Here is a 60814-nt window from a genome sequence, read left to right as displayed (position 1 = left end):
ATTTTTTTGCAATCAAACCCTTAAAAAAAGTACTCTTTTTAAAAAAAATTTTCGCGGAACGGGGGGGCTAGCCCCCCCGTTACCCCCCCTAATAACTTTCAGATTTCGCCCCCCCCTCAGAAAAGGCCTAGTTGCGCCACTGCTTGATTTGATTCAAGATATATATAAGTGTACTTTGCTTGTCTGTTTGTCACTGCAAAACCATGGTTTGCACACTCTCACAAAAAAACACAAGTAGTATATTTCCAATTACTTCTTTTAAACTTAAGCTAGAAACAAGTGCGTTGAATCTTTAAGTGAATATGTCTAGTTCTACTAAAAGGTATAAGCTACTCAGTGAGGTAAAATCAAAGGCCAGGGCGACCCTTTAAAGTCAAGGCTGTCTAAAATTTTGATGCCTAACATTCAGAGTTGTCCATATTTCAGCATTGTTTGTTTGTAACCAAAAAACGTTAGAACGAATCAACCGATTGGGACAAATAATGTTGTGGGACCTCACCCCAGCAAGGATACTCAGAATTACAAAAAATTGTCTCCAAAATTTTTTGATTTTCGTAAAATTTTGAAAAGCAACGAAAGCAATTGTAAATCTGCAAAAAATGTTATTGTTTTATCGAAAAGGAAATGCTGAAAGAATATTAAAATATGTACGTAAGGCACCCTGATAGCCTGGTGTTATGTACCTGAAGCACCCTGATAGCCTAGTGTTATGTACCTGAAGCACCCTGATAGCCTAGTGTTATGTACGTGAAGCACCCTGATAGCCTAGTGTTATGTCCTACTTAATTCTACTACTATCACACGTACAATATAATTTTATATCATTTTCATTAATATTATTAATTTTTTTGCCCACCTCTTACCCTCTAGGCTAAATAAATTATTTCATACAGCCTACAGGAAGGAAGAACATGATAATTCAATTCAAACATTCCCTGAACTGGAAGTTTTTGCAACGAGAACTATTTTATTCATAAATGAATTATGATAATCTTATACATTTAATAATGTTATAAAATCAATACCTTATCTTTGGTTTATTTAATAAGTAGGAGAAGCCGTTTAACAGTGAACAGGATCATTCGTTCTATATACAGAGTGTCCCAAACAAAGGACAATTCAAGGGGTTGTTACCGTTTTTATGCGTTTAGAAGTCTCTCAATCTTATATAGCCGATGACCATGGATCCATTATAAATCTAATGGGTTGAAATAATGAATATGCCATTTTATCCTCAAATTTTATTATTATTCTGTCTGTAGATGTTATTTTATTCGAATTTTGAACATAGTTTCAATTTAGTTTAATTTATTAGTTTAGGTAGCGGGGTCTAAGGATAAGAAAAGATCTAAATCTAATTATCTGATCTTTTGCTTAATTCATTAATTAACATCGACGTGATACTAAATGTTTTCTATTTATTCTATTTCACTCTTATTTATTAAGAAAGATTTTAACTTTACATAAGCAGAATTTAGACACATAAATCTATATATAAATTTGGCTTGTCTGTTTGTCTGTTGTGATGTTTGTATCCAATAAACGTCAAAACGGCTGAACCGATCGGGCCCAAATTTTTTGTGGGACATCTAGGGACCCCAGGGAAGGTTTATGAATGATTAAAATTTTAAATATTTGTCTCAATCAAAATTCGATCGTCATTAAATTTTTTAAAATTTTGAAAATCCACGAAATTTTTTGTGAAAATCCGCGAATTATTTTTGTTTTGTTTTACGATGTACACAAAGAGAACATGTTCACAACTAATTTAGAAGATGGGCGCGAAGCGCCCTCTAAGGCTAGTACTCTAAATTTTGATTTGATAATAAGTTTAACAAAATAGATTTAGAATACAAATCACCAATCAGACATTTTGCATAATTTTTTATCATAATCTATTAATGTCTTTTTAAAGTTTTTCTGGGTTTTTAATAAGAGCCACGTTTATAAAAAGGTTTGAAAATTCTTATCCATTTAACACTTAAAATAGTGCAAAAATATCAAAAGATCAAGTGCCAAATGATCAAATGCCGAATTATACGGTACAAACGCAGTACATTTTAATTAGGTCTACAAGCTAGAAATGTAAACAAATCAGGGTAAAATCTTATAAACTGATCGTACTGCATTATTTATCTCAAAACCAGTTAAATTTCCACAAAAAACTATCAAGATAAGAAAGAGAAGAAAGAGAAGAAAGAGAGGAAAGAGAAAAAAGAGAGAAAAGAGAAGAAAGAGAGGAAAGAGAAGAAAGAGAAGAAAGAGAAGAAAGAGAAGAAAGAGAAGAAAGAGAAGAAAGAAAAGAAAGAGAAGAAAGAGAAGAAATATTCATGCATACCCTAAAATATTTTCTATATAATTTCTATTTCTATAATATTTTTGAAAAAGTTAGTAGCTGCCCCGACTGTTTAGCGTATACTTTTTTGATCATTTTAAGAGTTTTGATCATTTGGCATTTGATCTCTTGATATTTTTCCAAAATAGTCAACAAAGTTTACACACCTTAATTTGTTGGCGCATAGTGCCGATATAAAGACGATCAAAAAAGAAGTCAGAACGTTCTGGTACAACACTGAAACTCTATTTTTAGACCGGAGACTCTTCTGACTCATGCTATTGCGGACCCTCTGTAACCGAGAGCACTTTTTCTAGTTTCTGTCTGGTCGATACTTTTAATTTTCAATCCGTCTGACCGTAGAAGCCATGGATTAGTTTTTTTCAGAACAACATAAAATATTAAAAAGTTTTGATCTCAAGTGTCTATTTTTTATTCTCCATGCTGTTTAATCTTCTTGTGTTTACAACCAATCCAGTTTATCAGGAATACGAAGACTGTAATCATATCTGTAATTAAACAAATATAAGTTAATTTTATAATCTTGATGATAATAATAATAAAAAACATACCTAATAAAAATTCAGCTAAGATGATAATTATAACATTGATAGTATTAATACTACCTGGATGTGCGACGAAGATTGTTAAATCTCGTCTCTTCGTCGATAAAATCCTTGTAGGTTGTCGCAGTTTCTAAACGACCTACGCACAGATAATAATCATATACACAGATACAGATACAGATTACAGATACAGATAGAGATAGAGATAGAGATACAGATACAGATTACAGATTACAGATTACAGATACAGATACAGATACAGATACAGATACGGATACAGATACAGATACAGATACAGAATACAGATACAGATACAGAAAGGATAAAATATCACCTCTTGAGAGCTTAAGGGATTCCTTCCTTGGAAAAGCAGGTGTCCTAGAGTATGGAAGCTCAGGGTAATGTTCCTTAGAGCTCACCTCTCTAAATATATCATTATATAATTGAAATGGAAACATCTGTTTTAATAAATTCTATTAACATAATACAAGTAATTGAAAAAAAAATTGCGAAAAGGCAATTCTTTATTCGCCCAATCTTATCAGGTAATCCAGGTTTAATTCAATTTCGTATTATCAACAAAAACCTAAAGCTAAAGACCACTCGTAAATACACAAGAGTAATTCCTAGTTTTAAACCTATTCTCATTCAAATATTCCTTTGAAAAAAAATATTGTCCCCTTGGGCGAGGCATCCTAGCTCTTATTACAGCTCGGTGCCCCTAAAACTAACCTGGAGAAGTCCCCTTCCATCCTAAGATTACCACTGGGAAGAACTGGTTTAGGCCTGGCTTCAGCACGGGACCCGGAGAAATCTCTGTATGTTGACCTAGTCGTGGAACCAGCTGAAAACCTGGGGGAAAAATCTGAACAGTCTCTTTATTTAACTGATAAACTTTCCGCCATTAGAAGTTAGAAAGTGTGCTTGTGCAAACCTCCCTTTTTGCAATATTATCTTCGGTATTACACATTTCAGATAAAATATTAATATAGATGGTAACATTACGAACAACAAGATAGCACAACACACACTTTAACTTTAGAAACAATCCAGCTCTTTTCTTTTAGAACCTTTTTAACCCTTCCTTCTAGTTTTAAGTTCACGTAGATCCAGACTGCAATGAAAAGTTGCATATTTTTTTATGTTTTTGGGAGTTTTAATGATTTATGTATACAGTGTTTTTTAATGTATTCAACTATTTTTTATTTTTGTTGTCATGATTTAATATTGCATTGCAGGGTTGAGTATCCAGTAATTTATACCAAATTACAGATGGTTTTATCTCAGTCATCAGAGTTATGCTTGTAACAATTATCATAGTAAACCCTATATTTGTTAACCTGAACACACATAGATATATTACGTTGCACATTGTAACTAACTACATTGTAACTACGTCAAATCTGTATTGTGATAAGCCTAACTCAACTTGTATATAACGACGCAAATCTTGTAATCACGTCATTAACCTAACCTGTACCATAGAAATCATAATAAACATCAGTTAGAATAATACTCGATTAGGGTGTTAGATGAATTATATACCTCATGTATCAACGAGAGGGTTTGAGTTGTATCTTGTAAGACAGATACCAAAGTATACTGATAAAGTCTCATCCTGTTTGATATTGCCTGTAGTATTAATGAATTGTTTACTTCATGCTCACTTTCATACAAGTCATTCTTTTGGACTTACACAGGGACCATGCAGACAAGGGAATTTACTTCAATGGATCATACACATAAGGATTATTTTCGGGCACCACACTCATAAAGGGGTTCATTGCTTAGGGAAATGTATTTTGGGGTCACTACCAGGCAGTAGGTACCATGCATAAAGGGATTCACTTTTAGGGACCATGCATGTAGGGATTCCCTTTTAGATAGAAACCATGATCCCTCAGAAACAAGCATTTTGGGTTTTCATCTTTCTGAAATATATTTTGTGTGGGGTGCGGGGTTTGAACCCGTGACAGCTTATGTAGACGCCAAACCAGTTACTTTCTAACCGGTGGAAAAAAAAGCTTACATCAGTGATCTAGCCAACCCACATAAATGTTCAATATTGAGTTTACTTTGAAGTGTTGCACCACCTTTTTCCTTTAAAACTAACTCTCTGATACATTTGTATAGCCAGACATTTTAGAACTAAAAAATACTTATTTTAATCTTTAGTTATTAAGAAGTAGTTGGAAAAATTAAACAATATTTTGAATTTAACCTTTGAATCACTGAAAAAAAAACTACTTAACAAAGTTCAGCCTTTTAAGCTATTCTTTAAATAAAGCACAGAGCGTAGTTGGAAAAATTAAACAATATTTTGAATTTAACCTTTGAATCACTGAAAAAAAAAACTACTTAACAAAGTTCAGCCTTTTAAGCTATTCTTTAAATAAAGCACAGAGCGTTTTATTATTCTGATTTTTTTTCATCCATCAGATTTATTTGGAGGCCGGAAAAAGTTTATTCATTTTCTGAAAACGATTTAAAGTCATCCTGTGTTCCAGGAATTGAATTTATTTGAATAAATTCAGGAAATTGTCTCCGGATATTTAAAACTTTTCAAATTCTTCGCATAAATTCAAAATATTCCAAAATTTAAAAAAAAATCAGATGTATCTATTTTAACCCTATCCCCGCTGGGGTACTTGAAAACCAGGATACGCTGGGGGGGGGGGTCAATTTGACCCCCCCTCTAAATCCCATGTTTTATGTCCAAATATGACAAATGATACATCATTAGAAAGCTCTTGAAAAATGACCTATAAAAGCTATAGTTTCAAATTCAAATGAATACATTACAATGTTTTGAAGAACAAACTATCAGTGTACACGGGCATTGTATTGGCGCAAATCACTTGAGTGGACATTTATTTAAATGCAGAGTAGATTTATCAAAAATATTTCAATATTATTCAAAATTAGGCTTTTAACCCTATCCCTGCTGGGGTACTTGAAAACCAGGATACGCTGGGGGGGGGGGTCAATTTGACCCCCCCTCTAAATCCCATGTTTTATGTCCAAATATGACAAATGATACATCATTAGAAAGCTCTTGTGCTCTACTTTTAGAATCTGCAAAAAAATTTGCAAATTTGCGAAAATTGAATTTTTTATCGCAAAATCCAGTTTTATAGTAAAATGTTTGCAAAAAAATTTGTCCAAAAAATGACAAATTATACATTTTTGAAAAGCCCTTAACCATGCCATTTCAAATATGCAAAATTTTTTGCAAAATTTTAAATAACCTGATTTTTAATCAAGAAAAACTAAAAATGTGCAAATTTTCTTTGACAGGTTGTTTGCAAAAAAATTGCAATTTTTTTTTTCGGAAAACTTAAGCAATCCGTTTCCTTATGTCATAGGCTTTCCAAAAAGCTAAATTTTATCAAAATCTGACAAGTGAAAGTGGGTCAAAACAAAGATTTAGTTTGCTACAGGCAAAAGCAGTCATTCAGGCAGTGTGCCTGAGGACTCAGGCAGTTAGTATTAAAGCCCGGTTTTAGGCCTAAAGGGAGGGCTTTGGGTATGTAAGAAAAGTCAGAAAATTTCAACAGCCTCAGACCAATACTTTTTGAGCTATGTAAAAAAAACTATAGGGGGGGGGTCAAATTGACCCCCCCCCCAGCGGGAATAGGGTTAAAATTCTCAATTATTTATTTAAAAGTTTGAGGATCATTATTTTCAGATTAAATCCCAATTGATATTTGAAGCAAACAAAAACGAAAATAACAACCTTTTAAAGCAACTGAGTATTCTAAAGACCAAAATTATTTAAAATTTCAAGGATTTCGTCCAAAACTAAAACGAGTGCAAAATTTTTTATTAGTAACATTCTGTTTGTAATTTTGTTAAACTCAAAATGCTTTCGCGAAATTCGATATCCAAATTAAAAATATACATTGGTCTCAAGTACATACATTCAACATATTTAAGAAAATATGATTGTCGGAAGCTTAAATTATCTTCAGAAAAGAAAAAAATTAGTTTTTAAAAAAAATTCTCTGTTTATCTCTCACCAAAAACTTATGAACACCTTTTTTGCAAATATGACCCCTGATAACACTACCCAACCTTTAATCTATTTTCTAGATAAAATTTACCAATCCTTACTTAAACAAACAGGAATCTGAGTATACTTTAGGAATTTTCATTGATTTAACTAAAGCTTATGACACCTGTAATATAAATATACTAATCAAAAAGATAGATTATTATGGGTTAAGAGAGATATCAAATTGGTAGGGTTACAAAATTAATCAAAAGGTATAAAACGTTTACTTCAATCATAGGTGTAAATTCCTCATTTTGAAGATAAACTTTGTTGAGTTCCGCAGGGGTCAATATTGGGCCCAATTTTATTTTTAATCCTCATAAATGGCGTGTTTACGACTTGAGCTTTCAAAAATTGCAGACTGGCTAAAAGCAAATAAACTGACATTAAATGCCTCTCAAACAAAGTATGTAAGGAAATAGATATAATAGGGGCTGGTTGTAAAAATTAATCCTTTAGGTTCCTGGGAATACATCTTGACGAAAGCCTAACCTGGAATCACAATCTAAAAGCTATAATAAAAAGCATCTAGTGCAGTGTTTGCATTATCAATGTAAGAAATCTACTTTCAAACATTAAGCATACTATTTTAAACTCCATATTTCACCCTTTTGTAGAATATATGGAATTGCAGCCTGAGGGAGAAATAATATTGATTATTGATAAGGCAAAAATAGATTCACATAATAAACCCTCCTTATTTAACAAAACTCTTTAAAAACTTTGAGCGAGATCTTTATTATCAAATTGACATTAGAATATCTTCCCTCATAAACACTTCTTAAGATATGTGATAAACTCTTCCACTTGATTAAAATAAAAGTGCCTCGTTAGGCATATTCAAAGAAAGTTTATCCAACATGTTAATGTGGCACGCACCTACATCTTTAATAGCAATTAACCCTCTTGCTATACTTGCAAAAAATAAATGTAAATATTCGCAGATTTTGTACATCTTATTCCATTATACGTACTAAACTTGCAAGCACACAATACAATTAATTTGTAATTGTGCATCTCGGTCTCTATAATATCCGACTTATTGTAAACTTTCAAAACTTAGTAATATTCATCATATTGTAAACGTTTTAATATTAATTAGGTGGGGATAATTCCCAAAACAGCGAAAGCTAACCTCCACCTAAGTGCAATATTATACATATTACGTACATACAATAAACAATGTATAAATAGTTGGACATGTTTTTGCTTGTAACATTATAACTTGTATTACATTATTCGTGTAATTTCGATCTTTCCTCCTAATTGTTGAGTAATTTCCATTTTATCATTGAGTAGTTTCCGACTAACTATCAAGTGTTTTATAAAATATAGTTTCCATCTAAATATCGGGTTAGTTGAATATTTGAAATTCTCTGTAAGAAATTCTTTTCTTTTGTAAGAGCAAATAAACATGTTTTTGTATATAAAAGGTTTCCTAGAAATGCCAAACCTATTTTTAGATATCATTGCACCAAGACATTTTTAAATATTTATTTTATTTTATCCATAAAATTAAACTTATTGCGAGCTTAAACACACAAAATTTCCCATATCAATAAATGACATGGGAATAATGTTTTTTTGTTTGTCAAAAAAACGCGAACTATCTTTTTTAGAAAAAAAACCTTCATTAAATACAAAGTAAAACCCAGAAAACTGTCGAATAAATGTCGTCTTTGTTATTACTATTACTTAAGAAATGCCAATAAGATTCTAATATTTTCCATTTTCTGAACGAAATATATTTCGAAAGATGATTGTCCAAGGCACATTTTGAGAAAAAAGAAGACGTTCCACTGTAAAAATTACACTTTTTGGAGGAATCTTACTTTCTTGACCATATAAAAACTTTTGGCATTGGTACCCCTGGCTCCTTTACTGTATTATTTCTTTCCAGTTTCTGACACTTTTATTTTTCAAAATATTTTATTTAAACAAATATAAAAAGATTCCAAATTTTATTTTGAAGAAGGAGAATGAAGAAAACAGAATATAAAGATGGTTTTCATGTTTTTTAATGCTTTGGATGCAAACTTGTTACCCTCACAGCATTCATTTTATTTTCAAATATTTTTCGCAACTTTGCTCGTTCAGAAAACTTTCTGTTCAGGGGGGGGGGCAGACTATCTCAGACAAAAAAAAGAAGAAAATGAAAAATGAAAAAAAGAAAACAAAAAATTAAAGAAAAAAATTTAAAAAGGGAGAAAATTGGCCTTAAATCTTATTTTTGTTACCAATACTATGCATGTGTCAAGGATTATTTTTCTTGAAATCAAATAAAAGTTGCATGCTTTCTAAAACAAATTATTCCGGAATTTTTATTTCTATCATGTCTTGTAAAATGATAAGGGTTGAATTATTTTTTTATATTTTGAGGAGTTATCCCTTTCCCTTGTTTTAGTAGATAATTTATTCTAATGAACCAATACATGGAGACAAATTTAAATTATATATAAAATATGGCCCGGTTTATGAGAAGCTGTTTGTTCTCATCTTCAAACTTGAAGGAGAGTTTTCTTTTCGAATTTTAGTTTTGGGAAACTGAAGATTTTAATGCTTGAGCTTTTCTTGATCTTTACAGGAATTTTTATCCTTTACTTTCCCTTTTTTAAAAATAAGTATTGGATATTCGTGATTAAAATTTCTTAGTAATACATTTTTTTATAGTTAAACTCAAATCACATCTCCTCTCAAGTTTTTTGGTTTTATGCAAAAAGCTTCTCAATAGCAACAATTATAAGGTTTCAATAATTGAAAACGAGGAATAAAAAAGGAAACTATAATATAAAGTTTCCAAAAAAAATGGATTATTTCATTAAAATATAGGAAATAATTTTCTTACATTAAAAATGAGTGTAATTTCAACCTTTATTTATACCTTGAGTCTATAGGCCTGGATCTGGTATAAGGATGAGTCGGAGAAGACCCTGAACCTGAGCTTGGTATGGATCTATCACTCATAGAGCTAACCGTAGAGTTAGGAGACAGGGATCCATGTTTTCCAAAACTAAAATAGAAATAGAATTCCACATCATCTTAATCATGAAGAACCGCGGGACACCAAAAATTACTTTTAAATGTAGTTTTTAGAAATTTCATATAACCAGGAAAACTTAGGTAATGAGTATTTTTTTTAATTAAATGTTTAAGGCATCTTTATATATAAAATATTAATCTCTGTTTTGGTGTTTGTTTCAATTTTTGGTGTTTGATTCAAATTTTGATCAGGGAACTCCAATCCTAGTTTAGCTTGGTTTAAAAGTTTGAAATTGAGAAGGTTCCCAAGCGAGTTTAAAATATTTTATGATATTTTTGCTAAGTAGGAGCAGGAACTACCAGTTTTCCGAAACTGATATTTTAATGTTTTTTTTTTATTATTAAAATAATAACTCCTTCAAATATTCTACTCGGCTCCGCAATGATGGTTGAAAACTATCTTAGAAATGCAATTTGAAATTTGCAACACATTAATTTTCAAAATGCAAAATGCAAATAAATGCATCAGTGCCAATTTTTCAAATTACCATTATCACAGAAGAGCTATCAACGAAAATATAGCCTCAATTCTTTCCTTTCGCCACGACTTAAAATATCATATTTTATATCAGAGAGAAAATAAAAACAAAAATTAGAAATATATCCCCCAGAATCGGTAATGGCTTCGAAAAAATTGCGAACTAAGCTTTTTAATTTTAGAAATTTAATTTAAAATCCTGAAAAATAACAAAGGAAAATTAATTTAATTTAAATTTGAAAAATCAATAATGTTTGTTGACCTGTTAAACTGATCTTTAAACTCTGTTCTAGATACTAGAGGACCCTCCACTGCTCTACCTATATATTGACTTTGAAAGGAATTGTAATTTTGTAAACGTAAGTTCAAGTGACTTCCCATTTACAGAGTGGAAGGTCGGATTCTCAACGGTTGGTCTGATTAAGATCAATGAAACTGACACATACATATTTTATTCTTTGAAACATGCTTATTTTCAATTGGGATTTCTCCATAGGGTTAATTGCGGATATCTGCTTCAGAAACAATGTAGTAAATTGTTAGATTAAACATTATTGATCAGATACATGTTGAAAGGATTGTTAAGAATCGTAAATACGCCCTTCAAAATTTAGGTAACTTAAAATTACAACGATAGCCCTTGTTATTGACATCAATCATCCCATTTTTCTAAAACCTACAATCCTTTATTTCTGATAAGAAAGGAATTGAATCTTTACCACAAATACAGTTTTTGTAAAACCTATATCTTTGCAACCTTATGACGTAAACCTTTGATATTTCAATCTTACATTATTTGATCTAATAGCGTTCATAGTTTGAAATATTAAAGGTTGTAACGATATTGAATTTTGAAAATCAGAGTTTGTGGCAAAAACTCAATTCCTTATTTAAATTGTTTAGTTTAAAATAATACAAGAGTATAATTTTAATTTCATTCATTTCTACAATTCTAGATAATAATCGAATAAATATACCAGAATATACAAAGAACTGTGTTTTGTATGAATGGAGAAGGATAATAAAACTATCTAAATTCTGTTTATGGGTAACAAGAGGCACATTCATTATATTCTTTATATTCCTTCCATTCCTTACTAAAACTAAATTCCTTTACACTAGCAAGCAGCAACCATGATATCCTATATATTCAAATCTCAGCTATATACTTAAATGCCCCAGAAGTATTCCGCCCCACTTCAAGATAAACGATCTAAACCTTCCTCCAGGTGTAGCAGAGCAAATCCCCCCCCCCCCCCCCATGGATATAGTAAACCTGTAGTTAGAGAAGCAGATCTAAACCTTCCTCCAGGTCTAGCAGAGCAAATATCTCTCACGGAATACGCACGATACTCCTAAATTGTTAAGAAATTCCTTATATATATGTATTTACATATATTCACATATATAAAATTTAATTCAATGTAAAAAGTTTTATTTGTGCTGTTTTATATTAAAAATAAGTGATTTCTGAGGTCGAATTTATCAATTTCAAAAAAATATTGATTTGGGCATTAAAAAGATGCGTATTTAACAGACTTTACAATTTTAACATATGAAATCAGTGCTACATGGACGGATATTTTAATACGATAATTAATATAATTTTTTAATTTTTTTGACATGAATTAATCTACACAAAGCATAGATTTCCGAATTAATGAGATAAAAAGTTTCAACTGTATTAGAGAAAAGTTTAACACTAACATTGGTGCAGAAATTGGATTTGAGCCTTTTCATAAAGAGGGTTAAAACATGATTCACATTTTCTTTGTCAAAAAATATCTTTCTGTCACAGGAAAATCCTGATGATTGCAAAAAGTAGTGCTTGGGATTCGGATCCATTGGATCCACAGCATTTAAGCTTCCTCGATCTAGATTCAGATCCGCAAAAAAATGGGAATCCACGGATCCAAATCCAACGAATGAAGTATCAACCAAAACATGCTAAAAACAAATATCAACTGTCAACTAATGAGGGAAAAACTTCCCAATTTCTGTAGTTTCATCAAATTTTATCAAACAAATAAGTGAAAAAAGAGAAAATTTTTGATTTTTATCATTTGTTCAAAAAAATTGTAAATATTGAAGAAATACTTGTGACCTGGATCCGATTCAATTTTTTAGGTATCCAGGATCTAGATCCGGATCCGGATCCGAATCCGCATTTAAATGAAATGAATCAAAAAAGACCTGCAATGCAACGTTCTGACATATTAAAACCATTTTCAAGTCAAATTTGTATATAATCAATTTGTTTACCAGAACATTTTTAAAAAAGGTATTAATATTTTTTCAAAAAAGGGGTTTTTAAGGGGGGGGGACCAATGTTGCCAAGGGGGGGGACCAAAAAATTTTTTTTGCGCGCTTATGCGCGCAAATTGTGCCCCCCCATAGACAAATGCCCTCGTACGCGCCTGTGTCTGGAATTCGCTTTTAGTGTTCATACTAGTTTTTGACCTTGTAAACTTTCAAAATCTTTGTAAATCTCAGGTGTTTTCTTAAAACCTGTAAACTGAACAGTGTATAGCGTTGTCATAACTCATAGTTACTGAGTAAAGTTTCAAATAAATTAGGAAAAAGTAAAAATGGTATATCAGTTATAAACATTGCATATTCTAAACATCAGGCTCAAAGAGGGTTTTCTTTGGTAAACTAGATTTGATTTTGCAGTCTTGATTTTGATATTACATCACAGGCAAAAAAGGTTTCGAAACTTTTTTTTCGTTGAGCTGATTGCTAAATTTAGATTAGAAACCCGATAAAAATTGAAAATTAAATAAGCATGAAGCTTAACAAAACCTTTTAAAAGATATATGTTAAATTCAGTCATAAACTCATTTCTTTATTGAAAAAATTGAATTTCTAGGAAAACTTTTAAATTTGTTTACCCTGATAAATATAAAGTTGAATTTTAAAAAAGAAAAGAGCTAATAATACGGAAACTATTTTAACATTTTCAAAGTTTGACTGTATTCTAGTTAGTTTACCTGAAGTTTGACTGTATTCTAGTTAGTTTACCTGAAGTTTGACTGTATTCTAGTTAGTTTACCTGAAGTTTTTCAGGGGAAAACTCTCTATCTCCCTCAATGCCTATCCTGATAAAAGAAATCTGTCAAGTACAGCTTTAAGAAGAAAATAGATAAAAATAGGATGAATAGACATATAAGAGCCATTCAGACACTCTTGATAAAGTTTTGATCTCACAAGTATAGTTGATGGATCTATATGTAGATATTTTATCTGAATTATAAATGAATTGTTTTAGACTGAACATTACAATTTAGAGACGACCAAGCATGAACTGAAGAAGCATGAAAGATTATTATTGAAATGATATTCTTTATAACATTATGGCATTTTACTGCTTTGAAGGGTATATATTACTTGTTTATTTAACTAGGTATTTATATTTAATATTGTCATAACTTAGATTTACAATCCAGACTTAGTTCATCGTGGTTTTATACCTAAGTGAGGGTTGAGGAACTACGGGATAGGATCGTGACATACTAAACCCATCCTAAACAAACAATATTTAATCATTCAGAGTCCAATACGAAAGAATAAAAGTTCCAGCTGAAATACTAAACGTGAATTAATCTAAAATTATAGTTTAAATCCACGCTTTCTCTGATCATTTTCTATCAATCAATCATGATTCTCTGGAAAATGTTGTAGCGCTCTAGTATTCATTCAACCCCTTTTCATGTTGTAATATGAGTCTGCGATTAAATTTAAATCAACCCTGAATCCATTTTCATTTGATAGAACCCGTGAATTATTCTAAACTTTTACTACAAATTTGCACGCTTTTTAACACAATACTTTTTTCTGTAGATTTTTTGATAATAACCTTTATGTAATCCCAGAATGTCTTCTTAATGTTGACAGTGTAGTTTTATAAATCTAAATTTTGTAAAACTGTAAACTTTTGTTTGGACGGAATAAGTTCAGCTTAATTATTTCACTTCTCCTTCACAGGGAATTTAACCATCCAATCTCTTAGAAGTGAAAGTCGGGAATTCAAATATTGAAAGATGTTGTTTGATCGGTGTGAAAGATTTAAGCATCTTTCTATTTCTAAAGGAATTGATTGAGTCTTTGTCACAAACTCAAATTTTATCTTTGCAACTCGATGGTCTAAACCTTTATTAGCTAAAGCTTAGACTTTTTGAACAAACAGAATTCATATTTTTTTGAATATCTAAGGCCTCTGATTGTCTAATCCGTATGTCTTTGCAAGATATAGTGATTAAGATTTAAAAAAACGAGTTTGTGATAACGATTCCTATCCCTATCTAACGAGCTAAACTTTTTTAAATGGTTCAGCTAAGGAGATTAGGTAGTGATAGAAAATGAAAATAAAAAGATTTTATTGAGGTTGAATTAGCTTTAGTATTCTATATATATACTACTGTCTAAGTTAGAGTCGGGTAGAAAAGTTGGCCCAAATTCTCGGTCCTACAATTTAAACTTTCACCAAAATAGTATAGACGATATCTTCAAATAAAGGTATATATGCATAAAGTAAGAATGCAGTTTTCTTTCTAAACCAAGAAACATCGTATCTTTGAAAACGAGTCTCCCTTAAAGCATTCAACATGAAGAAAAATCAAAACTTTAATATGTAAAAGTTGATGATCTATGCAAATATTATGTATTTATAAAAAGATTTTAGTTTTATCAATTATTGGTAATATTGGCTTTTCTCTAGGTCTTTTCAAAAGTACCACCATTCTGTTCAATACAGCAGTTTTGGAGAGAAGACTGTGTTCTAACGTCTTTTTTTATTCATTCATCATTTTGAAATAGTTTCACAAATGTATTGTTTTAAAAAAGTACTTGACGATTTCCTACTTTTGTTGGGTTTTTATCTAACAAAATGAAAAAAAGACAACCATTCCTGAAGACATGTTCTACTTGCTTTTTGGTTTGTGTTTAATAAACGTCAAACCTTGGCTGAATTTTAAATTTTAAACCTTTTAAATATTGTCGGGAAATATACCAAAAAACAGTCTAAAAATAATTTTTTTTCATAATGTAGCAACGAACTTATGTTTTAAAGTGAAGTAGCAGTTGGAAGATAGAATTATTATAAAAGAAAAGGAGGCGTGGAGCGCCCGAGCAGGCCAGTATTTTAGATTTGTAATCACTGCATGGCAAGTTTTTCAAATTCTAAATAAACAGGGTGACGGAAGCAAACAGTCTAGATCCTTAAGTATTATGGTAATCCCTGTACAGAACCTTTTTGTTGACATGCTCTGAATAAATAATATTCAAACAAACCAAAATAGTTAATTGTTTCTCTCAGGAAATCCGTGAAACATGGTTGTATTGTGGATGATGGATTCAGGTCAAATTATCAAACTGTCATTATGTTTACCTATCAGATTATTTGTAAGAGGTAGAAAGATAGATAGATAAATATGCAATATTTATATTTACAGTGGCGACTTAAGGGCGGGGGGATACAGGGCACAACTTTGATTTTTAAAAATAGTTTTTAAATTTTTTTCTGCGACGCACTTTCATCAATCATCAATCAAAATGAAGATTTTTCATTAAATTTAATAAATCCAAAATTTTGTAAACCCCCCCCCCAGATTGTGATGGTTTTGACATAAAAATGGCCAAGTTCCGAGCGTAAAATTCCAAGGAGGGATGAATATTTTGCCGGGTATAGTAAAATATTTTGGCAAAATAATTCAATGAAAAATATTGTAAGCCACCCCTGCACATATATACTTTTCAAACAATCACTTCATGATGGGATTTGCCAAGCCATGTTTAATGGCAACCCAGATGTTTTTTTTTGGTATGATATCATGTTTTCCAACCATGCATTACATTTTTTTCAACAACAGACTTTTAAACTTTTCCCGCACTTCCTTTCATGTTTTATAAAAACTTTTTCCGCAAAGTTTTCTATTTTAAATTGAATTTTCAAGCTAAATCTTTGAGCTCCAGGATTGGAAATATCAAGGTCCAAGGAAGAATTTGAATCAGTAACGGGTGTGATAGCGAAATATTAAAAAAAGCATTCTGAAATCTTGACTTTGGTAAAAAAAAAGCTAAATGAAGGCGATTTAAAAAATTTAGATATTTATAACTAGGTTGAAATCTTAGCTTTTTGTTGCTTCAGTCTTAAGAATATATTTATAAATTTCGACATGTCATATCATATTTTAATAAGTTTTCAGAAAAAAATGCCGTTTTTACAAAGATTCAACAGACAACGAAAAAAACATCAAGCCAAATATATGTATAAAATATAGATTACCTCGGTGAATTTATAATTTCTTTGTGTGGTTGAGATGTCATTTCCATCATGCCGCGTTTTGTCCCTTAAAAAATGTCTTTGAACAAAATATTGGAACTCAATTCCCTAGTTTTCTTTTCCTCTTGTCAAATTCTTAAACAAAGCGCATGAAAAGAATTTTTTATGTAACAACAGTTTAATTCTGGATTCTTTTCAAAATCATATTACCTTGAGGCTTAAACTACTATATGCGAATATACGTCATTGAATGCCAAAATAGTCGAAAACTTTATCAAGTATAAACATGCAAACAGAAATCTAAACTGAACTTCTTTCTTTTTACAGTTTTCCTGGTTTTGGTGAAATTTCATTTCTTTCAAGATGCTCTCTTTGATCGTTTTCTTTTCTGTGAGGAATTCAAGAAAATCAGGATTAAAATTGGCGATAGGCGATAGTGGATAGTGGACAGTGGATAGTGGAAAGTGGATAGTGGGTAGTGGATAGTGGATAATGGATAGTGGATAGTGGATAGTGGATAGTGGATAGTAGATAGTGGATAGAGGATAGTGGATAGTGGATAGTGGATAGTGGATAGTAGATGTAGATAGTGGATAGTGGATAGTGGATAGTGGATAGTGGATAGTGGATAGTGGATAATGGATAATGGATAGTGGATAGGGGATAAGTGGATAGGGGATAGTGGATAGTGGATAGTGGATTGTGGCTAGTGGATAGTAGATAGTGGATAGTAGATAGTGGATAGTGGATATAGTGGCTAGTGGATATTTAATAGTGGATAATGATTATAGTGGATAGTGTATATAATAGATAGTGGATACTTGATAGTTGATAGTTTATAGTGAATATTGAATAGTGTATAGTGCATATTAGATAGTGGATAGTGGATAGTGGATAGTAGATAGTGGACAGTGGATAGTAGATAGTAGATAGTGGATAGTGGATAGTGGATAGTGGATAATAGATAGTGGATAGTGGATAGTGGATATAGAAGATAGTGGAAATAACTAGTGGATAACAATTATAATGGATAGTGGACAGTGAATATAAAAGATAGTGGATAGTGTATAGTGAATAGTAGATAGTGGATAGTGGATATAATGGATAGTTGATAATACTGGATAGAGGATATAATAGATAGTGTATAGTGGATAACGGTTATATTAAATAGTGGTTAACGGTTATAGCGGATAGTGGATAGTGGATATTTGATATTTGATAGTGGATAGTGGTTATAATAATATTGGATAGTGGATAGTAGTTAACGGTTATAGTGAACAGTGGATATTTAATATTTGATAGTGGATAGTGGTTATAATAATACTGGATAGTGGATAGTACATATAATAGATAGTGTATAGTGGATAGTGGATAGTGGTTAACGGTTATAGTGAATAGTGGATATTTGATATTTGATTATGGATAGTGGATAGTGGTTATAATAATATTGGATAGTGGATAGTAGATATAATAGATAGTGTATAGTGGATAGTGGATAGTGGTTAACGGTTATAGTGAATAGTGGATATTTGATATTTGATAGTGGATAGTGGATAGTGGATGATAGTGGATAGTGGATAGTGGATAGTGGACAGTGGAAAGTGGATAGTGTATAGTGGAAAGTGGATAGTGGATAGTGGATGGTGGATAGTGGATAGTGGACAGTGGATATAGTAGATCGATAATGGATAGGTGAAAGTGGAGAGTGGATAGTGTATATTGAATAGCGGTTAGTGAAAATAGGATCGTGAAAAGTGGATAGTGAATGATGGATAGCGGATATCCTGATGAAAAGAGATCGCGTTAGCTCTTCTTTAATGGTCAAATAAAGATGTTAATGAATTTAGTCTTTTCTAGTAATTCAGGACTTTTCAGGAACAGCTTTCTTTTCATGGTTCATGTACTAGTACAACACATATAAAATTTTAAATAATGCTAACAATTAAACATATAAAATTTGAACGTTTCTAAAATGGTTTGATTGTTTTTAGTACAAGTAAGCTCGTAAAAAATCCCACTTTTTGATGTTTTTTAACAGAAAATCATCATTTAACAAATAATTAAACAATTTTCGAAATAGAACCTCATAATGTTGATTTTCGTTTATTCTTTGGCATAAATTTCATAATTGGGTTTTATAACTACAGTACATATATGTACACACCGTCATAATATTCTAAATATAAATTTGGCTTGTCTGCCTGTTTGTCTGGGTGTCTGGGTGTTTGTTTCTTTCTTTCTTTGTATCCAATAAACGTCAAAACGGCTGAACCGATCGGGCCCAAATTTTGTGTGGGACCTCACGGAGCCCCAGGGAAGGTTTATGAATGATCAAAATTTCAAATATTTGTCTCCATCAAAATGTTCACAATTAATTTAGGCTAGTATTCTATATTCAAGACATTTCCGTCTGCCAAGTCTTTTATATTATGAATTTCTTCAGGAGTAACATACAAGATTGATTGGAAAACTATATTAAATTCTTTCCGTAATTTTGTCAGAATTGAAGCTAATTGGATTTAGGATATATTGGATATATTGGAGAAGATTTGGAACAAATATCAAATGGTTGTTTGTGATATTTTCATTAGATCTCATTTGTATTAAAAATTTAGAAAGCTTTCTTTCGATTTAGTAGGAACTGTACTTGTAAACCTTATTAAATTTTTTTTATTTGGATGGATTTCTATTATTCTCAATTTAAAAGGAATATACACAGTTGGATAGATTCTCAGATAAATTGATTAAACCAAATCAAATAAAAACCAACTAGAAATCAGTTCAATACTCAACAAGAGAAAATAAGTTTTAATCCATTAAATCAATTTCAGATTTTTTTTTTTCTAAAGTTTCCTGATTTTCAGTCAAAATTTGATTGTTTTCCACTTGAATTCACGGTAATTTAAGTACATTCCCTGTAATTATAAGTTATTGGACGGGTCTCTAGTTAGTGGAAACTTTTATTTTTATTACTAAATACAACACTTTAATTAAAACTTAGGAAAACTTTAAAAGTCAATATTTCAAACGGAAAGTTTTAGTTGAACTACCCGGAGGTTTGAAAAGGTAAATATCGTTATTAAATTAAAGGGGGGTATTCAATGATTTTTCAAAAGGGTAATAAACTAATAATAAATAATAAATCTAAATTTTATTTTCGAAACTTTTTTGTTCGATAGGATGTTTCTTTTCATTTATTTAAGACAAATGTAAAACCGTTTAAGCAATCTTCTCTAAAATTCCACTAAAAATTAGAACTTGATAGCAGACAATTCTCGATAAATTTTCCTGTATCATTATTTATTGAATATTTGTTTATAAAATACCTGATCCTAGAGAAATAGTTTTCCATTTCCTTTTCATTCTTTAGATATTCTTCCACTTTACGCAGCCTGTATATAATATCAATATCAATATCAATATATACATAACAATATCAATATCTATATATATGCAATACCAATATCAATATCTATTTATATGCAATACCAATATCAATATCAATATATACATAACAATATACCAATATCAATATCAATATATACATAACAATATCAATATCTATATATATGCAATACCAATATCAATATCAATATATACATAACAATATCAATATTAATATATATATCAGACCAACATCAATATCAATATCAATATCAATATTAATAACAATACCAATATCAATATAAATATTAATATCAATATCAATACTAATATTGATATATAAAATAAATGTTAAATTGCTACCTATTTCTACCTCTGTCCCCTCCCAACTCATCTGCCCCTCTACCCCTCACAACATCATCCTAAAGTTAAGTTAGAAAAAAAAGGTTTTCTACATTCATTTATCATTGTCGATTACCATCATGATTAACGTCATATCATTTATGATCTTTAATTATTTATAATATTATAAATATTATCTTTATTTAATTTATTGTTCTTTTTGTTTTTATTTTCATCATAAGTTATTATATTTTAATGTAACTAGAAATTCAAGGCGCTTCGCGCCCTTCTTTCTAGCCTTAGAGGGCGCTTCGCGCCCATCTTCTAAATTAGTTGTGAACATGTTCTCTTTGTGTACATCGTAAACAAAACAAAAATAATTCGCGGATTTTTACAAAAATTTCGCGGATTTTCAAAATTTTTAAAAATTTAATGACGATCGAATTTTGATAGAGACAAATATAGATGTCTACGATCATTACCAAAAAGCCTTTGCAACAAATTTCCGAAACTATCTTTGCTTTTATTTCAATTAAACATTTTTTCTTTGTATAAATAATTTTGCAGATTTTATGAAAAAAGTTCGTGGATTTTGTTAGAGTCTATTTCTTGAAATTTTGATCCTCCATAAACCATCTCTGGGGTCCTGTGAGGTTCCACAAAATATTTGGGCCGGATCGGTTCAACCGTTTGACGTTTATTGGATACAAACAATCACACAAACTTGGACAGACAGACAAGCAAAATATATATATAGACATATGATTGTTGCTAGAAGATACAGAAAGCCAGTGATTGCTGAATCATAAAAAGTTTTAAAAGTTTGATTAAATTTAGAAAGAAACCGAGAGGATCTATTCACTATACCTAAGTTAGAAACGGTGATAAATATTTTCCATAAAAGGAAACGGGTATAAAATGCCAAGGCAATACATACTTTTTACTCAGCCTTTTTACTCTTAAACATTATTTTTTTTTTTAATATTTATTAAAGGGACTAAATTCTGAAAACTTTTTTATAATATTCCTGAAAAGGGACAACTGAAGGTGTAATTTCAAAATTTCATCTTTGTAAGATCAAGAACAAATGAGATATCCTTTTTTTCTGGCTATAAATTGATTTTTATTATAAATTGTAGTTTCCCTACCATGATGTGATATAAACAATGAAGGAAATAAACAGAATTTAACACTTTTCTGTATAGAAAAGCACGAGATCTTCAACATTGTTATTCACATATTGTAAATCAGATTATATGGTTGAGTTGTACCTTTGAAATTACTGCTACCGCGCCTTTAATATATGTTGTTTATCATTTGAATTATATTTAATAATTATTTGAATTAATGTTTTTATTATTAATAAAAAAATTACCTGGAACTGTCTCTCTGCAGTAAAATTACTTCCGTTATATTTGTCCATAACTGCGGATACTTCCTAAAATATATTTTTATGAAATATTATTTCTGACAATATTCAAATATTTTCTCAGCTTGGTTTCCGAGTTAGGAATCCTGCAATGATTATCAGAAGTCAGCTGAGTTTGCAAAATTGGCACTGCAATATATATTTTTACTAGAATCATTTCAGAGGAATGCCAAAAATGTTAAGCCAAGTGATTATATGTATTAATCTATATGTATCATATAAAGAATTTGAGTCTTTACCACAAATTCAAATTTTCCAATCCCTATATCATTGCAACCTAATGGTGTAAACCTTTGATATTTCAATCCTAGGTATTCTAATCTAACATAATTCATAGTTTGAAATATCTAAATAATATATATTTGGCTGCAAAGATTTAGGGCTACGAAAATCAGAGTTTGTGGCAAAAATTCAAGTCATTAATTAGATATTGAATTACAAAACATTACATAAATATGAATATTTTTTTCCCAATACAAAGTGACATGGGTCGACTTTATTATTAATCTATGTTCAAGGAGAATAGAATATATATTAGATGGTAATTTACTAGAAAAAAGTGTAAAACGGCCATTTTGTTGTACTGTTTCCATACTGCAGGTGTACTTCACATACTTATGCTATATAACCTTTTGGGCCCTTGAACATCATTTTATAGAAAATCTAAAATTAATGTTTAAAGAAAACCAAATAATTGACCAATGATCATTTCACATAGACTCAATGCCTTTCACTTTACAAACGATGATTTTCCGTTATAACTTTAAATCAAATGATGTTTTTTATTCACCTAATTCATTATAAAGTTTATTTAACAGCTTTAAAAATTCGAAATTGAAATGAATAGTTTAGGGTTCATACTGTCTTAATGTACTCTATACTGCTTATAATTTGTGAACATTTGCATGATTTGTACACTTTGAACTCCCTTTCAGGCTAAAAGGGACTGAAAAAATTCATACCGAGAGATTCTTTAATTCCACTCTAATATATATTCTATTCTCTATGTCTATGTCCTATCCTATAAATGTAGTCAGACCTTTAACATGCGGTCTTGGAAAATAAATATTTGAACAGAAGAGAAATTTAGAATAATTCTCTTTGGTTTATGATTTATATAGAGTAATTATTCGATTAAAAGTAACATTACCAGAACCCGTAAAAAATGAACATGGAACTCTTACCGTTTTTCCCTGCTATTGGATTTTACCAATTTTCAAGAATGCTTTTTGGAATAAAAACACTGTATGGCGCATCTTAAAGCGGATTAGGTTCAAAATCCCAATACCCAATGTCTAATTTTCTATACCTCTGCAACCTGACGTTATAAATTTTGAAATACACCAAAGGGTTGAAATGATAAAGACAATTAGAGTTTTTAGCAAGAATTCAGTTCCTTTGTTTCTATAAAATATTTATAGAAATAATTGTACTTGAATATATGATTCTGTTAAAAGTACAGATTGGTTTAATTATATAGCTAAGCTTTCGTTAGTATTAGATAGATCTGCCAAGTCTTGAAGGACGTTAAAAGGTTTTGAAAGTTTGCCAAAGCTGTAAAATTTCAGAGAAAAGTAAAAGAGAAAAGCATTTTCTCCAGATTTAGAGATATAAAAGATATCAACTGTTTTCTTATTAGAAAGCTAAGATAGTTGATGGGATCAAAAAGAATAATTTATTAAATTATCATACCAAGCTAGCTCATGTGGTCGGACAGGAACCAAAAATCAAGCAGAAAGAAAGGAATTGAGTCTTTGCCTGCAATAACTCAGATGTTCTAATCCCAATACTTGTGCAACCTGTGGCCAAATTTAATGAATTTGAGCGGCGGTTTAAATTTAAGCCGCGGCTTAAATATCGTTGGTTCCACTTTAAATTGTATCAAATGTTTCAAGATTTAAGCCGGCGCTAAATTTAAACCGGGTTTTGGCGGATTTTGGCGGATTTAAACCGCGGCTCAAATTCTTTAAATTCCATCTCGGATTTTGTAAAACTTAGATATTTCAAACTACAAATTCTAATGGATCAGATAATCTAAGCTTAAAATTTTAAAGGTTTACATAATCTGGTTTCAAAGATATGGATGGAAAAATTTTAATTTGTGGTAAAGATTTAATACCTTTGTTAAAAATCAATTCATACGTCGGGGATAAGATTACTAAAAATTTATAAAATATTCCTTAACTCTTTTTTAATCTTTGAGCTACGGAGCAAGATTACATCTTGATATTTTTTTAAACTTTTAAACCTCCCAACATCATAATCATTATAACATTTTTTTAGTGGATTTGCTTAGAGAAGTCGAAATAGTATTATGTATTACATTCACAATCCCTTTATGAACTCTCAGGACAATTTCCCCCCCGCCCCTTCCCCCTCCCAAGGAGTATCAGGGGGGGGGTCAGCAATATTGAGTTCACACCATAAACCTTTTATTCGAGACAAATTGACTTGGTCGAGTGAGTTATTTTTTTAAAAGAAGTCTCTGATTCAGATTAATGTTGTGTTGAAGTTCTGAAATATGACGGAAAACTGGTAATTACCGTGAAAACTCTTAAAATGATATTTTACACACAAATCAGAGCCCAAACCAATACTTGGGCGGGCTTGTGGCACTACATCTTTAATTAATGGTAGTTAGAATCTATCTATATATCTTGAATCTGTTATAGTTTTGTGTAAAAAAGCTATAAATGATATTTTTTCCCAAAATAGTTAGCTTTAACAAAGACGACATTCTAAATATATTGCAGATTTACAGGATCCATTCAAGGATAAATATATGAACGGGAAAAGTAATTATAAACTGAAATCATTATAAATCAATGCTAGCTACAATTGATACAATGTTTGTAAATGAAAAGATTATCTGCAGTATATATTCATTTTGTCTCATCATGAAACACAAGACAAATGCATTTTAATAGGAGTATTGTGGCAAAAGTCAGTCAACCTCTTCCCCTCCCCTTGACCCCCTAAAATATCACACTGTGCCCCCCTCCTTCCAACCTTATCACACGAAAATAGCCCGACTGGGATAAGGTTTTTCTAAAGAATAGGTGGGAGAACAATATTGAAGTTGTAAACCTGGTGGATCCAGTGCAAACTGACTTTATACTTAGATTAAATGGTGTATAGGATTGAGATAGTAAATTTAAAGTTAGAACATCTATATATATTCCAGTTTAAACATTATCAAAACCAAGAAAGTACAATTAAAGACAATTGTAGTCAATGAAAGCTGTTCAACATCAAGTAATATTCTTGTGTATTGATGTATTAAGATTACTGTAAATATTTACAAATAAATATAAGAATGTCTAGCTGAATAACAAATAAATATAAGAATGTCTAGCTGAATTACAATTGAATACAATTATGTTTACCTTAATAATAAATAAATACAAGAATGCCTACCTGATTTACAAATAAATACAAGAATGTCTAGCTGATTTACAAATAAATACAAGAATGTCTAGCTGATTTACAAATAAATACAAGAATGTCTACATGAATTACAAAGAGAAAACAAAAATGTCTACCTGAATGACAAATAAATACAAGAAGGTCTACCTGAATTTAAATAAATACAAGAATGTCTAATTGAATTTAAATAAATATAAGAATGTCTACCTGAATTTAGATAAATACAAGAATTTCTACCTGAATTACAAATCAATGCAAGAATGTTCACCTGAATTTAGATAAATACAAGAATTTCTACTTGAATTATAAATCAATGCAAGAATGTTTACCTGAATTACAAATAAATACAAGAATATATACCTGAATTATACATAAATACAAGAATGTCTACCTGAATTACAAATAAATACAAGAATGTCCCTGAATTAAAAATAAATACAAGAATGTCTACCTGAAATACAAATAAATACAAGAATATCTACCTGAATTACACATAAATACAAGAATGTCTACCTGAAAAACACATAAATACAAGAATGTCTACCTGAATTACACATAAATACAAGAATGTCTACCTGAATTACATATAAATACAAGAATGTCTACCTGAATAACAATTAAATACAAGAATTATCAATGCGTGCAAGTATGTCAACCTAAATCGTATATAATTCCAATAATGTCTACATAAATTACAAAAGTATGTGCAACTGAATCATACATAATTTCAATAATGTCTACATAAATTACAAAAGAATGTCGACCTAAATCATCAATAATTACAACAATGTCTACCTAATTTGCAAGAGTATGTCGACCGAATAATGCTTAATTACAATAATGTCGACCTAAATTACAATAGTATAGACCTAAGTCATGAACAATTACAATAATGTCTACGTATGTCAACTTAAATCAAAATTTTAATAGTATCTACCTGAAATATTAATGAAATATACTCTGTCCCATCATTCAAGACAAATTTTAAAGTCTGAAATATTTTTTAAGAACATTTGAATTATTTTTAACAAGGTTTGTAAAATTTACTATCAATATTAAAAATATAACTCCCGCTTCATTGGCCGTAGAAATGATAACAGAGACAATTTTTTAACCCCTTACTTTTAGTTTAATTTGAGCAGTTGTATTGACATGATTACATTTGATTGCCTCAGATAGCTTTGTAAATAAGATATGAAAGTCTCATAAAACTAGGCAATAAAGAAACTTAGGGACTACTGTGGACTACAAGGGACTTAAAGCCACTTCAAGGGACTACAAGGGACTCCAGGGGACTATAGGAGACTACTGCGTACTACATTATACTACAAAGGAAACCAAGGGAATGTATTCCCTTTTACTAGGGAATAATAGGGAATACAAGGGAATATTAGAAAATACGAGGGAATGCAAGGGAATGCAAGAGACTGCAAGAGAATACATGGGAATACATGTTTCTACAGGGGACTAAATGGGACTACAAGGGACTAAATGGGACTACAAGGGACTAAATGGGACTACAAGGGACTAAATGGGACTACAAGGGACTAAATGAGAATTGGGACTACAAGGGACTACATGGGAATAGGGAATATAAGGGACTACAAGGACTAAAAGGGACTACATGGGAGTCCTGAGGACTACAACGGACTACAAGGGACTACAATTGGGACTACATAGGACTACCAGGGACTAAAATTGGGACTACAGGGACTAAAAGGGCTTATAAGGATCTGCTACTCCACGGCTAGAGCTGCTACTTTATGGTTGGATCTGCTACTCTATGGTCAGAGCTACTACTCTATCGTTGGATCTCCTACTCTATTGCTGGATCTGCTACACTATGGCTGGATCTGCTACTCTGTGGTTGGATCTGCTACTCTATGGTTGGATATGCTACTCTATGATTGGATCAATGTTTAATGAACTTCTTTAAATTGATTCTAAAATCCAGAAAATTTAGATCACAGAAAAGTTGAAAAGAATGAAAAGTAAACTTTGAAGTGTTCTTTTGACGGTAAAAATTTCCAATATTGAAGAAGGATTTTTACAGACTGAGGTTTTATCGTTTATTTTGCTTTCATCATTTCCCAATAATAATTGGAAATTATAGAAACAGATATAAACAGACCTTGGACTAATAATAATGAAAGCTAGCATTTTGTAAAATCCTTGAAATATTTAAATATATTCAAGCTTTGTTTTCTGTTTTGTTTTCTATGTTATGTTGAATTTTCAAATAACACGATTACATTAAATTTAGTTTTTCTTCTTGATAAAACTGAAAAACAAGAGCTGCACTGAAATACTATGTTTCGATTACATTTAGCTTAAAGGAATTGTTTGTCTAGCGCGCGATGTAGAGTAAAGTGTGTTATTTGGTTAGAGTTAAGCTTAATTTTTAGATTTTAGAAATAATGATAATAATAATTTAGTTAGAAGGAATTTTGGTTGGTTTAACATCTTACATGCAATGATATTCGGGTTGAAAGATAAGATAACCAAATTAAGTAATTCTTTTATAACCAAATAACGCACTTTACTCTACCTTTTATATCAATCCCATTATCTCAATTCTTAATTAAATATAAGGATTATGAATTTTGGGTTTTTGGCAAAGACTCAATTACTTTATTAAAAATTAGAAACTAAAGGATTTGAGTCAAATGTTGAAGATATATAACTAGTTCTCTATACCTTTCAATATAAAGGAATCAAAGAAGGAAACTTTGTAAATACTTTAAAGGAACTGTTGACAAAATTTCAATTTTTTTAATATTTAAAATAATATAGTTTTTTTTTAGCTTTTTGAATTTTTTGACCTACTCTATCATTTCTTTGAATCCGTTACGATTTTACTAAAAAAGATTATTAAATAGATATCCGGGATAGTTGCCTTATAAACTTTATTTTTTGTAATCTATAATTACCTATACCAATGAAATTTTCAGAATTTAATGCTACAATTGTGCCTTAATTGGCAAGGAAAACCAATAATATTAAATTGCATTTAACAGCGATTAGATAACTGTTTATACTCCTTTAACTTTAAGAATTTGAGTCTTTGCTACAAACTCTGATTTTCTAATCCCTATATCTTTGCAAGCCAATGTCATAGACCTTGGATATTTCAAACTATGAATTCTGTTGGATAAAATAATTGAAGTTTGAAATATCATAGGTTTACACCGTAAGGTTGTATAGATATAGGGATTAGAACATTTGAGTGTGTGGCAAAAACTTAATTCCTTTAAAGGAAAATTAAAGTAAATCAGAGATATCCTTCATTTTTCTTACTTGTATCCTACAGGGTAGCTGCCAGCTAGTCTAAGTGAGGACATGAAAGAAACTGAAAAATGTTTCAAGAAAAATAATAAACTAAGCAAATATTTGCCGCCAAGCAAACTTTGAGGAAGATTTATTTTTAATTAAAACTTTATTCCAGAATTATTAAATATAGGGTTACAGAGGAAGAAAAAAATGTTATATAAAAACAGCAATTTTTAATGTGTTGCTGAACTTGCAACCACCCACTCTTTCCCTAGCTCTAGCTTCAATTTGTCTATTACGATGACATTTTTCCGGTGTGGTAACAGTTCACCCAATCATGTTTCACACAATCACGTTTCACCCAATAACGTTTCACCCACTTTTAGGTAAAACAAAGTTTCATCCAATTCACGGTTCATCCAATACTACGTTTCAACCAAATTATGTTTCAAAATAAATGTTCAAAATAAAAACTCTTTGAAACTCGTTGAAACTCTTTAGTAAGCGTAGTTTGGGCGAAACGTGAGTTGTGTGAAACGTAATTTGGTTGAAACGTAGTATTGAGTTAAACGTGAATCGGGTAAGACGTATTATTGGGTGAAACGTGATTGGGTGAACTGCTACCACACCATTTTTCGCAATTTCCCACTCCTATTCCCTGTTTTANCTCCCTCCTTCCTATAACCTTGTCCCCCTGTCTAGGTTTAACTAAGGGATACTAACATTGAAAAAGCCTGTGTTCAATATTGAAACTAAAAATATGAATAAACTCTGATAGAAGTTATAACGAAGGGATTCTAATATTCTAGTTGATAGAGGGAGGGGAGAGGGGGAAGGAAAGGAAAATATGGATGGTATCAAGGTAGAGAATAAAAGAGGAATAGTAGGAAGAAAATTAAGGGATGGATGGGAGTTCGGTAAAACGAGTACACCCCCGGCTCGTTTGTCCTTCTTTAAATTAAAAATAAAATTCAAGATAGACATGAATGTACGACGTTCAACAGGAACCTTCAAAGATTTTGGGTCTAAAAATTTTTCTCTATGCACAATTTGGCACCAACAGAAGCAATAGGTTTTAGCAAAGAAAAACTTAATTCATTAAAAAATTGTTCTGTTTAATATCTTCTTTCAGATTTAGAGTTTTGCATAGATGAAAAAGCCAACTTTTTAACACTCAATTTTAAAAGTTAGAAAAACTTTGCAGATTTTTGAGAAGGAAAATAGAAAAAATAAGTTCTAATTAAAGAACGTGGAAAAACTATGCCTAAGGTGACTTTGCAACTTTGTAAATATGTAATAAAGGTCATTATGTGATAATGTGCTGTGTTGCTATGGAAGCTACAATTTGGTTGCAGGATGCTAAAATTGGTGAGAAAACTGTCAAAGATTCTCCAGGCACTAATCAGGATAAACTATAAACATATTCCGGCTCTACTCTGCTCCAGGGTTTAAACTCCAGGACAAACTAAACATATTCCGTTCTACTCTGCTCCAGGGTTCAAACTCCAGGATAAACTAAACATATTCTAGTTCTACTTTGCTCCAGGGTTCAAACTCAAGGATAAACTAAACANACTCCAGGATGAACTAAACATATTCCGGTTCTACTCTGCTCCAGGGTTTAAACTCCAGGATAAACTATTAACATATTCTAGTTCTACTCTGGTCCAGGGTTCAAAACTCCAGGATAAACTATAAACATATTCTAGTTAAACTCTACTCCAGGGTTCAAACTCCAGGATGAACTAAACATATTCCGGTTCTACTCTGCTCCAGGGTTTAAACTCCAGGATAAACTATAAACATATTCTAGTTCTACTCTGCTCCAGGGTTTATACTCCAGGATAAACTAAACATATTTAAGTTCTTCTCTGCTCCAAGGTTCAAACTCCAGGATAAACTAAACATATTCTAGTTCTACTCTGCTCCAGGGTTTAAACTCAAAGATAAATTATAAACATATTCTAGTTCTACTCTGCTCCAGGGTGTAAACTCCAGGATAAACTAAACATATTCTAGTTTTACTCTGCTCCAGGGTTTATACTCCTGGATAAACTATAAACATATTCTAGTTCTACTCTGCTCCAGGGTTCAAACTCCAGGATAAACTAAACATATTCTAGTTTTACTTTGCTCCAGGGTCCAAACTCCAGGATAAACTATAAACATATTCTAGTTCTACTCAGCTCCAAGGTTTAAACTCCAGGATAAACTATAAACATATTCTAGTCCTACTCTGCTTCAGGGTTTTAGTCCCTGGATATACTGAACATATCCTAGAGTCCTACTCTGCTTCAGGGTTTAAACTCCAGGATATACTGAACATATTCCCCGACTACAGTATACTTAGAAGATCCCTTATAAAAATAACCCTCTCCAACCCTAAAGTGTAAAACATGCAATAATAAAAACATTCAACTTTTATGTTGGCGTAAAGAAACGTAAAAAGAAAAGTCTTCTGATGGATCTCCAATAAAACTAATAATTAAAAATACTATTGTAATAAGCCTTTAATACTAGAACGATAACATCTTTTAAAATCACTTTTCCTTTGAATTTAAGAAATTGCAATTTTTAATAAAAAGTAGTTTAATAAGTATCTTAAAGTGGAAAAAAGCAGAAAAACTATTTTCTAATGAAAAAAGGATATCCTTGTGTTTAATAAAACACCTGCTGGCAGGTTATTTATAACTCAGATATCTGTTATAGATATCGTCTTTCTTTCTCCCTTTCTTTTTTCCCCTCCCCGTTCTTCCTTCCTCCATCCCACCCCCATCACCCTCCGTCCTTTTTCCCTTTTCTTTTTTCCTATTTTCTCTATTTCTCTATCTATTTATCTATTCATCTTCTATCTTTATTATAAAAGGCTTCCTTGTTAGAGGCAATCTGTGTGAAAAATATTTTTAACATCGGATTTGGTGAGAAAAATACTATTTCATTGGAAATAGTTATAGTCCTCTGACGTCATCATGTTGCCTCATTCAAAATAAACTTATTTACAAACATATGCTGATTATACTAAAGCAATGAGATACACAGAAAAACATGCAATTATAGAGATGATAAGGTTCACTTTTTCTTGATGGAAAATAATCTTGGATGATTATCATTTGGGAAAATTAGCACGATTTTCATATAGATAGGAAAATACATTGTGATTTGTTATTCATAATCTTAGGTTATCTTACTCATTGAACTGTACAGTTGATAATCTTTCTGCGAGCCTATTGTACATTTTGAAAAAGAAATAAAAACATTAACAAAAATTTCGCAGATTTTCCTGATTTCATTGGCGACTTTTCAAAAAAAAAAATTGTCGAAAGTATTTTGAAGCATAATATTTTATTCTGAAAAGTGGGCCTGATCGAATCTTTAGCGCAGTCGTTTTGATGTTGATTTGATACATAGAAACCAATATCCAAATATATAGATATATCAAATAAATAAACCTTGTATGAATGTAATAAAGTTGGCTCGGTTTAATACATTATCCTTCAAGTATTATTGAATGTTTAGTAAGATATATTGTTAGTTAGTGCTTTGCATTAGATTCCACAAGATAATCATATCAATAAATAACTCAGAATAATTTGTATCATAGAAACTTAAGATTAATTAGTAAGCTTCGAACTATTAATTAATGCTCAAATTTTTATCAATAATCTTAGTTCGTCTAACCAGATTTAATTCTAAATACAAAGGAATTGAGTCTTTGGAACAAAATCAAATATTTAAACCTCAATATCTTTAGAATTCGATGTTGTAAACCATTGATAAACCTTTGATCTAACAGAATTCATAGTTTGAAATATCTAAGGTCTGCAAAATTTGGTTCTAAAGATATAGTGATTAGAAAATCAGAGTTTGTGGCAAAGACTCAATTCCTTAGGGTAGGTCTTTGATATTTAGACAATTTTAATTTTGTTAAAAAAATCAGAAATCCGGATCAATTTGATATGCTCCCTTAATCCTAATATTGGCAAACCACATTTTATGAATAATACATTCCAATGGTAAAGTCTTTAACGGTATATATTTAAGTAACATAACAATTTCACTTAAATCAATGACAAATATGTAAATATCAACACTTTATTAGGATATTAATTGAACTGCCTCCATATTTTTCAAAAAGTGTAAATATTTAATGAAAATGCTTGCTCTCATACTTATGTATGTATACAAAATAAAAGAAATTTCTTTTAAATTTTTCCTAAAATTTTAACAAAATTCCTTACATTCATTAATATCAATTAGGAAGGCGGGTCTAACTAACTAACATAAAAAGAAAACTAGAAGCAAAACATTAAAGTTCTCAAAGTTATACATTTCTTATTCGTTTACATTTTGAATTTACTTTGAAATGAAGGGTGGATTGTAGATTGTACATTTGATAAACTAGTAAGTCTAGCTTCTGAGCACAAAATCATTTAATCAAACGTCTTTAATAAGTCTACAGGACATTAATTTATAAAATTAGGAGGGGTGTATATAAAGAATAAGGAGGAGTGTAGAGAAGGAGGAGGAGGAGGAGTGTAGAGGAGGAGCAGGAATGTAGAGGATGAGGAGGAGGAGGAGGAGTGTAGAGGAGGAGAAGGAATGTAGAGGAGGAGGAGGAGGAGTGTAGAGGAGGAGGAAGAATGTAGAGGATGAGGAGGACTTTAGAGGATGAGGAGGCGGAGTGTAGAGAATGAGAAGGATGAGTGTAGAGGAGGAGGAGGAGGAGTTTAGAGGAGGAGAAGGAGGAGTGTAGAGGATGAGGAGGAGGAGTGTGGAGAATGAGAAGGATGTGTGTAGAGGAGGAGGATGAAGAGTGTAGAGGATGAGGAGGTGGAGTGAAGAGGATGAGGAGGAGGAGGAGGAGTGTAGAGGATAAAGAGGAGGAGTGTGGAGAATGAGAAGGATGAGTGTAGAGGAGGAGGATGAAGAGTGTAGAGGATGAGGAGGTGGAGTGTAGAGGATGAGAAGGATGAGTATAGAGGAGGAGGAGGAAGAGTGTAGAGAATGAGGAGGAGGAGTGTAGAGGATGAGGAGGAGGAGTGTAGAGGATGAGGAGGATGGGGCTCCAAGAAGAATCTATGTTGCAGGTACCACCCGTATCCCGTATATCCAGCCACAGTTGGTTCGGATCAAGAGACCTAGTGAGATGTCTCCATCCTCCAGATTCTAAGAGTATGTATAAAGTACGAGGAGAAAATAAAAAGAGATAAACAAGCTTCACTTTCAATGTATTATAGCTGCAAGACAGAATAGAAGTAGGGAGTAGAAATACTTTTCAAATTAATTATTCTCTTAAACTGTATAGGATTAGAAAAAATTCTTACACTTGCAAAATAAAAAAGTGTACTTCTTCCTGACGATATGAACAAAATTAACATTTCTGTCTTTTCCTACAAAAGAGTCTGTAAAGATGTACTTTTCTATGTTACGCTAAATCTGTATTTATTTCCAATTTCAGTTATGGGATCGATTTAAATATCTTAATGCTTTTGGAAAAGCCTATGACAAAGAAAAAAATGTAAGTGAATAAATGCAATTTCAGATTTTACCATCGTAAATATATTCATGGCGGCTTAAGGTATCCCTTAGTAGAAATATGGTTAAAATAGTCAATGGGCTGCACATGTTTAATCATAACGATTTTATTAAGGAAAGCTGTACGTGAATAAAATTCACATTTAAGAAATTTGAATGTGGTTCTATTCAAAAATCTCCCTATTTGACAGAATTTATTCAAAACTGCACAAAAAATGAACCTTTTATTATCAATGTCTGTGTTTATTTTTTAATGTTTGTTTTTCAGAGCCAAGATATTAAATTGCAGTTGTCAAGTAAACTTATTGTGAAGGACAATTTGGGAAAATACCAATAGAAATGCACTTTTTTCTTTTAACAAAAAATAAATATAAAGAAGTTTTAATTCCATTCTTTTTTAAAATCTTTATTTTGATTAAACTCAATAAAACATTCATTAATTTTTATTATTATTATTTTTATTATTAAATTTTCCTCTCATGTGAGAAAATCTTTCGAAGTGAATCTTTACCACAAACTCTGATTTTCTACTCCAGTTATTTTAGACTTCATATATTTCAAACTTTGAATTATGTATTTATTAAATAGTCTAAGTTTGAAATAAACCAACCCCCAGGTTGCAAAGATATATAGATATAAAATTTAAGTTCGTGGCAAATACTCAATTCTTTTGTAATTTATGTAGCTTTTATTTAAACACAAATTTCTGTAAAATATAGATATGACTTGAAAACTGCTGTAAAAATTTGATTTTTACCAAAGGAAAAATTCAGGAAAGCCTTAACTATTCTCTTTCTAGAAGAGAGCTCAGCCTAACAAGAAAATACTTTATGTAACACAGTTTTAAATATATATTTCGATTCATTTTATCTTTCTTAATTCTATACAAAACAATTATATTAGTTGATAATACTAAAGAATGAAAGAAAAAAAAACTAAATCTATATATAAATTTGGCTTGTCTGTTTGTCTGTTTGTTTGTTTGGCTGTTTGTCTGTCTGTCTTTTGTATCCAATAAACGTCAAAACGGCTGAACCGATCGGGCCCAAATTTTTTGTGGGACATCTAGGGACCCCAGGGAAGGTTTATGAAAAATCTAAATTTCAAATATTTGTCTCCATCAAAATTCGATCGTCATTAAATTTTTAAAAATTTTGAAAATCCGCGAAATTTTTTGTGAAAATCCGCGAATTATTTTTGTTTTGTTTTACGATGTACACAAAGAGAACATGTTCACAATTAATTTAGGAGATGGGCGCGAAGCGCCTTGAATTTCTAGTAACAAAAATTATATTTAACAAATAAAAAAGGAATTTTTAATTTTTTAGTTTTGGACTAAAACACATTTGGTCAAACTTGAGATGTGATGATTAAGCTGAGACTAAATTTGATATACAAGATTTTAAGAATTAACCAAAATTATTGCAATCCGAACCGTAGACCTGATACATTTAAACTTTGAATTTCTTTAGATGAAAAAGTCTTAGTTTGAATTTTCAAAGATTTGCACCATCAGAATCGGGATTACACAATTTGAGTTTTTGGGAAATGTAAGTTTAGTACAAGGTTGTTAAAGTAGATTAGATTGCTTGGAGTTGTATACACGATATAGTTGTTTAGCCGCTAGCGCGCTAACCATAGAGAATAGAATATATAGAGAGGAATTTACTAGAAAAAAGTGTAAAACGGCCATTTTGTTGTACTGTTTCCATACTGCAGGTGTACTTCACATATTTGTGCTATATAACCTTTTGGGCCTATGCCTATGCCTTCCACTTTACAAACGATGATTTTCCGTTATAACTATAAATCAAATGATGTTTTTATTCAACTAATTCATTATAAAGTTTATTTAACAGTTTAAAAAATTCGAAATTTAAATGGATAGTATAGGCAACATACTGTATTAATGTACTCTACTGCATATAATTTGTAAACATTTACATGATTTGTACACTTTGAACTCCCTTTCAGGCTGAAAGGGACTGAAAAAATTCATACCGAGAGATTTTTTTAATTCCTCTCTATATATATTCTATTCTCTATGGCCCTAACACCACTTATCCGGTAGAATAACTTAACATTTTTCAACATCTCTTAAAGTGTTTGCCACAAACTCTAGTTTTTATCCATATATCTTTGCAAACCGATGTCGCAGATCTTTGATATTTCAACTATAGATTCTGTTAGATGAAAAAGTCTTATTTAAAATATTAAAGGCTTACACGATCAGGTTACAAAGATATAGGGATTCGAAAAAAGGTCAATTCCTTAGAACTACAATTTTCGGCCTACGGGCATTGACATTTTTTCTGTAATGAAATGAAATTACATTACTTTTTTGCAACCTCAACCCTAATACATAATTATTTAAGCATCAACAAATATCAGAGTTTATGAATATCCCCAAAATATGTAATAATATTCATTTTAATTAAATTTTTTGTTAAACTACAGCATTTAACTTTGATGCTTTGATCTGGAGTATCTATGAATATAAATGGAATATATGCATATATGTATATCTGTCCAGCTACTATATTTGAATTTTCTGTTTGTTCGTTGGTTTGTTTGTATCATATAAACGTCAATACGGCTGGATAAATATGTTTAGGTAAATTTTATGTTGTATAACTCACATGACCCTAAGAATTGTTTATGTCCGGTGTCGTGCATGGGACACCTCCCTGCATGGAAACACATCCCTACAATTTTAACCATTTCAACACTATTTTAGACATAAAAAGCAATGTTATCACATTTTCCGATATTTATTAATGTATTTGATTGGAAAACACATTCAAACTTATCTATGTCTCGAGTAAATATTATTGTTTGATGATTGGAAAGGAAGACGACATTGGAGAGTAAATAACTTTTTTTGCCTTTTACCCCCTGTAAAATATATTTAAGAACTAAATGCGTATTTAATGTCACCTAATAATTTTTAATGTTTTAACATTGATTTTTATGTCTAACATTGTGCTGAAATGGTTAAAACTTTAGGGGGAGGTGGCCCCATGCACGACACCGAACTTAAACAAGGAAATATTCCGGTTGTTTATAGAAATCTGCCAATCTGCAAATTTTTGTTTGTTTTATGGTGAATGCTTAAAACCTGGATCCACAATCCACATAAGGTTGGTATATACAATTACTTTCCTGTTCACTAAGAAAATACTCATATTCAGAGGTGAAAATCTGTATAGAATTTGACAATTCCTCCTTTAAAACTCAACAGTGTTGCTGGAACAAATACTTCCAGTTTACATTCTCATATTTACGAATTAACCTGCGCGCTGTCTAAACTGAAGCAAGAGCAATGTCCTGTTTGAAGTAGTTGAACTAGGTTTTGCAGGTTTAACTACTAGAGAGTCACGTGTAGAGAATGTTATGTATGTGCCTCTGGAGAATATTTATGTATATCCCACAGGATTTATTCATTCATTTTCTCATCCTTACCTTTAAAAATATTTACTATTGTTCACAATAATATTTACCGCAGATAAACATTCCATACATTTTTTTGAAATATGAAATCAATCTCCTCTAAAGGTATACGCTCAATTTACTGTCACAGCTTTGAAATTTAAATCAATAAACAGAAAAAATCGTTTGTTTGCAAACAATTGAACTTTAATATCTTTCTTGAGTTATAAATAACACTTCAGGAAAAGGAGCTGTTACGTCGTTTTTCTGATTTGAAAAGTGTTTAATTCTGATGTTTTCATCGGACATTATACTTTACCCCTTCAATTTTGAATAAATATTGGGATCCCTGTACACACATATATTTATATAATACATATAAATAATATAGTATATATATATACAAATACATCATACATGGTGAATAAGCTTAATTAGAATATCCTGAGTTAGTCAGTTATTCTCCTGAGTAATTATATAGTGATGATCAACTACACATTCTATATATTATACATACATTATTCATTTTAGATTGTTTTACATAAGTAGGGAGATATGTAAACAGATAGATGCATACAGAGATTGATATAGATAGGAACATAGATAGACAGATAGTGCATAATATTGCTAATATTGGATTGCCAAATGAATGCCGCAAACTATTTCTAAGGTCAAAGACGACTTTTAGGTGTTCAATCAATCAATAAATTAGTTCAGCTCTTTAAAAACAGCAATGCAGGTAGACAGATAAATACATTGATTCTTGTTCTTTTCTACTGGTCTTTAATAAGATGAGTTATGATTTATAACATATAATATTAAAATATAAGTGTAACAACATGAACAGAATTTACCTAACGATTGATTCAGGGATAAGTTGGTTGGTTCAGAATATATTATATTTATCTATCTATCTAGTTCTCCATAACATATTGATAACATGAAGATTTATTTGAAATATTATCAGGTCTTTACTTATTCAGTCTCCATGTAGGAAGGAAAGCAAAGATTAAATTTTGAAAGATGATTCAAACAATCTTGTGATTATTTGCAAGAAACATCGGATTGATTTAGAAAAGATAGAAAAAATATGGATTTGGTTCAGATTCAAGTTCAGGTTTAGGTTTAGGTTCAGGTTCAGGTTCAGGTTCAGGTTCAGGTTCAGGTCCAGGTTTAGGTTCAGGTTCTGGTTCAAGTTCAGGTTTAGGTTTAGGTTCAGGTTCAGGTTCAGGTTCAGGTTCAGGTTCAAGTTCAGGTTCAGGTTCAAGTTCAATTTCAGGTTTAGGTTGAGGTTCAGGCTAAAGTTCAGGTTTCGGGTCAGGGTCAGGTTCAAGTTCAGGTTCAGGCTAAAGTTCAGGTTTCGGGTCAGGGTCAGGTTCAGGCTAAAGTTCAGGTTTCGGGTCAGGGTCAGGTGCATGTTTAGGCTTAGTCTGAGACTCTCAGGTTTGGGTGTACCTGAAGTTACGTACAGGGCAAGACTTAGATTCAGATTCAGGTATAGATTCAGGGTCAGGTTCAGGTCCAGGATCAGGGTCAGATCCAGGGTCAGGGTCAGGTCCAGGGTCAGAGTCAGGTCCAGGGTCAGGGTTAGATCCAGGGTTAAGGTCAGGGTCAAGTTCAGGGTTAGGGTCAGATCCATGGTCAGGGTCAGGTTCAGGGTTAGGGTCAGGTTCAGGGTTTGGGTCAGGTACAGGGCCAGGTCCACGGTCAGGGTCAGGTTTAGGTTTTGGTACAGATTCGTACAGAGTAAGATTCAGTTTCAGATTCAGGGCCAAAGGAATTGAATTTTTGCCACAAACATAAATTTTCAAATCCATAAATCTCTAAAACCTAATTTTGTAAACCTTTGATATTTCAAACTTACACTTCCTGATCTAACAGTATTTGAAGTTTGAAATATCGAAAGTCTACGAAATAGGGTTATAAAGATAAAAGGATTAGAAAATCAGAGTTAGTGTCAAAACCTCAATTTCTTTAACTCAGGTTTAGATTTAGGATTAGTGTCAGACTCAGATTAAGGTTCAGGTACAGAGCTAGGCTCAAATTCAGGATCGGGTTCAGGATTAGTATCAGGCTCAGGGTTAGATGCAGCTGTTTGTTCAGGACAAGATTTAGTTTCAGATTCAGGGTCAAATTCAGGTAAGGTTCAGAATCAGGTTTAGGTTAAAGTCATATCTATTTATCGTTTCTGACTGAGAATATGGCAAGATTTAAGTTCTAGGTCGTTTCCAGACCTTGCTTCAGATTTAGTTTCAAATGTGTTTTTTTTTTTAGAAGAAATGTCTCCGAACTATTCTTTGCTTGCAATAAATCAGGAAAATAACACAGGTCCGAATAGAAATGGTTTTGCAATAAGTAATTTAAAAAGATATTTTATTAATTTCATTTAATTTATTTTAGGACGTAGGGTGTCAAGTATTTCAAATCATTTCATGGAGAAACAGAGTTTCAATATATCTACTGATCTACCATCTAGAATACAACCTGTAGATATACAGGTATATATATATATATTCACTAATCTACAACCTGTAGATATGCAGGTATATATATCTACTGATCTACCATCTAGAATACAACCTCTAGATATACAGGTATATATATATATACTAATCTACCATCTAGAATACAACCTGAAGATATGCAGATATATAATATCGACTGATCTACCATGTAGAATACAACCTGTAGATATGCAGGTATATATATATATTCACTAATCTACCATCCAGAATACAACCTGTAGATATACAGGTATATATATATATATACTAATCTACCATTTAGAGTACAACCTGTAGATATACAGGTATATATATATATATATACTAATCTACCATCTAGAGTACAACCTGTAGATATGCAGGTTTATATATATATAATATGTATAATATGTATAAATAAATATAAGCATAAAAGATAGCAACGTACACTATATTAAGAAATAAAGGTTTACAACGTCTTAACAACATCCTGGATTTAACAGGGTAAGACTTGTAGACTCTCTAGATTGTACTCTCACACGCTAAACTCATGTTGTATCCCGCTAGTGCTTAGGTTTTGGACATAAATATTTAAAAACTTTCAACATACTTTTATCCTGATGATCCAGCTGATGTAAATGTGCTTAATAACTTACATTACAGGGATTCATGTTTGCATGACTCATATTCAAAGGAATTGAGTCTTTGTCACAAAACTGTGATTAATACAACCTGTAGATATACGGGTATATATCTATAATCTACAAAATAGAATATATAGAATTAACTGTTATATCAAACAATCTAAGTTTAAAATATGAAAGGTTTACATAATTTAGTAGTAGATATATAGGTATTAGAAAATTAGAATTTGCGGCAAAGACTCAATTCCTTTTAATTAAATAAATTTATAATATTTTCAACGTTAAGATTTTTTCTAAAATATCGTCCGATTACAGAAATTAAAAATTAAGTCTTAAATGATTGTAAATATTAATATGTTCTAACTAATACATTCACACTTTGTGATAGAAAACACATTGAGCTTCAGGACACGCTTCGACTTGATAAACCTTTAAAGGCCGGAAACGTTTTGTTGGAAAAGAAATTATGGGGAAACATTTTGTGGAAACATTTAGTCTGGAAACATTTAGTTAGGAAACATTTTGTGGAAACATTTAGTCTGGAAACATTTAGTTAGGAAACATTTTGTGAGGAAATATTTTGTTAGGAAACATTTTGTGGGAAACATTTTTTGGAGAAACATTTTGTGAGGAAACATTTTGTGGGAACATTTTGTGGAAACATTTTGTGGGGAAACATTTTGTGGAGAAACATTTTGTGGGGAAACATTTTGTGGGGAAACATTTTGTGGAGAAACATTTTGTGGGAAACATTTTGTGGGGAAACATTTTGTGGAAACATTTTGTGGGGAAACATTTTGTGTAGAAACATTTTGTGGAGAAAAATTTTGTGGGGAAACATTTTCTGGGGAAACATTTTGTTGAGAAACATTTTGTGGAGAAACATTTTCTGGGGAAACATTTTGTGGGGAAACATTTTCTGGGGAAAAATTTTGTTGAGAAACATTTTGTGGGGAAACGTTTTGTAAGGGCTCCAATTCTACATCAATCTTTCTATCTAACTAGCTTCTGACTAATTTCATTCGTTCCAATTGAGGAAAAATAATTGTTTGCAACAACATGAACAGAATTTACCTAACGATTGATTCAGGGATAAGTTGGTTGGTTCAGAATATATTATATTTATCTATCTATCTAGTTCTCCATAAATGTATCTAATAATGTACAAATTGTATCTTTAATCGTAAGTCAGTTATCTATCTATCTAGTTCTTCATAAATGTATCTAATAATGTACAAATTGTATCTTTAATCGTAAGTCAGTTATCTATCTATCTAGTTCTTCATAAATGTATCTAATAATCAATGCTTTTAGTCGCACATAATTTTTTCCTGCTCTTTTCTTCGACTTCTTCCTGTATATCTTGGTGGGGAGGGGGGGGGGGGCATTTTTCACATATAATTAAGTTTATGTCTAAATTGTTAAGGCAAGAAATCTTTTAACACGTTTCCCTGTTTCATCAATTATTATTTCTATCCAAGGATATGAAATGAATTAGTATCAAGTAATATTTCAAATACTTGAAAAAGTAAAAACTGTTAACGAAACTTTAATTGGCTCATTTTTTATGATTGACAACTTGCGTATCTTAAATTCTTCTGCTAGGAAAGAACCCCGTGGTTTTTTTTTTTTATTTATCTGTGTATGAAAATTGAAAAGTCGTTTTTTAACATGTTGGCAATCTTTTTCATGTCAATATCAATTTTATTAAAAAAAAGAACGTTTTTTAAGACAGGAAAATGTCAACAATAATATTTGATAATGAAACTTGATTGTTTTTTAGGACAGAAGTTACATATACATGCAAACAAATTTCCGTTGGACAGAAAACTAACTGAACTTCAATCGTATTGAAAAAACATTTGCATTTGACCACAAATGCATATGAAATGCATTACACCTTCAAATACACATGCATTTTAAATAATATGTTCATACTCCAGAAGTTTAAACAATCCACTTTGAATTATAGTGAAGTATATATATATATATATATATATATTTTATTAAAGCCTTTTCCCTTTAGTATTAGTCACATGTACCGTACCACCACTCACCTATATCATCATATACCGTACCACCACTCACCTATATCAACATGTACCGTACCACCACTCACCTATATCAACATGTGTACCGTACCACCACTCACCTACATCAACTCATCTCAAAAATCCAAAATGTTTATCCGTTATAAGTATTACACTCCCATATCTCAACTCAAAAGCAAAATCCCAAGGGGTGGAAATCCCCCCCCCCCTCTCCGTTCCAATGTCCGTATCAAGGATATCAAGTATGGTTAATGTTTTTACCCAATAGACTTTTTACTTTAAAAAAATAATATTGAAAATCCGTCTCCAGAACTAGAAAGATAACTGAAGCAACCAGTCTTTAAAAGAAAATGCAATATCAAATTTTAAAATAAATGCACTCGTACTATTTTCGGAAAGGTAAGATAAGAAAGTTTTCGGAAAATCCAGAATATCCTTCTATAAAATCTAGAATATCCTTCTATAAAATCTAGAATATACTTCTATAAAATCTAGAATATCCCTCTATAAAATCTAGAATATCCTTCTATAAAATCTAGAATATCCTTCTATAAAATCTAGAATATCCTTCTATAAAATCTAGAATATCCTTCTATAAAAATAAAACTATAGGCACAGAAAATTTACCAATTTGAGCAGCATATGAAAATATAGAAACATTATTCATAATCATATCACAATCTTTCTAATTTATTTTGCAACAATTAAACTAGTTTTATTGATGATCTGCTTTTTAAGCAGTAAAACGACAACATTAGACATGAATTATTAATTACACAAAAATACCATGATTTCAACGGTATTCTAAATGGAAAGCTTTAAGAATTTACAAAATGCTAGGTGTAGTTTTCCAATATTGAAAAATGTCAAATAATTATGTTTAAAACAAGGAGGATGTATATTTGCTGTGAAATTGTTAAATCTGAAAGATTTTCAAATCACAATATTTACCATAATAAAACATTGATTCAATAAAGTTTCAAATTGTTGCTCTTATTGGCGCTTTTCAGGCTATTAGACTAAGATTTCCGTAAAAATAGGTAATTATGTGCATTGAGTTTTTGCCACAAACTCTGATTTTCCCTATGTTGTAGACCTTTGATATTTCAAACTATTAATTCTTCTAGATTAAATAAGATAAACTTAAAATATCAAAGGTTAACACCATCAGGTTGCAGAGATATTTGGCGGAATTCAAAAGTCGGAAATGTCCGGAAATATGTATTTTTTCTCAAAAAAAATGTATAGCCTGATAGGGCGTACCGCCCCCGTCCTATAAAAAAGCTCCATAGTCAAAATACGGAGTTTCAATACATATTCATAGCCAAAATTAAGGCTAGATCATTAAAAAAACATTAGACTGCTAACTTAAATAGTTAGGGTGTTAAGGCGAAGGTTTCTAAGAAAATGGCTGATTGTTTTTGACAAATGATAAAAGTAAAATCTGCTAGCTCAAATAATAACCAGTAAGTAGCACATCTATATATACTAATGCTTGTCTGTTTGTTTCAAAAAACGTCAAAACGGCTGATTCGTTCAGGCCCAAATATTGTGTGGGACCTAACATAGCCTCAGGAAAGGTTTATGTATGATCAAAATTTCAAAAATTAGTCTCCAACAAAATTCGATTTCCATTAAATTTTGAAAATCCAGGATTTTTTTTTAGAAAATTCGCGAATTTTTGTTTGTATTGTTTTACAATGTATACAAAGAGAAAATGTTTGATACTAAACTATAGAAGACGGGCGCGAAGCGCCCTAAAGCGCCCTAAAAGCTTAGTTTATTAGATTATTATTAGATTTATTAGACACATCTATTAGATTTCTGATATATCCAGCCGGCCTATGCATATAAATATCCTATGCAAGTCAAAAGTAAACAATCCAAAAAACTACTATTTCTTAAAAGTCAAGAATATCAAGGTGGTTGTGTCAAGAATGCGAGTGCTATGCTAAAAAAAACAAGAAGGGGGCCAACACCCCCCCCCCCCTCCGCCCTAATCTGCATCTTAGTAATATGCATATATATACATATTTATAGAAAAAGTAAATGTTGTATTCTAATATCTGGATATATCTACAGGAAAATATTAAAGCTGACATCTTGAAAATCTTAGCTTGCAGGTTCAGGATTAACCTACATCCTAGTACTTCAAAAGCCACGTGTTTCTAAATATAATGCGTATAAAAGGGATTGTATTGTTTACCGGTTATATTTCAAACTGTTCGTTCTAATAGAATTCATAGTTTGAAATATCTAAGGTCTACGACATCAAGTAGCAAAGATATAGTGATTAGACAATCAGAGTTTGTGGCCCGCATAAACTCCATTTCTTTAGTCAGAAAATATTATTGCATGATACATGCTTTAATATTCAAATCGCTATCTGTTAACAAAAACTATAAAATATGTACAAAGAATATACAAAACTTGTTCATCCAGGTAAGTAAATATGCTGATTTTTAAACCTAAGAAATCTAAATAAACGTTTTCCAGCTCTGGTTTATTTGGTGAAGGGAAACAAATCTATTTAGTATTAATCCTAGAATAGAGCTCCAGAGCAATTTATACTTTTTCTGCTTCGTTAAACACTGAGCGACAAAATTGTATTCAAAAATCAATCTTGGTTTCTATAATACAGGGTTTCTATAATACAGGGTTTCTAAAATACAGTGTTTCTATAATACAGGGTTTCTATAATAAAGGGTTTCTATAATACAGGGTTTCTATAATACAGGGTTTCTAAAATACAGGGTTTCTATAATACAGGGTTTCTATAATACAGGGTTTCTATAATACAGGGTTTCTATAATGCAGGGTTTCACACTAAATCCACCAATAACAGATCACTTTGCTTTTGATATTTAAATGAGGTGTATCGAAAAGTAGCACTGCTTAAATATACCCTTATTTCCATGATGTCATGTATGTATACGTTACTCCTAAAATCTTGAAAACCTTTTTTTGTTGATACACATTTTGTCAATTTTCACTCGACAAAAGTATCAAAGAAAATAGAAAAAAGACGCGCTTCATGACCAAACTCAACATTTATTTGATAAGAGGTTGACAGTACAATAACACAAGAATTATCTTTACACCCCAAATATTAACTTAAATTCTAAACCATTTTATAACTTACGCAACTTTTTGTCTCTAGGAGAAGGAAGAACGGCTTCCAACCAGATACGATGAGGATATCCCGATCAAGTATATCAAGCTAGCTGTTCTAGGAATATAGATTTACAGCTTATTTTTATGAAACTATTGATATATTGTGCACTCTAGTGACTCTGTCATTCATAAAGGAAGTGAGTTTTTGCCACAAATGCCAATTTTATTATACCGAAATCTCAACGACCAGATGATGCATACCTTTCATATTTCAAACTTACATTGTTTGATCCACCAAAATTCATAGTTTGAAATATCTAAGGTCTACGATATTTGATTTTAAAGAAATTGGGATTTAAAAATCCGAGTTTGTGGCAAAAACTCAATTCCTATGATGATTTTTTTTTATTGCAAAGTATGCAACGTGGCATAATGTTAAACGTGCTGCTTATTATAGAATTGTATGCAATAAGATTTAATTGGTTTCATGATTTCCTCTGTCCAGAATAATTTTCAAATTTAATGAAAATAAAATTAAGATTAATTTTTTTTACTCGTGCTACGTTTTTAAGTTAAAAAACATTTCACAAAACTAAAAATGGTTTTATCTTTAAAAAAAAACATAAAATATTTGTAGAAACTCATAAAAAAAAACAATTACAAATTAAAAACTAAATTCTAAATAAAATTCAAAACTTGACAAATATAAATATAATTGTAAATGGATATAATTGGCAGGAGATACAGGAGTAGGAAAATCCGCAGTATTAGAGGTAAGCTTTCTTTGAAGTTTAACCGCAATGCATTTTAATTTTGGTAAGGTTTGAAAGTATAGAGGTGGGTCACGGGGGAGGGGGGAGGGGAGGGGTTTAAATGCTTACTTTCTGCATTTGCAATGTAACATTATGTATAGCCTGTTGTTGAAGCGTACATTGTACTTTAAACTTAAAATCTTAATATTTCATGCAATCATTTAAGTGCACAGCGTGCGTAACCAATTTGAAATTTGATTTTGTTTAAACAAGTGAAAGGAAAATTTAATTTTATTGTTGAAATTCGCAATAAAAGCGACAATTCTAATTGTCAAACGAGACACGTACTATGGTCAGTTGTTGTGCTTTAAAACCGTTACTTTTATAACATGCTAATCTGATATCTATCTAAGCTATCTTAGACGCGATAATGTCTAAGTTGGACATGTTAAGGTCATGATTTGATTTCGGATATTTCACTATTAATCGACCTTTTTACGAATATCTATCTTTGGTTATAACCAAGATTTTCATGACTTAAAACCTTTGACAAAGAAATAAACTTATGCTTTACGTACGCCTGCTTTGAAAAATGGAATTAAAAGAAATAAAACGAATTCCGTTTCGTCATCTATAAAGGAGCGGTCTTTTTGGGTCACCTTGTATATTTTTGATACAATCATAAAATGGAAGTTTTACTGAAACAGCAGACTGTGCCAGGCTAAATTCAGCGGAAAATTGTTAAAATTTGATAGTTTAAATCTGGTGGTTTCCAGAACTTTTCCACTTCTCTCAATTAAAATGTTCTATTGAATTTATTCAGGACCAAATCATGATATTCAAATATTATAACCATAAAAAGGGAACCACGAAATTCAGGAACTAACCTATGATATTTCTATGAACGCATAACTTTATAAATTAGTAATTTTTAAATGGCCAAGGTATGCATCATCAGGTGTGTACTAGCATTCAGTTCCTTAAAGCCGTGGAGAAGGGGGGAAGAATCGTAAAAATCGAATTTATTCAATAAACCTATTATTTCCACCAATTAAGGCTTTGACACGATTCACGACAATCACGTTTTAAGAAGAATATTGTGGCGAAAACCAGTCATTTGACCCTGAACCTCTACAGTATCACACTGTTTTGTCTTCAATTTTTACTCCTATAATTCAGGACAAATGTATTAAGGAATTAAATCTTTGCAACAAATCCAAATTTTCTAATACATATATATCTACAACCAAATTGTGTAAACCTTAGATATTTCAAACTTTGATTATTTGATATAACAGAAGTCATAGTTTGAAATATCTAAGGTCTACAGCATTGGGTTGTTAAGATATAGGGATTTAAATACCAGAGTTTGTGGCAAAGACTCAATTCCTTTGGTTTCATTTTCTAAAAAGGTTTCAATAAACATTTAATTAGATTTTAAATTGCCAAATCCTGCTAAAACCTTGAAAGCTTGCAAAATATCATTACTTGTTCAATTTTGAATTTGGCAAATTTGAAACAATACTGCATGTTTAGCAACTTTTAAAAAAATGGTGTTATATATCTATTTGAAATTTCACCATAAAATTTAATATTAAAAGAAATCTAGTCAAAAAGAAAAATCAAAATTTTTATTGAAAAACCTGCCACAAGAAAAAACGTAAATAAATTTAGATTTTTCAGATTGAAATATTTTTTTGTTGCTTCTACTGATCCAAAAGTATTGTATTTCTTGATATTTCTTTCAGAGGTTTGTTAGAAATTCATTTTCCTCTCATCATGAAAGAACAACTAGAAAACAGGAATACATGCCCTCTCTCATACTAGACAATTCTATATTCGAACTAAAGGTAATTTAACAAAATAATTATTACGATAAATTATCATAGATTTCTTTCTAATTATATAATTAGAATACATATAAAATTTCGATCATTTATATAGGATTTATATAATTTCTCCGTTTTCAAACTGTCTATTCGGCTTATTTTTCATATTTTCAAAACTATAAATGGCAGAGAAATATGAAATAAAGAATTTGGTGGGGAGAATTTATCATTCCTCCCCCCCCCCCCCCCCCCCGCCCCATATCAAACCAAAATGAAAATTGATATTATAATTAAAATCATACAACTAAAAACATTTCAACATATTTCACATTATCTAAAACTTTGTGAATTATCGTAAAATTTTAAACCAATTCTTTGTGAAAATATGCTGATCGTGGAATAAAGGAATTGAGTTTTTGCATCAAACTCTGATTTTCTAATCTCTATATCATTGTATACCAATGTCGTAGACCTTAGATATTTCAAACTATTAATACTTATAGATAAAGTAATCTACGTTTGAAATATCAAAGGTTTGTACCATCAGGTTGCAAAGATATTGGGATAAGAAGATTTGAGTTTGTGGCAAAACTCAATTCCTTTAGAGTTGAATTGAATGGTGAGGATTTTTCAGATTGTTGATATTCCTGTGATAAACAGATTTCCCGCCAATTCTGAAGAGGAATGGGAGGAATATCGGTTCTACGGATTACGCAGGCACAAATCCGTACATATGTTAAACGTCACAAAACATGACTTCATTTACATGTATTAAGTTTTCCCGGATAATTTTTGCAGCTACTCCTTTCATTCGAAATTGCTATGTTGGCTATTGAAACTTTAACAAAGGAATAGAGTCTTTGCCACAAACTCACATTTTTTGCCACCTGATGGTGTACACCTTTGTTATTTCAAACTTAGATTATTTGATCTAACAGAATTCATAGTTAAGAAAAGAAACATCTAAGGTCTTAAAATAAGAGTTTTCCAAGAGTTTTTGCAAAAACTTAATTCCTTTTGCTTTAATATTGATTCAAGTTAGAGTCACATACATACTAGGAGGAGTCTGAGACATGCCCCCCCTCCCTTAAAGTTCGTATTTCTCTCGCTTTCAGCTTAGAATTTCATGCATTTACAATGCATTTACATGTTTAGTCTCCTTCCTCTGGATACTTCCATGATTCGAGTAAAATCTATACTCAGAGAATTAATAAAGAAAACATCTATAAAGAAATTTGTTAAATGTTTTATCGTAATTTAAAATTCATAACTAGAACTTATCCTTTTCAAGTTTACTGTTTAGTATTTACACATATATATACTTTTGCTAAATATTCAACCTTTCAAAAATCCTACATATATTTGAGAAAATTAAATATTGAAGATTTTTCCATATTTTATTCGAATAAATGTGAGAGTGAGAGGAACTAAGAGGACCATTAAACAATTTCCAGAATATTAAAGAAAAAAATAGTTTTTTATAAATATTTACGTTTTGTGGATTAGTGCACATGCGTACCTTCTAGTATTTGATGTTTCCTCTCATCAATCATTTCAATTCATCACAACAATTAGGTAAACTTTTATATAATAGTTTGGGATCACAGGTTTGCCTGGAAACTAATAGAATTTCCTGGTTCTCGAGTTCCCCAACTGAAATTTGAGGCAAATCTGTCAATTGGGCTTTTAGTTAAGATCAGACATACAAACAGAGATCACTACTTTATTTATTTTAATGACAAATTATAGATTTACACATTTTACGCCTAATGAAAGAACATATTCGACCTAAACTTGAACTCAAAGGAACTGTAAGTGGCCATCCAAATGATAGCAATACCCGATCCATGAAGATATTGTCGTTTTTCTAAGAATGAAATTAATTTTGTGCTTACATTAGTTTATTAAAATAAATAAAACATCAAGCAAAAAATATTTTTATAGGACTTTTTTTTCGATAATGCTTTTTTATTAATTGCCGAAATAATTGCTTAGAATTTGAATGCTTTTTAAAGAAAACAAATTATGAAGAATCCAAAATATAAGAAGATTTTATTATTCTAAAAGAATTTGGTCTGTTTTTCTTCTTTTTTGCATTTTCGATGGAAAAGCATTTTTAGATTTAAAATTTATTTTGTGCAAAAAGTAAAAATCTTGGTAATGCAGGCAATTTTTTCACATGAAATCCTTCATACAGAAAGGTTAGAGTGTGTGCAAAAAGTCCTAAAGCTGCAAAAAATCAACTTATGTTTTTAGTTTAAATTGTAATAAGCATAAAAAATCAATAACATTTGTATTAATGTTTGAGATTTTAAAGATAAAAAGCATTACACACAAATTATGCGTACATAAAATTGTAGTGTACACTATATTTATTGTTAATTAACTTTTTCAATAAAACATGTTTAGGTTGAAGGTTTTTTATGTATACCTTACCCAGTTTCAATTTATTAACCAAAAGATTTTAGCGTAATGCCAGGTTATAGCATAAATATTAAATGACCTACCCATAGATTAATAGCAATATAGGTAGAACACTAGATGTCGTCTTTTCAAGATTTAAGAGTTTTTTGTTCACAATATAATCCTGCGGCAGAAGCCCAATGGAGTTCTGCGCAGGCAGCTTTGAATTACAAGACAGACAGAGAGCCTCCGCGCAACTCCTTTGGACCTCTGCCTTAGGGTTATTGTAAACTAAAAACCCTTTAATCTTGAAAAGACGAAATATAGTGTTCTATCCGAAAAGTTATTAATCTATGGACCTACCACTGTAATATATTTCTACAAAATCATAGAAATGTTGATGAAACGTCTTGTTACATTTTTAACTATAACTTTTCAAAATTATGTTTTACGTTTGAATCTTAAAATAAAAATTATATAAATATTCTATCGTGATTTCAATTTTAATTCATGCAATCGTGATATATCTATTTATTATATGCTAGGCATTCAGGGCGCTTTGTGCCCATCTTCTATTTCAATTGTGAACATTTCCTCTTAGTATACATTGTAAAACAACAACAACAACAAAAAAGTTCGTTGATTTCATAAAAAAATTCGTCGATTTTCAAAATTTAAGGAAAATAGAATTTTGTTTGAGGCAAATTTTTAAAATTTTGAACATTCATAAACCTTCCCTGGGGTCATGTGAGGTCCCACATAAAATTTGCCTCAAGGTTTGATTTGGAAACTCTGGGGAATCACGGGAATGTTCTTAGCTTGGTTTAGAGATTATAAGTTGATTGGGTCGACTTTAATAGCGAAAATGTAGTTGCCCGGTAAAACCGTCCAAGTGCGGTTAAGTGGCTGGAGTAACTATGTATTACCAGGCTAGTACTATATACATCTTATGATTAGGGACCAAATATCCAGTTCTCGTGATATATCCTCAATACCTGTGATTGTAATCGCAAACAAATCCGATCTTGTTCCCACACTGTCCCCAGACCAAAACAGAACAAGGTCAGTTCTAATATTAGATGATCCTGAAGAAAAATTATAAAAAACATAAATAGTCAAAACTATAAGTATATTTATTTTACATGTACATAAACATCAAAGATTGTATAATGTATATGTAAGATGCAAATGTAAATTTTTTTTTTAATTAGAAATATTTTCACTCAGTCCTGTATTGGCAAATACGCGAAAATTAGTTCCTCTAACTAGGTTGAAACTTGCTGCTCAAAACTAGGCCTGAAAATTGCAAACTGTTTTAAAGCAAGGTTGGAAAACGCGACCTGCTCCTTTAACTTAGGTGAAATATCTAAATGTTTCTTTAAATAGGTTGGAAAATGCCAATATTGTAAAGAAGACCTGGAAACTAGGATATGTTGAGTCCAGTGCTAAATACAACTACAACATAACATACATTTTTAGAACACTTGCTCAGGTATACTATACGTCATTTCTCCTGTATTTTTAACTTTGCATCCTATTATTAACTTCGAAACGGCTGAACAGTGAACAGGTCAGGTTTAGATTTTTGTTTGACCCCAAGAGGTTTAATTCTAGTCAGAATTTGAAAAAGACACTTCAAAAAAGTATTTTTCTTAGTTTCGATTCATCTATGAAAAAAAAATAAAAATCTAACTGCGAAATTCCTTAAATATTTAATATTCAATAATTTAATATTGCCTTTTCTGTTTTTTTTTTTGTATTTAATATGACATAAATACATGGATGGATATATATCCCATCATGATTCCGATTTTTTTCATCCAACAAATATTTTTTTCTCTAAGAAAATGAGTCTTTGTTACACACTCAAATTTTCTATACCCTTTAAAACTTGATGTCGTAGATTCAATTTTTTTTCCTCAAAAAAAAACATTTAAGTTTTCTGACTATTGCATTGGATTGTACTAACATTTTTTTAAAGTAAAAAACAATATACTGGAGCACACATCAACCCCTGTTTTAATTGTCTCGTTAACTTGTCAACCTACTTTTATATTGGTGTTAAAAGAAAACAGAAAGTTTATCTTTAGAAAACATTTATTGAAAAGAAGTTTTAATAAGTGTTTGATTAATGTTAGGAACTAAAGAACGTGGAAGAGCACAAGACTGGAGATAAGAATTCAAGAAACCAGGGGAAGAAATGTTTCCGCTGCCTTCCATGATGTTAAAACCCTTTAACTAGGGTATTTAAAAATCTAAGTGAAAATTTCAAAATTTACCATTGAAAATATTTATAATAAAACAAGATATTCGAAATATGATCCCTATAGGCGGTCAAACGACTGGATCGAATGGGCTGAAAGTATACGATAAAAAATCGATTTTTTTTTCATAATTTTTTTCTTCCATTTTTTTTTCTACGAGCAACACCGCGGGCCCTTTCAGCTAGTATTTCATAATATTCATATGATTACAAGAAATGAAATCCAAAACGCTCAAACTAGATTGAACCATAAACTACTGAATAAATACATAAGTTGTTCAAAAATTGAAAGGAAGAGTAGGACTCCTGACGATTTATGCACAACATTTTTGTACGTTTTTATGATAGACACACAAAGCGAGGTTTCTTGAAGTATATTCAGATCTCGGTGGAACTATTCTAAATCAGCATTAATTAAACCTATAAAGACTACCCGAGGTCAAAATTTTGGACGATTAGCGCTAATTTACACTGCATGAACTCAATATCCAATTCATGCTATAGCAAATGATATGATTAATATCTCAATTCTAGTCAGCTGCAAGGAATGCCAAAGAAGAATTATTAAATACTTCGAACGTCTAAAGCGCGGATAGCCGCTTGATAATGGGATTTACAACTCGAAATTGTTGACATCTGTTTTTTTTTATGTGGGTGACCCAAGTTGAATTAGAACCATTAAAGTTTCTCACAACATTTCCAAGACCGACTCGCGGATTAGCAAGTTACTTAGCCGAGAAATAAAACGTTTTAGATCAAGATTAACCTCTCTGGGAATCGTTTAGGCCATCTCAGCAAATAAAAGGGCAACTGAAAAACGGTTGACAAGAGATCTTTATTATAATTTAAGAATAAATGATTTTTTTTCTAACCTATTTTGGTATGTCATTTATGAAATATGTACTGTGTACATTAATGATTACATTTGTTTTACAGAGTAGTTTGTGTTATTGCAAATATAATTTTTGAACTTTTTGGCAAAAAGTGATTTTTTATTGTAAAAATGAAATTGTTAAAAAGAAGCTTATCTAATATGATTATCTATAAAATTCATTTACATTTTACTCAAATAGCTTTTGTTTTTAAATGATTATTTGCTTTTTACTTCTGTTTGGGTCCAAAAAGTACAACTTTGAATTTTGAGCAATGGTCTTTCCTATATGTTGTGGGACATTCAGTAATTCAACTAATCCATTCTCGCTGTAAAAAAATATTAACGGAATGAAATGCATAATATCTTCCGCAAACACTCCCTTTAAAAAATACTTTTGTGAATCATACATGGCATTTAAATGGAGTGTTTAATAAAAAAAAGAATTTTTAAACCTGGCTCAAAATCAATTAAAATATTTATGTAAAATAACTTAAAATCAGATATAAGGATTCTTACAAATTTCTAAAAGACTGTAAAAGAAGACATTGTATATTGTTAATTGCTTAATTGAAACGAAAAATAAGAGTTTCTCGGGGAGAAAGATCTTTTTCTAAGAACATGTTTTTTTATTCTGACAAAACCAGACATTATTATTTTCCTCGCCGGACACTTTTCTCTTCAGCAGTTGTTACTTTTCAGAACTTGTATTAATCAGATATATTTACTGGACACTTATCTCTTGAGCAATTATGATTAAAATCCTTTTTATTAGCTATTGCAGAGTGAAAAAGTTTTAGCACCAATTTCTGAAATGGGGGTCTATAACCTTTTATCTCAAAGTTTGCAATATTGGATGTATAGACAGTTTTGGTTTTATCTGTGTAAATAATCCTTTTTATTCTTTAAACTAAATTCTTTAAGCAGACCACAATTTATAAATGCCAGTACTAGGGGTATTTTATGATTATTGTTTCAAGAATCATACTTGCTAAACTAGGTTTACAAAAATAGGCCTCCTTACTATCTGATAAAAAGACAAGCCATTTTTAATAAAAAAAAACAAGAAATATCAAGAAGAATTACTGCTAATTCTATAATTATGTCAACTCTTTGGAACTATAAAGAAGTTGAAGGAAACTTTGCGAGGAAATTAGTTCTGCACCTAGATTGCATTTCCTAAAATTGAATTTGATATGATTATTTAATCAAATTTTGTTTGTGTAAACATTATTTACATTGAAGAGAAATTTTGGATTATAATCTAATGTTTTTACGACATTTGAAGTTTAAATGCAAATTTAAATGCATTTGAAGAATCTAGAATTCCATTTCTTTTTCCTGAATTTATTATAATTTGTACATGCTTTTAAAGCAAGATTGTACTCAAACAGGTTCCATTATTCCCGAAAATAAATCAGACTTGCCTTTCCGGCAATTTTAAAAATTTGAGATCACCAAAGCAAATTTTAAACAGTTCTATGACTGTTCTGTTCTCCTAAAAACATTGTGGAATCAAATATACTTTTTCTATGACTATTTCATGGCAACAGTAGCCAGAAAAAGGTTGGGTTCAGTCGTTTATAATATTTGAGGCATGAAATATTTGAATTTGAATTGTCCTGAATTACATGAGAAATACAATTTTTTTAAGTATATGAATTTTCCTACAAAGAAGTATGAATATATGGGCGTTCGGGGACTTAATTGAACCACTTTTCCCCTGCGCCTTTTCAAGCTTAATAGAAGAGAATCAACTTACTCCATGTATTTCATTTTATTTTTGTATTATAGTTTCGGACAACATTAAGTTGTTATTCATATGTCAACTTTTTTTGTTATTCAGTTTTACTGGAAGCTTCATTTGACTTTGAGAATATATTTATAATAAAATCTTCTGCTTTGATTGTAGAGCTGGGAACTTTAGAATGGATAACCTTTAATCCCAACTACTTAATCCGAATATACACCGTGGAAACTTTTAATTTTAGTCCTTAATCCACTCTTTTTCTCTCTCTTTGGATATCAGTCCAATGAGAGTGCAGGAATATAGTTTGTAAATTGTATTGACCAATGAGAGCCTTGAAAATAAATCCTATTCCATGAGAGAAATCCGCCATTGCTAATAAATTAAGAATTTGTTGTCGGCCATTTTGTAAATTAATCGGTGAAGAAAAATATTTAATAATACGTTTAAGATTCTTTATTAACTAATTTACTAATAAAAAATGGGTGAGAAATTAAGTGAAGGCCCTTCTAGTCAAGAAAACGAACAAATCTGGCATTCCTAGAATCAAACTTGTTTATCAAAATATTTAGTCTCGAGACAAACAAAATCTCGAGATTATGTTAGTCTCGAGATTAGCAAAAAGCGAGGATTAAACATTAATCCTGATATTCACCATTCTAAAGTTCCCGCTTCTCATTTTAGTAAAATTTGTAAGAAGACTTTGTAAAAATTAATGTATAAATGGTAAATCTAACTAACCAATGCTCATTACTTGTGATTTAAAGTATGTATTAAATATAATCAAACTAGAAATATAAGAAAAAATTCATATAAAGTGTAAACAATTTTAATAGCACAAAATATCCATTAAATGATCAAATAAATAATAAATATAATATATTGGAATAAATAATCTAAGTTATTAATCTGCATATTTTATGTAAGAATGTAGATATATGTAATTATAAGTTTAGGCTCCTTATTTTTTAACATCATTTTAATATATGTAAATTTTTTCCCGAGCGAAGCGGAATACAAAATTGCCTATTTATACAGTCTAATTTATTAACCCCTTTATCTTTGCAACCCGATGTAGTTGACCTCTGATATTTCAAACTATGAATTCTGTTAGTTTAAATAATCTAAGTTTGAAATATCAACCGTTTAAACCATCATGTGGCAAAGATGTCTTATGCCTTTTGTAGTTATACTTGACAAAGCAATCAAGATATTTAGAGCAGGTAACGCTTAATGTTTAAGGAATCACTAAATTAGTTCTGATAAATCGTCTCTCTCAAGTCTCATTTGATGGTAATCCTTCATACCATCGAATTCATCTATATATAAATTTGGCTTGTCTGTCTGTTTGTTTGTGTCCAATAAACGTCAAAGCGGCTGAACCGATCGGGCCCAAATTTTTGGTGGGACATCACGTGACCACAGGGAGGGTTTATGAATGATAAAAATAAAAATAAATGTTTTTTTAAGGTTTTTAATTTTGTAAAAGAATTTAAATTCTTGAAAATCCGCGAATTTTTTTTTAAAAATCCGCAAAATTTATTTCTTCTTTGTTTTAAAATGTAAACAAAAAGAACATGTCTACAATTTAAATAGAAGATGGGCGCGAAGCGCCCTAAAAGCCTGGTTTTTAATATTTCTTCCGAGTTTAAATAGAGTTTTTAATCAGAATCAAAACGCAACAGACGCAAGAGACCCTCCATGCAAAGATGATAATGCCTGATCCGATTCACAACTATACACATGAAACCTTTATCCAATAAATAATTTGGAAGATATTGCCGTTTTTCCTACATGTTTTCCTGCAGTAGAAATTCGCAAGTCATTACTGTTTTGAGTTAAAATAAGTTAGAATTCTTGTAGCGAACTGGGAAATCCTGCAGGATTATGTTTGCTGGTTCGAAATAATTAACTCAAATCTGATTAAAGACAGGTTAAAAATATACTGAAGAGAAATGGGAACATTTCTTAGATTTATGGGAATTACAGGTTCTCAGATATATCATAATGTTTTATTATACCTGAGGAGTGAATTGTGGCTAAATAGCTTGAGGAAAATGGTAAGAATAATCCTCACGCAACATAGTTTCCTGCAAAAAATTAATTGTTTNTCTTAATTACATAGTTTCCTACCTTTACGTCGGTTATAAAGGCTTGAAAATAATATGCAGCAAGGAACTATCAATGTTCCGCGCTGGCATATTCCTTAATTACATAGTCTCTTACCTTACGTCGGTTATATAACTGTAAGATTACATAGTTAAAATAATATGCAGCCACACCAACGAAGAACCATCAATGTACTTCGTTGGTAGAGCTCTCAATCTGTATGTTGTTACATAGTAATAATTTTATTCAATCCACATAAACCTGTCTCGTCAACATCAACTTATTTTATGCATTAAATGTTCCACTACTTCATTGATTTTCAAACCTACTGCTAATGGAATGCTATCCTTTTATAAATAATGTAGTTTTTTTTCCTTCTTATCCTGAAATGCAGTCTTATCAATACTTGAATATAAACGTAACATCAATTGTAACAGGAAAAAACGATAAAATGTATCCGTTTGATTTTTTATTAATTAATATAAGAATATATGTACACGATAGTATCGTAAAATAGTTGTATTAAATACATGTGAACAATTTTGTCCAGTTTATATAATATAATAAATATCTAGATCTTAAAAAATAATGTTTTATTAAAAACTAGACTTTTTGTTTATTTTGAATCTTCATGAAAGAAACAATCTCAAGAAATAATAATTGTTTTAAAACATTCTTAAAAAAGTGAGTTTCTCTGTCAGACTCTTCCCGTCCTTAGGATGATTTCCCACTCTTAACTACACATATTTCATCTATTAGGACCTTCAGGAGGGTTGTTTTCCCCTTTCTTCTTGGCTGGTCGCAAATTAGGTCGAAGTAAGCATGAAATAAGTAGTTATTCACAGTTTTTCCTTTGATGAATGCCTTATGGGAATGCAGCACATTATAGTATTCTAAATAAAAGCTTATTCTTACCTCTTCTCCTTATACCCATGGTTAAAGATAAGCCAATTAAGTTTAGCGGTTTAGCCAGCTGTAGCTATACATATATAATCATAAATATAAATAATAAATATGAATATATTTATACATATCTTCTTAAAATAAGTGTAGAACATGTTCTAATGTTTATTAAAATTGGTTATTGCTGGACACTGTGCTCCATGTTGTACATTCTTCAGCAGCATGATTGCGGATTTAAAAAAATTCATTTTCACAAAATTAAATGGGTTTAAATTCGTGTATGCTAATCAAGCAAAATGCGAGAACCGAGCTGGGAACTTTTGAATGGTGGATAGCGGGATTAATGCTTGATCTCCTCTTTTTCTTAATCTCCTGAGCTGAAAACTTTAGAATGGGATATCCTAAACTCAATCTGTTAGTTAGTCTGGAGATTAATAACAAGAGGATAATAAGCATTATTTAATCAGAGCTGAAAACTTTAGAATGTAATATCCTTAATCCCTACCTGTTAATTAATCTGGAGATTAAATTCATGAGGAAAACAAGCAATATTTAATCTGGAGATTAAGAAAAAGAGTGGATTAAGCATTAATCTCGATATCCACCATTCTAATGTTTTCAGCTCTGGAGATTAAGAAAAAGAGTGGATTAAGCATTAATCCCGATATCCACCATTCAAAGGTTCCCAGCTCAGATTAAATAATGCTTGTTCTCCTCTTGTTTTTAATCTCTAGATTAATCAACTGATTGGGATTAAGGAGATCCCATTCTAAAGGTTCCAGCTCAGAGTCAGAACATATACATATATATACATACAAATATGCTGAATTTGTTCTTCAATCAAAATATAAATATAGATATAAATAAACATATATGCATGCATATATCCCGGTTTGGGTTGGTGTGTCAGAGTCCCTGCATATATATATACATACATATTTAATAAATTTATTCTTCAATCAAAAAAGATATTTACATATATATATATATATATATATATTTTTTCTTAAACAAAGTCATTTTGCTTGATATCTACAGTTTACACGGCAAATTGTTAAAGTTGAAAATAAAAGCTAGTCATTCTAACTTAATTTTTTTGCCTTTTATCAAACTAAAATCAACCGTTCTGACCTAATAATTATTTTATTTTTGAAAAATTTGAAATGAAAATCGAGAATCTGATAATACATGGGGAGGTTGAAAACCCTTCTCCACCCCCCCCCCCTCCCCAACCCCAACTCCACCCCTCGGTTACGTACGGCCCTGGATATATATGTCCAGACTTTTTTGTCTAAAACAGAATTAAGGACACATTTGTTCTACTTTGGTCCAAAGTAATGTAATTTGACAATTTTAATATTTCTCGTTAAAAGGTTGTTGTATTACAGAATTAGTTCTATGTAAAAATGTCAACTTGGCTAGATTTAAGAAGTGCATGGGGGTTCTACTTTGTTTGATTATAAGATTTCTATAGAATTGTATATCGAGGATACTGCCTGAATGCCTTATTTTACCTGTACCCGACTATCTTTAGACCTACTTCCAGTCATTGGATTTTGGCATATATTTATAGCTCTTTGGAAAGACTTGAACAAAAGGTAGCAGAATGCACGATGTTTGCGACGAAATTTTGCATACATTTTTGCACAGATGCTCTAAAGAGAATTTGCACATTTTCAGTTTTCCTTAAATAAAAATTTAGTTTTTAAAAATATTGCAAATATTTTTGCATATTTGAATTTGCCGTTTCAAGGACTTTTCAAAACTGCATAATTTATCATATTTCGCGCACTTTCTGTTTTTGCACATTTTTGCTTAATAACTTGATATTGCTTTTTCGAAAAAAGTATAGGCCTTTCTTCTGGAGTATTTGGAGCTTAGGTCTCCCAGCCATCGTTCATCTGAGATTTTTCTTAGATTCGTTCCACGAAACTACTGAACCAGCATCGATATCATAAAACTTAACCTATTAAACTCAATTGCTTCAGGATTTAAGTGATGACTTCGTGACCTAGTGTTTCTTGGGATAAATTAAACAAATAAAATTAACAATTTCATCCTGATTTACATTGGTTTTC

General features: G+C 30.9%; 2 protein-coding genes across 2 annotated transcripts; one reads left to right on the top strand and one right to left on the bottom strand.

Annotated features, from left to right (window-relative positions):
* Positions 1 to 2353: 2353 nt before the first annotated feature.
* LOC111709419 (uncharacterized) lies at positions 2354 to 26933 on the bottom strand. Its single transcript, XM_023483081.1, has 14 exons — positions 26271 to 26933; positions 21854 to 21916; positions 20500 to 20558; positions 20079 to 20144; positions 16756 to 16819; positions 13943 to 13995; positions 13525 to 13570; positions 11749 to 11827; positions 10735 to 10792; positions 9837 to 9965; positions 3634 to 3753; positions 3236 to 3324; positions 2962 to 3040; positions 2354 to 2844 (listed from the first exon to the last, which is right to left on the bottom strand). Exons 2-14 carry the CDS (start codon positions 21899 to 21901, stop codon positions 2799 to 2801), a joined length of 936 nt encoding a protein of 311 aa, XP_023338849.1. The 5' UTR covers positions 21902 to 21916; positions 26271 to 26933; the 3' UTR covers positions 2354 to 2798.
* Positions 26934 to 37093: 10160 nt separating this feature from the next.
* On the top strand, positions 37094 to 53150 carry LOC111709421 (ras-like protein family member 10B). The gene is made up of 11 exons (XM_023483083.1): positions 37094 to 37278; positions 39842 to 39895; positions 39968 to 40065; positions 45906 to 45978; positions 46598 to 46632; positions 48360 to 48461; positions 49075 to 49157; positions 49947 to 50015; positions 51801 to 51905; positions 52230 to 52335; positions 52982 to 53150. Exons 2-11 carry the CDS (start codon positions 39847 to 39849, stop codon positions 53063 to 53065), a joined length of 804 nt encoding a protein of 267 aa, XP_023338851.1. The 5' UTR covers positions 37094 to 37278; positions 39842 to 39846; the 3' UTR covers positions 53066 to 53150.
* The last annotated feature ends 7664 nt before the right edge of the window (positions 53151 to 60814 follow it).

Source organism: Eurytemora carolleeae, unplaced genomic scaffold (genome assembly GCF_000591075.1).
Source record: "Eurytemora carolleeae unplaced genomic scaffold, Eaff_2.0 scaffold965, whole genome shotgun sequence".
Taxonomy (NCBI): Eukaryota; Metazoa; Arthropoda; class Copepoda; order Calanoida; family Temoridae; genus Eurytemora; species Eurytemora carolleeae.
This window is presented reverse-complemented; position numbering and strand designations above follow the sequence as displayed.

Coding starts and splice junctions, on each gene's coding strand:
- LOC111709419 (XM_023483081.1), bottom strand. CDS start 21,901: ATGGACAAATATAACGGAAGTAATTTTACTGCAGAGAGACAGTTCCAG. Junction 13,996..16,755: donor GAAATTATAAATTCACCGAG/GTAATCTATATT, acceptor TTGTTTGTTTAG/GATGGGTTTAGTATGTCACG. Junction 3,041..3,235: donor ATCCCTTAAGCTCTCAAGAG/GTGATATTTTAT, acceptor ATCTGTGCGTAG/GTCGTTTAGAAACTGCGACA.
- LOC111709421 (XM_023483083.1), top strand. CDS start 39,847: ATGTCTCCGAACTATTCTTTGCTTGCAATAAATCAGGAAAATAACACA. Junction 40,066..45,905: donor TACAACCTGTAGATATACAG/GTATATATATAT, acceptor TTTTGTCTCTAG/GAGAAGGAAGAACGGCTTCC. Junction 49,158..49,946: donor CGGTTCTACGGATTACGCAG/GCACAAATCCGT, acceptor TTTGTGGATTAG/TGCACATGCGTACCTTCTAG.